The 72,089-nt window shown below is 41.1% G+C and overlaps 1 protein-coding gene across 2 annotated transcripts; it reads right to left on the minus strand.

The window, feature by feature from the left end:
* Nucleotides 1-18,044: 18,044 nt before the first annotated feature.
* Nucleotides 18,045-47,265, minus strand: LOC106608102 (uncharacterized). 2 transcript variants are annotated; one of them, XM_014205834.3, is made up of 3 exons: nt 46,645-47,265; nt 30,462-30,643; nt 18,045-18,444 (listed from the first exon to the last, which is right to left on the minus strand). In XM_014205834.3, the coding sequence occupies exons 1-3, from the start codon at nt 47,033-47,035 to the stop codon at nt 18,214-18,216; spliced, it is 804 nt and encodes a 267-aa protein (XP_014061309.2). In that variant the 5' UTR covers nt 47,036-47,265; the 3' UTR covers nt 18,045-18,213. The 2 variants fall into 2 exon arrangements, with proteins under 2 accessions (XP_014061309.2, XP_014061292.3); XM_014205817.3 differs by lacking the exon at nt 18,045-18,444 and having other exon boundaries at nt 27,930-30,643.
* Nucleotides 47,266-72,089: the final 24,824 nt, after the last annotated feature.

Raw genomic sequence — 72,089 nt, forward strand, 5'->3', positions numbered from 1 at the left:
CCCTCACCCACCCTCCCTTCGGGAAATGAGATCATGACTCCATTCTGCTCCTCTCTTCCTATAGGCAGAAACTCAAACAGGAAGTACCTGTGCTGAGGTCTATTCAACGCTGGTCTGACCAATTGGAATACATGCTTCAAGATCGTTTTGATCACGCGGACTGGGATATGTTCCGGGTTGCCTCTGAGAACAACATTGATGCATACACTGACACGGTGACTGAGTTCATCAGGAAGTGTGTAGGGGATGTTGTTCCCACTGTGACTATTAAAACCTACTCAAACCAAAAAACGTGGATAGATGGCAGCATTTGCGCAAAAATGAAAGCGCAAACAATCGCATTTAACCACGCCAAGGTGACTGGGAATATGGTTGAATACAAACAGTGCAGTTATGCCCTCCGTAAGGCTATCAAACAGGCAAAACGTCAGTACAGAGACAAAGTGGAGTCGCAATTCAATGGCTCAGACACAAGTCATATGTGGCAGGGACTCCTGACAATCACGGATTTAAGGGAAAACCAGCCATGTCGCAGACACCGACGTCTTGCTCCCGGACAAGTTAAACACCTTCTTCGCCCACTTTGAGGATAACACAGTGCCACGACACGGGCTACTCCCGAGGACTGTGGGCTCTCATTCGTTTGCAAAAGGGCACCTATTGGTAGATGGATAAAGATTTTTTTTAAAGCAGATATTAAATATCTCTTTGTATCAACACACCAAGTCACTACAAAGACACAGGCGTCATTCCTAACTCAATTGCTGGAGAGGAAGGAAACCGCTTAGGGATTTCACCATGAGGCCAATGATGACTTTAAAACAGAGAGTTTAATGACTGTGAAAGGAGAAAACTGTTGTAGTTACTCCACAGTACTAACCTAATTGACAGAGTGAAAAGAAGGAAACCTGTAAAGAAAAAAAATATTCCAAAACATGCTTCCTGTTTGCAATAAGGCACTAAAGTAAAACTTGAACAAATGAGGCAAAGAAAGGAACTTTATATCCTGAATACAAAGCGTTATGTTTGGGGAAAATCCAACACAGCACATCACTGAGTACCACTCTTCATATTTTCAAGCATGGTGGTGGCTGCATTATGTTATGGGTATGCTTGTCATCGACAAGGACAAGGGAGTTTATTTTAGGATAAAAATAAACGGAATAGGGCTAAGCACAGGCAAAGTATTTGAGGAAAACATGTTTCAGTCTGCTTTCCAACAGACACTGGGAGACAAATTCACCTTTCATCAGGACAATAATCTAAAACACAAGGCCAAATATACACTAGAATATATACAATGTTACTTACTAAGACAACATTGAATGTTCCTGAGTGAGTTTTGATTTAAATCGGCTTGAAAATCTGTGGTAGAACTTGAAAATATCTGTCTAAAAATGATCAACAACCAACTTGACAGAACTTTAATATTTTTTTTCAATAATGATATATAAATATTTTACAATCTGTCACACCCTGATCTGTTTCATCTGTTTTTGTGCTTGTCTCCACCACCCACCTCCAGTTGTCGCCCATCTTCCCCATTATACTGTGTATTTATACCTGTGTTCTCTGTTTGTTTGTTGCCAGTTCATTTTGTTTTAAGAAACCTACCAGCGTTTGTTCCCCTGCTCCTGTCTGTTCTTGCGCATGTTTTCTAGTCCTTCCCAGTTTTGACTGTTCTGCCTGCCCTGACCTTGCCTGCCAATCTATACCTTGCCCTACCTCTCTGGATTATTGACCCGCCTGCCCTGAGACTGCCTGCCGTTCTGGACCTTTTGCACCCTCTCTGGATTACTGACCTCTGCCTGCCTTTGACCTGTTGTTTGCCTGCCCCTGTAGTAGAAATAAACTTTTGTTTCTTTGACACTGTCTGCATCTGGGTCATACCTGAAACCTGGTGACAATCCAGGTCTGCAAAGCTCTTAGGTTTACCCATACAATTTTACAGCTGTAATCACTGCCAAAGGTGATTCTAACATGTTTTGACTCAGGGCTGTGAATACATACTGTATGTAAATTAGACATTTCAATATTTTATTTTCAAACCATTTGCAAACATTCTAAAAACATGTTTTCACTTTGTCATTATGGGGTGTAGATATGTGACAAACAAAATAACGTAATACATTTTGAATTCAGGCTTTATCACAACAAAATGTGGAATAAGAATGATATGCTACCAAACAAAAGCTACAGCTGTTTGTCAGAGTTTAGAGTGACAAAAACTAACTAGCTAAAGTCAGCTAACAGCTCTCTAATGTCTCGTCATTGAGCAGCCCAAAGGAGCCCTTGCTATGAATACCAATGCATTTCAATAGCAAAAAAAGGGCCATACACTAGAATGGTAAAACCCTTTTTTTTTATCTGGACCTGTCTTCTCTTTCACTCCAAGTCAATATTGAGATGTTCAGACTGACCCTACTTAGGTTGCTTGTCAAAATATTTTAGATACTATATATACTTTTTGAACAATAAACATTTAAAATGTGCATAAATGAACATGGGTTTGAATGAGAACCATAGCAATACAGAGGTAGCTATTCAAAATGGTCCTGCTCCTTGACCAATTAATGGTCCTTAGCTCCTCGTGGGCTCCCGAGTGGCGTGGCGGTCTAAGGCATTGCATCTCAATGCTAGAGGTGTCACTAAAGACACCCTGGTTTGAATCCAGGCTGGATCCCAACTGGCCGTGATTGGCCCAGCATCGTCCGGGTTTGGCTGGTGTAGGCCGTCATTGTAAATAAGAATTTGTTCTTAACTGACTTGCCTAGTTAAAGGTAAACAAAATTAATGAAGCTTCAAGACCAACTTTAAAATATTTAGGCTATTCTAACTTCAAATTCTTTAGAATCTTTATCATCTATAACTACATGCACTGTACGAGGCAGGAACAAACAGGAACATTTACATCCGGAGGCTGCCTTTCTCGTCACCGGTGATTTTCATTCTGCGTCATTAAGACACGTGATGCCCAACTTCCATCAACGCATCTCCTTCGCCACTAGCGGCGATAAAGTCCTAGACCACTGTTACTCTACCCACAAGCAAGCATACAAGGCCCTCCCTCGTCCACCATTTGGCAAATCAGATCATGATGCTGTACTCATTTTTTCTGTTTACAAGTAGAAGCTGTAGTTGGCGCTAAAATAAAGGACAGGGCTACCACACAAAGGAATATCGCAGACAACCCTGAGGCTATGGCTGAGGACAGAAACAAGTACAAGAAGTCCTGTTACAACCTCAAATGAGCTAACGGACAATGTAGGAATAAGGTGGAATCATACCACACAGGCTCCGATGCCCGCCGCATGTGGCAGCGGCTACAGTCCATTACGAATTACAAAGGAAGACCCAGCAGGGATCTGCCCAACGATGCCTCTCTTCCAGACAAATCAGTGCATTTTATGAACACTGACAATAACAACACCGTACCGGGTTTGATAGTCCCCGCTGACTGGGTTATTTCACTCTATTCGAGGCCAACTTGAGTAAGGTCTTTAATCAGGTCAACACTGCAAGGCCGCTTGCAGGCATATTCATGGTAAATTTCAACCTCTCCTTGACCCAGTCTGTAATCCCCATATGTTTTAACATGACCATCATCATTCCTGTTCCCAAGCACTCTAAGACTTCATGCCACAATGACTACTGCCCTGTAGCACATCTGTAATCATGAAGTGCTTTGAAAGGCTGGTTATTTTATTATATATATTTTTTTACCTTTATTTAACAAGGCAAAGTCAGTTAAGAACAAATTCTTATTTACAATGACAGCCTACCATGGAACAGTGGGTTAACTGCCTTGTTCAGGGGCAGAATGACAGATTTTTACCTTGTCAGATCAGGGATTCAATCCAGCAACCTTTTGGTTACTGGCCCAACGCTCTAACCACTAGGCTACCTGCCACACGTCAACAATTTGCATACTGCCCCAACAGATCCATAGATGACGCAATCTCAGTTGCATTCCACACTCCCCTCACCCACCTAGAAAAGAGGAATATATATGCGAGAATGCTGACTACAGCTCAGTGTTCAACACCATTGCCCCCTTCAAGCTCATCCCCATGGTTAGGACCCTGGGACTGAACACCTCCCTCTGCAACTGGATCCTGGAAATCCTGACGGGCCGACCCCAGGTAGTAAGGGTATGCAACATCACCTCAAATGCTTAAAAGTTATACAGCTTCACCATTTAGAGCATCTTGACTGGCTACATCACTGCTTGATATGGCAACAACACTGCCCTCGATCACATGGTGCTACAGAGTGTGGTGCGGACAGCCGAGTACATCACTGGGTCCGAACTCCCTGCCATCCGGGACCTCTAGATCAGTGCTTAAAATTAAATGTATAGTCTGACACCAACAGGCTCCTGAACAGCTTCTACCCATGAGACTGCTATGTAGCTAACATAATGGCTACATGGACTATCTGAGTTGACACTTGTATTTAATTTTTACGTTAGCACTGTCTCTATGCACACTGACACAATAACAGACACATAACATGCACACACATTTATACTGACTCTACACACTCACTCAGATAAAATCATCATATACACTGCTGCTACTCTGTTTATCATATATCCTGATGCCTAGTCACCTTAGCCCTATACATATCTACCTCTATCACTGAAGTTTCCCTGCACATTGTAAATGTGGTATTGGAACTGACCCTGTATATAGCTTCTTACTTCTAGTGTTCTTCTTATTTTTATTTCTTATGTGTTTTTGTTCTACCTTGTTATTTATAGCTACATTGATATTGATTACTACATTGTTGGGTTTGGAGCTTGCAAGAAAGGCATGTCACTGTTCTTGTGCATGTGACATAAAACATTTGCATAAAATAACTCCCCAACAGTAACTCTTGAACCGTTCTAGCTCGAGACACCAAACCAACTTTCACATGTTCAAGCTATCCTATCCACTGCCACAAAAATACTTTCAAAGAGCTGAAGGAAGTCACACAATTTTTGTTCATGGAAAATTACCATCTAGTTTTGCATTGTAATTGCAGAAAATGTCCCTAATAGATGTACAGTAATAGTGGAATGATAGTGTTTCACAATATTTTATTTCTTTGTTGTCAAATTGGAAGGACGCACTCTCTTCGAGGCAGACTGGGGTAAACGTACATGTAGAAAACACTCTGCCATTTCATGCCTGCTAAAATTCTACACTGTTCGCTCAATTTCAGTTTATGTGACAAAAAGCAATGTAGAGTGTAGAGAATCATTGTACCATCTAAATTGCTGTAAAATAAATTTTCAATAACCACAATTATCATATTTTTTGCTGTTTGAAGCTGGTAGACAAAACCAAAGGTAAAAGACTCAAGAGCTAGTATCCACAGAGTTTGTTGGGAAAGGGATGTGGGAGACGTGGAGAGTTGTTTGAATGCATGCAAGTGTTGTTGCAATTCGCCTAGTTCTCAAAAGGGGGTTGTGGTTTACATAGAGCCCCTTTTAAGTATTGTAACTGTCCAGTGTTTCCAGATTTATAGGAAATACAGTTGAAGTCGAAAGTTTACAGTTGAAGTTGAAGTCAGAAGGCTGGAGTCATTAAAACTTGTTTTTCAACCACTCCACAAATGTATTGTTAACTTCTATGGGCTAGGTGGGACGCCAGCGTGAAAAATCAGGGCGGCAAATTCAAAAACAACAAAATGTCATAATTCAACTTTCTTGAACATACGACTATTTTACACCATTTTAAAGATACACTCTCCTTGATGTAACCACATTGTCCGATTTCAAAAAGGCTTTACAGCGAAAGCATAACATTAGATTATGTTAGGAGAGTACAAAGACAAAAATAATCACACAGCCATTTTCCAAGCAAGGACATGTGTCAATAAAACCCAAAACACAGCGAAATGAAGCACTAACCTTTGACGATCTTCATCAGATGACACTCCTAGGACATTATGTTACACAATACATGTATGTTTTGTTCGATAAAGTTCATATTTATATCCAAAAACAGCATTTTACATTGGCGCGTGACGTTCAGAAAATATTTTGCCTCCAATACTGCCGGTGAACAGCACAACAATTTACAAAAATACTCATCATAAACGTTGATAAAATATTAAACTGTTATTCAAAGATTTATAGATGAACATCTCCTTTATGCAACCGCTGTCACAGATTTCAAAAAAGCTTCACGGGGAAAGCACACTTTGCAATAATCTGAGTACTGCGCTCAGAAAAATACACCAGGCAATACAGATACCCGCCATTTTGGAGTCATCTAAAATCATAAATAGCATTAGAAATATTCACTTACCTTTGATGATCTTCATCAGAAGGCACTTCCAGGAATCCCAGGTCCACAATAAATGTTGTTTTGTTCGATAAAGTCCATAATTTATGTTCAAATAACTCCTTGTTGTTTTCGCGTTCAGTAAGCTACTCCAAATGTAGTAAGTGCGCCGAAAATTTCACAACAAAAAGTTATAATTTTGTTTGAAACATGTCAAATGTTGTAAAACATCAATCTTTAGGGCCTTTTTAACGTAAAACTTCAGTAATATTCCAACCGGACGATTCCAATGTCTTGAAAAACGTTATGGAACACAGCTACCTCCTCACGTGAATGCGCATAATTGTGGCCTGTCATTCTCTCGGTCATCAGACTCCAGGAGGTCTTGTTCGCTCTCTGTTGACTGCAAAAGCCTGAAACACGTTCTAAAGACTGTTGACATCTAGCGGAAGCCTTAGGAAGTGCAAATTGAACCCTAAGTCACTGTATACTGAATAGGCCCAGTCTTGAAAAACTACAATCCACTTCCTGGTTGGATTTTTTTCTCAGATTTTTGCCTGCAATATGAGTTCTGTTATACGCACAGACACCATTAAAACAGTTTTAGAAACTTCAGTGCATTTTCTATCCAAATCTACTAATAATATGCATATTCTAGTTTCTGAGCCAGAGTAGTAACCTGTTTAATTTGGGTACGTTTTTCATCCGGACGTGAAAATACTGCCCCCTAGCCCAGACAGATTAACAAACTATAGTTTTGGCAAGTCGGTTAGGACATCTACTTTGTGCATGACACAAGTAATTGTTTACAGACAGATTATTTCACTTATAATTAATTGAATCACAATTCCAGCGGGTCAGAAGTTAACATACACAAAGTTGACTGTGCCTTTAAACAGCTTGGAAAATTCCAGAAAATGATGTCATGGCTTTAGAAGCTTCTGATGGGCTAATTGACATCATTTGAGTCAGTTGGAGGTGTACCTGTGGATGTATTTCAAGAACTACCTTCAAACTCACAGTCTCTTTGCTTGACATCATGCGAAAATCAAAAGAAATCAGCCAAGACCTCAGAAAAACAATTGTAGACCTCCACAAGTCTGGTATATCCTTGGGAGTAATTTCCAAATGACTGAAGGTGCCACGTTCATCTGTACAAAGAATAGTACGCAAGTATAAACACCATGGGACCACGCAGCCATCATACGGCTCATGAAGTAGACGCGTTCTGTCTCCTAGAGATGAACGTACTTTGGTGCGAAAAGTGCAAAGCAATCCCGGAACAACAGCAAAGGACCTTGTGAAGATGCTGGAGGAAACAGGTACAAAAGTATCTATATCCACAGTAAAACGAGGCCTATATTGACATAACCTGAAAGGCCGCTCAGCATGGAAGAAGCCACTGCTCCAAAGCCGCCATAAAAAAAAGCCAGACTACGGTTTGCAACTGCACATGGGGACAAAGATCGTACTTTTTGGAGAAATGTCCTCTGGTCTGATGAAACATAAATAGAACTGTTTGACCATAATGACCATCATTATGTTTGGAGGAAAAAGGGGAGGCTTGCAAGCCGAAGAACACCATCCCAACCGTGAAGCACGGGGGTGGCAGCATCATGTTGTGGGGGTGCTTTACTGCAGGAGGGATTGGTGCACATCACAAAATAGATGGCATCATGAGGTAGGAAAATTACGTGGATATATTGAAGCAACATCTCAAGATGGAAGTTGAGAAGTTAAAGCTTGGTCGCAAATGGGTCTTCCAAATGGACAATGACCCCAAGCATACTTCCAAAGTTGTGGCAAAATGGCTTAAGGACAACAAAGTCAAGGTATTAGAGTGGCCGTCACAAAGCCCTGACCTCAATCCTATAGAAGATTTGTGGGCAGAACTGAAAAAGTGTGTGTGAGCAAGGAGGTCTACAAACCTGACTCAGTTACACCAGCTCTGTCAGGAGGAATGGGCCAAAATTCACCCAACTTATTGTGGGAAGCTTGTGGAAGGCTACCCAAAACGTTTGACTCAAGTTAAACAATTTAAAGGCAATGCTACCAAATATTAATTGAGTGTATGTAAACTTCTGAGCCACTGGGAATGTGATGAAAGAAATAAAAGCTGAAATAAATCATTCTCTCTACTATTATTCTGACATTTCACATTCTTGAAATAAAGTGGTGATCTTAACTGACCTAAAACAGGGGATTTTTACTAGGATTAAATGTCAGGAATTGTGAAAAACTGAGTTTAAATGCATTTGGCTAAGGTGTATGTAGACTTCCAACTTCAACTGTATGATCTATAATTAATTACAATATAAGTTAAATAGTTTTCATTCCAAAATGTGTCACGTCCTGACCATAGTAAGTTGTTATTTTCTATGGTAGAGTAGGTCAGGGCGTGACAGGGGGGTTTTCTAGTTTAGTTTTTCTATGTTGGGATGTTAGTTTTTGTATTTCTATGTTGGACTTTGTTTGAGATGATCTCCAATTAGAGGCAGCTGGTCATCGTTGTCTCTAATTGGAGGTCAGATTTAAGTTGGTGTTTGTCCCACTTGGGTTTGTGGGAGATTCATTTTGAGTAGTGTATGTTTCACCTCTGCGTCACGGTTTGTTGTTTTGTTTATTCAGTTTTTTTATGTATTGCATACTTTCACAGTATAAATAAAATGTGGAACGGCACACATGCTGCTCTTTGGTCCGCTCATTCCTACGACAACCGTGACAGAATCTCCCACCACCAAAGGACCAAGCAGCGTGGTCAGGAGGACTGGATTAAGCAGCGTGCCCGGGAGGAGATGGCATCCTGGTCTCTGAAGGAGTTGGAGGAAAGGATAGACTGGACTTGGGACAGGTATTGGAGAGATACAACAGCCTGCCATGGAAACACGAGAGGCAGCCCCAAAAAATGTTTGGGGGGGCACACAGGGAGATTGGCAGAGTCAGGGTGGAGACCTGAGCCAACTCCCCGTGCTTACCGTGGGGAGCAATTGAAGAAGCAAGCACCGTGTTATGTGGTGATGCGCACTGTGTCGCCAGTGCGCATTCACAGTCCGGTACAATCTGTGCCCGCGCCCCGCATTTGCCGAGCTAGGTTGAGCATTCAGCCAGGAAGGGTGGTGCCAGCTCAGTGCTCCTGGTCTCCATTTCGCCTTCTCAGTCCAGGATATCCTGCGCCGGCGCTGCGCACTGTGTCACCAGTGCGTATTCACAGCCCAGTGCGTCCTGTGCCCGCGCCCCGCGTTTGCCGGGCGAAAGTAAGCGTCCAGCCAGGACTGGTTGTGCCAGCTCTACGCTCGAGGCCTCCATGGTCCAGTATATCCTGTGCCTGCCCCACTCCAGTGCACCTGCCCAGTCCGGGGTGTCCTGTTTCTGCTCCCCGCACTCGCCCTGAGGTGCGTGTTACTAGTCTGGCGCCACCTATGCCAGTCCCACGCATCAGGCCTCCAGTGCGCATTCCCAGTCCGGAGCTTCCCGGCGACAGCCCTCCAGTCCGGAGCTTCTCGGCGACGGCCCTCCAGTCCGGAGCCCGGAGTCTTCAGCGGCGGCCCGGAGCCCAGAACCTCCAGCGGTGGTCTGCAGCACAGAGCCTCCGGCGACGATCCACGGTCCGGTGGTACAGAAGCAGAGGGATCAGCGGGTGGAGCGGGGGTTACGCCCCGGAGCCGCCTCCTCTGCTGGAGGATCCGCTGGATAATAAGGTTCTGTGTACTGCACCAGAGCCGCCATAGACACTTGTCACCCTCCCTACACTCCCTTTTTTTGTTTTCTTTTGTTGTTTAGTTGCATTCGGAGTCTACACCTTTGGGGGGGTAAGTTGTTATTTTCTATGGTAGAGTAGGTCAGGGCGTGACAGGGGGGTTTTCTAGTTTAGGTTTTCTGTTCTAGTTTTGATTTCTATGTTGGGCTTTGTTTGAGATGATCTCCAATTAGAGGCAGCTGGTCATCGTTGTCTCTAATTGGAGGTCATATTTAAGTTGGTGTTTGTCCCACCTGGGTTTGTGGGAGATTCATTTTGAGTAGTGTATGTTTCACCTCTGCGTCACGGTTTGTTCAGTTTATTTATGTATTGCATAGTTTCAGAGTATAAATAAAATGTGGAATGACACACGCTGCACTTTGGTCCGCTCATTCCTACGACAACCGTGACAAAATGTTTAATTATGTATGTTAAAATAAACTGATTTTCTTTATTTGAATGGTGTGGGTGTACTCAAACTACAGAATGGTGTGGGTCATTAAATAGTCACCAGTCATTAAATATACTCATGCAAATTGACCGCTAATTAGCCAGCTCAGCCTATGAGCCAACATGACATGTTCTATGAGGAAATAGCATTTTTAAATGGTCTGTTCGAGATCCAAGTTTGAGGTGGAGTTTTTGAGTCTTTAATCAGGTCAACACTCTCAAGGCCACGGGCCTAATTTATGCTTTGGCCACAAATACGAGTATAAGACGAGTCAACAACATTTATTTGGGTACAAGTTAACAGAATATAAACGTTTAAAAGTGATCTTTCAAGGACAGTTACTTTAACACATCATTCAGCTACTCATCAGAACCTTATATGTTACTACATGCTACATAAGTCTACATACCAGATGTTATAACAGGGCTTGGATCATTTACCAAACTCTATCACATTATTACATTGAATGGAACGATGGGCGTCATAATCATGTTACAGTGCCTTCGAAAAGTGCTCAGACCGTTTGACGTTTTCCACATTTTGTTAGGTTACAGCTTTGTTATAACATATATTAAATTGTTTTTTTCCCCTCATCAATCTACACAAAATACCCGATGATGACAAAGCCAAAACAGGTTTTTGTTTGCTAATTGATATAAAAAAATAACATTTACACAAGTATTCAAACTCTTTACTCAGTACTTTGTTGAAGCACCTTTGGCAGTGATTACAGCCTTGAGTCTTCATGGGTATGATGCTACAAGCTTGGCACAGCTGTATGTGGGGAGTTTGTCCCATTCATCTCTGCAGATCCTCTCAAGCTCGGTCAGGTTGGATGGGGAGCGTTGCTGCAAAGCTATTTTCAGGTCTCTCTAGAGATGTCCGGGCTCTGGCTGGGCCATTCAAGGACATTCAGAAACTTGTCCTGAAGCCACTTCTGCGTTGTCTTGGGTGTGTGCTTAGGGTTGTTGACCTGTTGGAAGGTGAACCTTCGCCCCAATCTGAGGTCCTGAGTGTTCTGGAGTAGGTCTTCAAGGATCTCTCTGTACTTTGCTCCATTCATCTTTGCCTCGATCCTGACTAGTCTCCTAGTCCCCACAGCATGATGCTGCCACCACCATGCTTCACCGTAGGGATGGTGCCAGGTTTCCTCCAGATGTGACGCTTGGCATTCATCATTCATCTTGGTTTCGTCAGACCAGAGAATCATGTTTCTCATGGTCTGAGAGTCTTTAGGTACCTTTTGGCAAACTCCAAGCAGGATGTCATGTACCATTTACTGAGGAGTGGCTTCTGTCTGGTCACTCGACCATAAAGGCCTGATTGTTGGTGTGCTGCAGAGCTGGTTGTCCTTCTGGAAGATTCTCCCATCTCCACAGATGAACTCTGGAGTTCTGTCAGAGTGACCATCGGGGTCTTGGTCACCTCCTTGACCAAGACCCTTCTCCCCGGATTGCTCCGTTTGGCCGGGTGGCCAGCTCTACGAAGAGTCTTGGTGGTTCCAAACTTCTTCCATTTAAGAATGATGGAGTCCACTGTGTTCTTGGGGACCTTCAATGCTGCAGAAATGTTTTGGTACCCTTCCCTAGATCTGTGCCTTGACACAATCCTGCCTCTGAGCTCTACGGACAATTCCTTTGACCTCATGGCTTGATGAGGTCAAATGAAGTCATCTATAACTAGTTTTATAAAATCTTATGCTCATAACTAATTAAAACTACTACTCCAAAACTACGACAAATGTTGTAATGTGTTATATAGCTGTTTATAAATGCTTTATGAATGCATGAATAAGGACACCTACAGTAACGTGTTACCCATGTAAAGACACCCCTGTCTCTTAAAAGACAACAACCTCTCCATTCACTCACTTTCATCCACACACACACACACACACACACACACACACACACACACACACACACACACACACACACACACACACACACACACCAGTGGTGGAAAAAGTACCAATTTGTCATGCTTGAGTAAAAGTATAGATACTTTAATGGAAAGTTACTCAAGTATTTGTATTTGTACTTATTAAGGATCCCCATTAGCTGCTGCCAAGGCAACAGCTACTCTTCCAGGGGTCCAGCAACATTAAGGCAGTAATGTACAATTTAAAATATTACACAACATTACATTTCATAACAGTATACCCAATGAATTTAGTGTGTTCCCTCATGCCACTACTCCACTATCACATATCTTCAATACAAAATTGATGTGTACATGTGTGTAGAGTGCGTGTCTTATCATGTGTATGCGTGTCTGTGCCTGTCACCACTGTTCCATAAGGTGTATTTGTATCTGTTTAAAAAAAAATCTGATTCTACTGCTTGCATCAGTTACCCTGATGTGGAATAGAGTTCCATGTAACCATGGCTCTGTGCAGTACTGTGCACCTCCCATAGTCTGTTCTTGACTTGGTGATTGTGAAGAGACCTCTGGTGGCATGTCTTGTGGGGTATGCATGGGTGTACGAGCTGTGTGCTAGTAGTTTAAACAGACACCTCGGTGCATTCAGCATGTCAACAGTTCTTACAACCTTATCCAGCCATAAGGCAATAAAGAACACAAAGGTCTCTGATGTTTGAAAAATAAGAGCAGTCTGGGGGCTGACTGATACATTGAGGCACCATCAGTGTGAAAGGGTTTTGTTGAAATATTAAATATTTATGCCTTAGCAGTTTAATGCCTTTGCCAAACAGAGTTTTAACAGGATTTGAAAAAAAGTTCCCTCAATTGCACTGTAGTTGCATAGTTTTGTCTTTTTAACAGAATATTTTGCAGTAGCACATAATCCAGTGTGAGTGGGTTAGTGGTTATGCCTAGTATCACTATGACCAAATGTGATGAGATCCTCTTCTATAGTGAGTGTGGTTGTAGGTGTCACCACCACATTTGGTCAACTGCCTCATACTTCTTAGAAGTTGATTGTGATTCTGTGATTCTTAACAGTGATTCAGGAATGCATATCACAATAATTAAGTTCTATGTCATTTACACAGGATTCAGATTCAAATACTTTCTTTAATGTGTTTATTGTTAGGATTTATTTAGCTAATCAATTCAAACTTGTTGATTACTCTATCTAATGACTATAATTAATCACATGTGCATATGGTATCCTGTTTTGTATTACAATAAGGCAAAGCTACGAACTGTTAAAGAGAACCCATTATTTCATGAAGTTCCCATTAAATGTGATTCAGTGTGACTGTCACTGCATTGAGTGTGAACATTTGTGACCCACTGCCTGGCTGGGTAATAGCACTGTTTGTTTAACCTCATTGTTTTTTTGTTTCCATAGTAACTCTAGAGCAGTTTGTTCTAGTTCAAGTGTGCCCAGTCGAAGAAGACCAGACCTTGCTTATGAAGGTATGTGTGAAACCAGTGTCTGTTACCGTTCAGTATGAAACCGTACAGTGCCTTGCAAAAGTATTCATCCACAGAGCTGGGCTTTATGGAAGAATGGGCAGAAAGAAGCCAATGCTTAAAGAAAAAATAAGCAAACATGTTTGGTGTTCGCCAAAAGGCAAGTTGGAGACTCCCCAAACATATGGAAGAAGGTACTCTGGTCAGATGAGATTAAAATGTAGCTTTTTGGCCATCAAGGAAAACACTATGTCTGGTGCAAACCAAACACCCCACATCACCCCGAGAACATCATCCCCACAGTGAAGCATGGTGCTGGCAGCATCATGCTGTGAGGATGTTCCTCATCGGCAGGGACCGGGAAACTGATCAGAATTGAAGGAATGATGGATGGCGCTAAATACAGGGAAATTCTTGAGGGAAACCTGTTTCAGTCTTCCAGAGATTTGAGATTGGGACAGAGGTTCACCTTCCAGCAGGCCAATGACCCTAAGCATACTGCTAAAGCAACACTCAAGTGGTTTAAGGGGAAACATTTAAATGTCTTGGAATGGCCTAGTCAAAGCCCAGACCTCAGTCCAATTGAGAATCTGTAGTATGACTTAAAGATTGCTGTACACCAGCGGAACCCATCCAACTTGAAGGAGCTGGGAGAGTTTTGCCTTGAAGAATGGGCAAAAATCCCAGTGGCTTGATGTGCCAAGCTTATAGAGACATACCCCAAGAGACTTTCAGCTATAATTGCTGCAAAAGGTGGCTCTACAAAGTATTGACTTTGGGGGGGTGAATAGTTATGCACGCTCAAGTTTTCAGTTTTTTGTCTTATTTGTTGTTGTTTCACAATAAAACATATTTTGAATCTTCAAAGTTGTAGGCATGTTGTGTAAATCAAACGATAAAAATAAAAATAATTCCAGGTTGTAAGGCAACAAAATAGGAAAAATGGCAAGGGGGTGAATACTTTTGCAAGCCACTGTAAGCTCTGTTTTTGATCATCAGGTAGGTCCTATGGAAAGTTCTCAGAATCAAAGCTTTGAACACGTTTCATGAGTTCCTTACAAGGTAATGTGATACATTTCAGTGTTACTGTACCATCACTGAGTAATGACCTCATGAAGTGACATCATCCACTTGAGTCAGCTGTTCCTCTACCACGTGTGTGGGTCCAGCTTCCCATATCTCTGCATCAGCCATAGTGTTCACGGCTCTTAGTATACAACCTACACAGCTATCTACCCATCCTGTATGTGCTTGATTATATTGCTGCTTTGCCTTAGCGAAGCTGCCTTGAGTCCTTCATAACCAGGTAAGCCCCTTTTTGTGAGTACTATCAGGGTCTCTCCTATGTATCTCTGTCTCTTTAACTGTGGGGGTGGCAAGAAGGTCTTGTTTTTAGGGTGGAAAGAACCCTCTACCTATCATCTACGACTTAAAATATTATAATGTGGTAGAAATTCAACACCAGAGACACCTGAAGCCAACCTTAAAATGAATCACTCTTTATTATCAGCAAGCTGGAGAGGTTACAGCAAACTCTGCACACATCTATCAGAAGCTCTGTTGGGGTGGTCCCTGCAGTTGTCTTATATTCGGCTATACACAGACAAGTTATATTTGCATGATTTAGCATAATTCATTAATCACTACTGGTGGCTCGCACATGTGACTGACCAATACCTCACGAGGCTCTCTCTCCAAGTTGAGACCTTGAAACTGAGATACCTTGGTTGTTCCCATAGCAATATTCTGGGCGTACTACCAAGTTGATGAACAGTGATAGTGAGGATTCCTCCATAGACGATCAGTCAGTCACCTGCATGAACCTTTCTAATTAGTTATTAGAAAGTAGCCTTGATTCGATATTTTGTAGCATTGATTTGATTATTGAACATAACTTTTCCCTCACATTCCCTTCTTTTATTACTGTGATAATTATTGTAAACATTTTATGTAAGCATTAGATTATAGCTTCTATCAAAGGAGGTTTTATTAAAGTAAGTGAAATCAACACGTTGCACCAGACACTCCAATCTTACAAGCCCTTCACTCTGGGTTTTACAATATAAATTGCACACACATACACAAGGGATCTGCAAATTTAGGGTTGACTAAATCTCTCAATGTTTAACCATTGTTTACATAGTTGTTACCACCATCGGGTTGCAGCGACATCTGTTCCGCACCAACTGTTCCTGAGACTAGTCAAAACATAAAACAAATCCGCTTGGGCCATCTAAACTTGTCAAACAAAAACAACCTCCAATTCTCACTCATCGTCCTTATCTACAGGGGGAAAAGAAAGCTCATCCAGTGACGGCATTGTTAACAGTTAACTTACAGGTATTGGACCCTTTGTAATACATTGTACAATTACATTCTAGTTCACCCAAATGATTACTTCTTTCTCCTCTAATACACCAAGGGGCTGCAATCACTCCTGCTACTGACATGGGTGGGAGTAAAGTATTCTCTGGCCTATCAAACGATGGTGGGCCTATGTGGTTATATAATGCAGAAAACATCATGGGGTCAGGGTCAAGGCTATTTGTATATTCAGATTGACCCCTATGGAAACTCCCACAAGTGGTAACCTGCTCCTACCTTAATTGGCCCCAACCCACACACTCGTTTTGTCCAGATGTAAGATTAGCAACCATTTCTGCTCTAGAGAGGAACAGATTTTCCTCATGGTTATGAGGGCCCAATGATCATCTACTTCTGTGCCACTACTCCGGACCGGCATTGGCCCCGTTGGCTCAGGACTTATCTCATCCTCTGTCAGGTTTCCGACAATAGGACAACCTACTGTTCTTATAAGCACTCCTGTGCTAACACAGAGGGCCAGACTGCACCACTTGAACTGGCAAAGCCTCATTTCTCCTGGATCAGGAACTCGTCTGCAGTGCAACACGTGGATCCAGGTATCTCTCTCAGCAACCTTCACCACAGTGGGGGTGGTCAGAAGAACTTGGAACTTGGACCCCTCTTCCAACTCTTTCTCCTGAAGTCTTTGACCACCACGAAATCACCTGGGCTCAAACAGTGCTCAGCTCCACCTGCCAAGTTCAGCAAAGACGCCTTCACTCGAGGAACGAGAGTCTTGAGAACACTGTTAAGGGTGACACAATAATCAACCATGTCTTCCTCCATTCCTTGCAGGGACAAGATGTTCTTTGTCAAAAGCTTGAATCCATTTAGAAAACATGTCAACAATCACCAAACAATACTTGTTACCCGTTCAAGGGGTCAACTCAATGCAGTCCATCATTAAGTGCTCAAAAGGTCATTCAGGCCTTGGATTAGATGTGGGGGATACTGAAATGCCGCGTCCAATATTATTAGTCATGCAAATCAAACAGTTCTTGGAGAAATTTTCTGCAAACACAGTAAAACCTACTGTACACCAATTAAACCTACTGTACACCAGTAAAACCTACTGTACACCAATTAAACCTACTGTACACCAGTAAAACCTACTGTACACCAATTAAACCTACTGTACACCAATTAAACCTACTGTACACCAATAAAACCTACTGTACACCAATTAAACCTACTGTACACCAATTAAACCTACTGTACACCAGTAAAACCTACTGTACACCAGTAAAACCTACTGTACACCAATTAAATCTACTGTACACCAGTAAAACCTACTGTACACCAGTAAAACCTACTGTACACCAATTAAACCTACTGTACACCAATTAAACCTACTGTACACCAGTAAAACCTACTGTACACCAGTAAAACCTACTGTACACCAATTAAACCTACTGTACACCAATTAAACCTACTGTACACCAGTAAAACCTACTGTACACCAATTAAACCTACTGTACACCAGTAAAACCTACTGTACACCAATTAAACCTACTGTACACCAATTAAACCTACTGTACACCAGTAAAACCTACTGTACACCAATTAAACCTACTGTACACCAATTAAACCTACTGTACACCAGTAAAACCTACTGTACACCAATTAAACCTACTGTACACCAGTAAAACCTACTGTACACCAATTAAACCTACTGTACACCAGTAAAACCTACTGTACACCAATTAAACCTACTGTACACCAATTAAACCTACTGTACACCAATTAAACCTACTGTACACCAGTAAAACCTACTGTACACCAATTAAACCTACTGTACACCAGTAAAACCTACTGTACACCAGTTAAACCTACTGTACACCAATTAAACCTACTGTACACCAGTAAAACCTACTGTACACCAATTAAACCTACTGTACACCAGTAAAACCTACTGTACACCAATTAAACCTACTGTACACCAATTAAACCTACTGTACACCAGTAAAACCTACTGTACACCAGTAAAACCTACTGTACACCAATATTTACTTACAAGATCCACCATCCCTCCTTTGGACATATGATCCTGACCATGTGACAATTTGGCAAGGAAATGGAAAGTACAACGGTCTGCTCCTCTCATCCAGCCATACACCCGATGCGTCTTTACGACAGTACCCAGCCCACTTAAGTCTCTCTGACTCATCAGCCGTTGCCTGCAAAGCAACCACGTCATCAACATAGAAAGGGTTGGTGGGAGCTGGAACTGCTGCCATCTGCAGGAAGGGGGGAAACAGAAGAGGAAGCAGACAATACACTTGATTATAGAACAGAGGAGGGCAGCTGGATAGCCTGTAATAGAGACGAAACAAGGTTACTGTGCACAATCTGTTTTTCAGACAAGGTCAAAAACCCTCTATTCTTCCACAATGTTCCAAAATCATGCACAACACATACCTGCTATCAGTGTAAATGTTAACAGAGTTGTCCTTTCCCAAATTACAAGCTCTAGTCAGGCCAAAACGTTATGCCGCCTGGCCTGATAAGTGCGAAGGGAGTAGAGCACACTCCACAGTTTCCAAAACGGTCATAACTAATTGATCCCCTTTTTAATTTCTCTGGGCAGACCCATCTACAAAAAAACAGTCTGGATTATCTAACGGGGTGTCTCTCAAATCCAATCTAGGGCTACAGTCACTTTCAATAGCTACGTCACAGTCATGACCTTCACCAGCATCTGCTGTAGGGAGAAGAGTTGAGGGGGTTAAGAATTGAACATCGTTTCAGAGTAAAATGAGACATCGTCAACAGAATGTTCTGATAATCTAGCAGTCTGGCAGGCGTCAAATGAGCCATTCTTGCCTGTGTAATAATTGTGTGCACAGCATGGGGCACATGGATGGTTAGGGGAGACATAGCCACAATATCATAATATGCCAAAACAGAATCAGTAGCAGCTGCTACTGATCTCAAACAGGAAACCATTCCCCTGATCACACTATCTAATCGTTTAGAATATTAACCAACAGGTCTATATCCCACCCCATGATACTGCGTCTAAACTGCTGACATAAACCCACTCGTCTCCAAAACAAAGAGATGGAAGGGTTTATTATGTTCTGGCAAACCCAAGAAAGGGGTAGACATTAATGTTTGTTTCAATTTGACCAATGCCATCTCAGCCTCATCCGTCCAGACCACAACTTCACTCGCATCCATCTTTCTCCCATAAATACAATCCTGTAGTGGTTAAACTAACTCTGCAAAGTCTTTCAACCATGGTTGACAGTAACCAGCCACACCCAACAAAGACATCATGTACTGCTTGGTAACAGGTTTAGGGAAAGCTTAAATTGCCTCTAATCTATCTTTGAAGATTTTGAGCAAACTAACAAATCGTAAACATACTGAACCTGTGTTACAAGGCGAATTTGGGGAGGGAACCAGAGTGCCTCTTTCAACTAACACACTATGAATGGGAATGATACCCTTTTCGGCTTCCTTGCTAAGAGGGTACTGAGCTTTGTAAGGTCTGTGGGAGCTTTTTGGAATTATCACAACTGGTGCAGCTCCTTTCATGCATCCAATGTCGGTCTTTGATTTAGCCCAATGTTCTTCAGGGATATCTTTTAGCCAATCAATATGTGAATTATCTTGTAATACCACAGGCATGGTTTCAACGGGAATTGGTTATTTTCTTGGTCACTGCAGTAGCCCAGTATGGGGAATAGAAAGTTGCTGTAGAAGCTGACCACTGTCCTTCCCCTTCCCAGGCCACCCAATCAGTTGCTTCCATCACTTTCTTCATCCAAATACCCACATCTTTCCATTGTTTTTCTGGAGTTTTTGATAAGCTACAATGGGGAACAGAGCCAGGGACTTCATACAAACTCATCTGAGTATCCATCAACAACACTCCAGCTGCTACAAAGTCTTCTCCTCTGTATATCCCATTCATGGTTATCTCAATTTTCTCTTTTTGTTTTGACCATCTCTGTTGGTATTCAGGGTCCTCTTCGCATGAGGGAACAGCAGCAGTACAATGTAGGTATTCAAACACTTCCCAGTTACCATGCAACGGGGAGAGAGGGATTGCTCTCTCAGCTGTCCCTCAACATGGAGATCATTCAGGTGCCAAGCACAGTAACAATTCATCAGGCATGGGAAGATTCCATTTTCTATCGATCCCAATGACAATGCTTCTTCAGAACAGGCAACAGATAAATTCCTTTTACACATCAAATCTCTTCCTAATAAATTTACTGGGCATACGGAGAAGTACAAGATTTGGTGTCTCCATTTGTCCGCTCCCCACTCCAGAATTCCAGACGCTCCCACTGTGTACATTGTTTTCTTTGAGGGGGAGACAGACAGGGCAGACATTTTAAACACTGAGACCGTGGCCCCTGCATCCACCTAAGAATGGAATTTATGTTTATTACCGAAGATATCATTAATGGGGTTTTGGGTTGACAAGGTGGTACATTTTAGCATTTGACAGGTTTCTTCTGGTTGTTCATCATTGTTTTCTTAATTCGTTTCTTCTTGTTTTCCGCCTCATTCCTATGGTTGGTAGCCCCTTCGTCCACCTCCTTTTCCAAGTGGGTTGTTCACCTGCACGCCTGCAGGTGGGGACGGCCACTCTCCTTGGCCTTCTCCTACTGGGAGAAAGATGCCGTACCTTGCCACAGTTGTAGCAGCTCCAGTCTCTCCCTCCATCAGCTCCAGCAGGGGCCCCTTGGCCTCTACCTCTCTCTCTACCTCCTCCGTTTCCTTGGTTGCCACCATTTTCCTGGTGTCCTCTTCCTCCTCCAGAGTAGTACATCAGCTGTGCCTTCTTCAGTGTCTTTCCATCCTTCGTTTTATTTTCCTTCAACTGTCTTTCCTTGGCCTTCATTGCTGTCCTCACTGCTGCTCCTTTTATCTTCGTCTTGGCTACTTTCTTCTTCATTCCTCCTGCTTGCACTCCTTAATTTGCTTCCTGTTTCTCTACTTTCCTCCTTTCTCTTACGTTTCTCCAGTTCTTTCCTGAGCTCTTCTAGCTCCTCTTCTTCACTCTCCCTCTCCTCTGTTTCTCTCTGCTCGTTCGCTTTGGTCCTTGTTTTTGCCATTAGCTTTGTGTCTTCAGCACCTGCAGCCCCTCCAACAGCTCCTAATCCCACGGCTCCTCCACCTGGCACATGCCCAACCCCAACTGGGTTAGGAGGGGGTGGGAGGCCACATCTCTGTGTGCTGGTGGAGGATTTGGCAGTGGGGGATACAAGGGGGGCCCCATGCAAGGGTTCCCGACAAAGAATGGCCAGCCAGGCTTCTTCTTTTTCTTTTTTTCCATCTTCCTCTTTCTTCTCCGGTTCCACTTGCTTTATCATCAGTCCTCTTACAGCTTTATCCTCTGCATTTTCTGCTTCTCTCTCCCCCTTTCTGAAATCATCCCACTTCACTTTAACCTTCTTGTGTTTTCTTTCTTTACTTTCAAGTTGGCCTCTCACAAACTCCAGTCTTTCTGTGCTTCGTGTCCCATCAACAGGGAAATGTCCATCTGTCCATTTTGTCCAGTCCTCTGTTTGGTTCAGTACCCTACCAAATGTTTTTGCCATTACACAACACGGCCCTTTTGGTTCCCAGCACATATCCTTCATCCTACTCTTACTATTTCCCTTTCCCATACTGAAACCCTTTGTGCAAGTCTTTAGAAAAAAACTTAACATGTCATCCCACATTCACACAACTCTCACACTGGGGCTTAAACCCTGTTCAGTTAATTAGTCAAGCACACAATACACTCATCCATATTCACTTAGTACTATTCCCAAACACACTCAGTAATCTCCCGTATCACTCGTCGTTACCTCCTATGCATACATATGTATCTTCTGCGGTTCCTCTAGTCTCCATAGTTTCTACAGTATTAATGGTCCCTGAGCATCAATAATCCCAATAGCTTCCATAGTCGCTATAGGTATAGCATCTATGGTCCCTACAGCATCTATAGTCCCTCAGCATCTATAGTCCCTCAGCATCATAGTATCAATAGTTTATATAGTCATAAATGCTATGGTGCACCGTATGCTATTCGCAGTGGTTCGCTGACCACATATACACTTCTCATAAATGCCTAAAATAACACCTTGTGCTATTATCAGTGGTTGTCAGACCACGAAGACACTTTTCATATAAATGTCTACAGACAATTGTCAGTGGGGCCTCTCCTGCCCTCACTCTAGCCACTTCCCCCAGGCAGCTCACAGTAAAAGTCTGGGCGGGCGGCTCCACGTCGTCTTTGGTCAGACGGGAACTTCCCTTGCACGCCTTCACATGGAATCCGCCAAAAGTGTTCCCTCGCAGACCTTCACTGGGATGCTCCACAGGTAGAATCACTGACCTGCACACTGTATAGGTCTATCAAACGCTCTTTTGGGGCAGTCCCAGCAGTTGTCTTATATATGGCTATACACAGACAAGTTATATTTGCATGATTTAGCATAATGAATGAATCACTACCAGTGGCTCGCACATGTGACGGGCCAATAACTCACGAGGCTCTCTCTCCAAGTTGAGACCTTGAAACTGAGATACCTTGGTTGTTCCCATAGCAATATTCTGGGCATACTACCAAGTTGATGAACAGTGATAGTGAGGATTCCTCCATAGACGATCAGTTAAGTCACCTGCATGAACCTTTCTAATTAGATATTAGAAAGCAGCCTTGATTCGATACTTTGTAGCATTGATTTGATACATAAACATAACATTTACCTCACAATACATTTTCAAGATGATATATTTCTGTCTTTGTATGATGCTTCTGGTTCTATGTGAACTATTGAAATAAAAACACGGTTGGTTTTAGTGCTAGAACATTGTGTAAAACTGTCAGACAGTCAGTCAGATGACAGTGTGTGGATGCAAAGTAGTAGCCTTATGTAAATGTCAAGCACTTGGAGGCAGAAAGGAGGCATCCTATGATTTCCTCTCGTTGTATTGTATTTATTATGGATCCCAATTATCTGTACTCTTCCTGGGGTCCAGCAAAACTAAGGCAGTTTATACAACTTAAAAAACATTTCAATACATTCACAGATTTCACAACACACTGTGTGCCCTCAGGCCCCTACTCCACCACATATCTACAGGTCTAAATCCATGTTTATGTGTGTGTATAATGTGTATGTTATCGGGTGTGTGTGTGTATGCATATGTCTATGTTTGTGTTGCTTCAGTCCCTGCTGTTCCATAAGGTGTTTTTTGTATCCGTTTATTTCAATCTAATTTGACTGCTTGCATCAGTTATTTGATGTGGAATAGAGTTCCATGTAGTCATGGCTCTATGTAGTACTGTGCACCTCCATAGTCTGTTCTGGACTTGGGGACTGTAAAGAGACCTCTGGTGGCATGTCTTGTGGGGTATGCATGGGTGTCCGAGCTGTGTGCCAGTAGTTTAGACAGACACCTCGGTGCATCCAACATGTCAATACCTCTCACAAATACAAGTAGTGATGAAGTCAATCTCTCCTCCACTTTGAGCCAGGAGAGAATGACATGCATATTATTAATATTAGCTCTCTGTGTACATCCAAGGGCCAGCCATGCTGCCCTATTCTAAGCCAATTGCAATTTTCCTTTTTGTCCTTTTTGTGGCACCTGACCACACGACTGAACAGTAGTCAAGGTGCAACACAACTAGGGCCTGTAGGACCTGCCTTGTTGATATTGTTGTTAAGAAGGCAGAGCAGCGCTTTATTATGGACATACTTCTCATCTTAGCTACTGTTGTATCAATATGTTTTGACCATGACAGTTTACAATCCAGGGTTATTCCAAGCAGTTCAGTCACCTCAACTTGCTCAATTTCCACATTAGTTATTACATGATTTAGTTGAGGTTTAGGGTTTAGTGAATAATCTGTCCCAAATACAATGCTTTTAGTTTTAGAAATATTTAGGGCCAACTTATTCCTTCCCACCCACTCTGAAACTAACTGCAGCTCTTTAAGTGTTGCAGTCATTTCAGTCGCTGTAGTAGCTGACATGTATAGTGTCATCAGCATACATAGACCCTCTGGCTTTACTCAAAGTCAGTGGCATGTCGTTAGTAAAGATTGAAAAAAGCAAGGGGCCTAAAAAGCTATCCTGGGGAATTCTTACATTCTATCTGGATTATGTTTGAGAGGCCTCCATTAAAGAACACCCTCTGTGTTCTGTTAGACAACTAACTCTTTATCCACATTATAGCAGGGGGTGTAAAGCCATAACACATGTTTTTCCAGCAGCAGACTATGATCGATAATGTCAAAAGCTGCACTGAAGTCTAACAAGACAGCCCCCACAATCGTTTTATCATTAATTTCTCTCAGCCAATCATCAGTCATTTGTGTAAGTGCTGTGCTTCTTGAGTGTTCTTCCCTATATGTGCTGAAAGTCTGTTGTCAATTTGTTTACAGTGAAATAGCATTGTATCTGGTCAAACACAATTTTTTCCAGAAGTTTAGTAACGGTTGGTAACAGGCTGATTGGTCGGGTATTTGAGCCAGTAAAGAGGGCTTTACTATTCTTGGGTAGAGGAATGACTTTAGCTTCTCTCCAGGCCTGAGGGCACACACTTTCTCGTAGACTTACATTTAAGATAAAATGATTGTTGTCTTTCACCTCTTCCACACTGACTTTACGGAATTCAAAAGTACAATTATTGGACAGACAGGTTGGGCATGGTGGATGACATCTGTATACAGCTGGTGCTTAGATACTGAAGCAGAAGCATACTGACGTCATACTCTATTCAATGAGCCTAGCGTTGGAAATGTTGACATTCCAACACTGCTTAAGCATCTCAGCATTGCCACAAGATCTATGGTTATAACTAATATCTTTGACAACAACACTACTTGGAAAACACTCGTAATCCAAAAGCCTAAAACGTTTTTTTACCGTGGTATTCATTAACCATGCATGCAGTAATACATTCAGAAGCCTAACACGTTTTTTTTTACCGTGGTATTCATTAACCATGCATGCAGTAATACATTCAAGCGCATACAGAAACCACAGCTGTGGTGGATTTTCGATTACTCGGTTAGTATAATTGGGCTAAAACTTGAGCATTGTTAGAACTGTGTAAGTTGAGTAAATACCTCCACTGACTCAGAAGCATAATGATTTCATTCCACTAAGAGGTCTAACAGTTATTTGCAACACCAACAGTTGCATCTGCTACACCAATCGTGTGATTAGTGTCCAGAAAACCTCATAGATATTTGGAAGTACTTGGACGTCGTATAGGGCAACACACGTACCCTATGTTAAACTACACTAGGCCTATCTATCTCTATGCTGTCAAGACTGTGCAACGACTAACGAGGAACTTTGTTCAGGTACAGTGAGGGAAAAAAGTATTTGATCCCCTGCTGATTTTGTTCGTTTGCCCACTGACAAAGAAATGATCAGTCTATAATTGTAATGGTAGGTTTATTTGAACAGTGGGCAAACGTACAAAATCAGCAGGGGATCAAATACTTTTTTCCCTCACTGTATGCAGATTGTGTCACTGATCATTTGGACAAATCACGATATCGCAGGTAAGGGGTGATGCTCAATGTAAAGAAAGATTGCTGGCTCACACTGTTTTCCTGTCACTTTTGGCACATAAGAAAAGCAATAAATAACTGATTTATTATTATTGAAGCTCGAAATGACTATGCTATATTTTGGTCAGCCTATTCATTATAGAGATGGTAGGCATCTATTTTGAAGCTACAGTGGGGGGGAAAGTATTTGATCCCCTGCTGATTTTGTACGTTTGCCCACTTACAAAGAAATGATCAGTCTATAATTTTAATAGTAGGTTTATTTGAACAGTGAGAGACAGAATAACGAAAAAATCCAGAAAAACTTAAGTCAAAAATGTTATAAAATGATTTGCATTTTAATGAGGGAAATAAGTATTTGACTCCTCTGCAAAACATGACTTAGTAGTTGGTGGCAAAATCCTTGTTGGCAATCACAGAGGTCAGACGTTTCTTGTAGTTGGCCACCAGGTTTGCACACATCTCAGGAGGGATTTTGTCCCACTCCTCTTTGAAGATCTTCTCCAAGTCATTAAGGTTTCGAGGCTGATGTTTGGCAACTTGAACCTTCAGCTCCCTCCACAGATTTTCTATGGGATTAAGGTCTGGAGACTGGCTAGGCCACTCCAGGACCTTAATGTGCTTCTTCTTGAGCCACTCCTTTGTTGCCTTGGCCATGTGTTTTGGGTCATTGTCATGCTGGATACCCATCCACGACCCATTTTCAATGCCCTGGCTGAGGGAAGGAGGTTCTCACCCAAGATTTGACGGTACATGGCCCCGTCCATTGTCCCTTTGATGCGGTGAAGTTGTCCTGTCCCCTTAGCAGAAAAACACCCCCAAAGCATAATGTTTCCACCTCCATGTTTGACGGTGTAGATGGTGTTCTTGGGGTCATAGGCAGCATTCCTCCTCCTCCAAACACGGCGAGTTGAGTTGATGTCAAAGAGCTCCATTTTGGTCTCATCTGACCACAACACTTTCACCAGTTGTCCTCTGAATCATTCAGATGTTCATTGGCAAACTTCAGACAGGCATGTATATGTATTCTTGAGCAGGGTGACCTTGCGGGCGCCGCAGGATTTCAGTCCTTCACAGTGTAGTGTGTTACCAATTGTTTTCTTGGTGCCTATGGTCCCAGCTGCCTTGAGATCATTGACAAGATCCTCCCGTGTAGTTCTGGGCTGATTCCTCACTGTTCTCATGATCATTACAACTCCACGAGGTGAGATCTTGCATGGAGCCCCAGGCCGAGGGATATTGACAGTTCTTTTGTGTTTCTTCCATTTGCGAATAATCGCACCAACTGTTGTCACCTTCTCACCAAGCTGCTTGGCGATGGTCTTGTAGCCCATTCCAGCCTTGTGTAGGTCTACAATCTTGTCCCTGACATCCTTGGAGAGCTCTTTGGTCTTGGCCATTGTGGAGAGTTTGGAATCTGATTGATTGATTGCTTCTGTGGACAGGTGTCTTTTTTACAGGTAACAAGCTGCGGTTAGGAGCACTCCCTTTAAGAGTGTGCTCCTAATCTCTGCTCGTTACCTGTATAAAAGACACCTGGGAACCAGAAATCTTTCTGATTGAGAGGGGGTCAAATACTTATTTCCCTCATTAAAATATCATAAGGTGAATGCACCAATTTGTAAGTCGCTCTGGATAAGAGCATCTGCTAAATGACGTAAATGTAAATGTAAAATGCAAATCAATGTATAAAATTTTTGACATGCGTTTTTCTGGATATTTTTGTTGTTATTCTGTCTCTCACTGTTCAAATAAACCTACCATTAAAATTATAGACGGATCCTTTCTTTGTCAGTGGGCAAACTTACAAAATCAGCAGGGGATCAAATACTTTTTCCCCCCACTGTATGTGTTGAACCTAATGGAATAATTTAATGAGCATCATTTGGAATCTGTGTATGACTTTTGTCTTCAGGGGCTCGGTCAGGCATTGGTACTACCTACTGCCACATACAGTACGCAGAGCTGTGGGAGACCACCTCAAGTGTGCCCCTGGTAGAGCCCGGGGTAGTGTTTACCATGCCACCAGGCTTGAAAAGTGGGATTCATCTGTTTGATCCATTTGTTTGTTCCAGTAGTTCACTTCTTTGACGCACTGTTGATTTCAATATGTTTCATTTTCAACAAAAATGCACTGGATTGGGTGAAGTTGGTCATTGGTTCCATTTGTTTTGCAATATGTTAAAATTAAATTATGCTTTATTTATATAGCACATTTCAGACATTGATGCAACACAATGCACTTCATAGAAAAATAAAAAAATGAAAACAAGAACTGAAATATTTACTACACAACAAATATAAGAGGATAAAAAACTAAAGAATAACAATAAAAACTGAAAGACTAATGAGCACCCTAAGGAAATGCCATTAGCTAAAATAGTAAGAATAGGATGCAATGTCCAACCCAAAATATAAGCTTGTTTTACTCCATTGTTTGTAAACAATATACTTGTAAATGAAAGTTGGTTGCATGAATAATTAAGATTACTAAATGTTACATGAAATGTAAATATTATGACATATCAAAACCAAATGTACACCCCTTTGTTAATAGGTATTGGCAATAATTCACTTAATGGTGAGGCATGGAATAATACAAAATATATATATTTTACCACGCTGGATGTTTGATACGAGTAGGTGATTTGAGTCACGCTTCTTCGGAAGTTGAATAAATACAATTAGCACTTGAATGTTGTAAATAAATAGTGTGTATAAATACTAGAGTGATGTACGATTGTTAATAAAATTGTTAATAGACCAATTGTTTAATACTCTGTCCATGTGTATAGGCTGCAAGTATGTTGAAATTAAGTTGTTTTCAAGTCATTGAAATAACAAACTGAAAAATATGTATTTTCAACTTTCACTGTCAACCAAAAGTTACATACAATACCAGTCAAAAGTTTGGATACACCTAGTCATTCAAGGGTTTTTCTTTGTAGCTACTGTTTTCCACATTGTGGAATAATAGTAAAGACATCACAACTATGAAATAACACATATGGAATCATGTTGCTATCTAAATATATTTTATATTTGAGATTCTTCAAAGTAGCCACCCTTTGCCTTGATGACAGCTTTGCACACTCTTGGCATTCTCTCAACCAGCTTCATGAGGTAGTCTAGAATGCATTTCAATTAACAGGTGTGCCTTGTTAAAAGTTCATTTGTGGAATTTCAGTCTGCTACATTTTGGAGTAATGCGTTTAAATTTAGGGGTCGCAAAAATGTAGAGAAATGCAACACTTATGTCATCACTCATATCGATATCACATTGAAATCAATTGCACGAGAGGAGGGAGATGAGGTTGCATGTCCTGTTAAAACGAACAGCTCAAAAACCACATGGAATCTGGGAATAATGTTTACATCACTGGTTAGAGGACAATTTGTAGAAAACAGCTAGCTACATTTTGAAGTGTTTTTTCAAGTGGGTCCCAACGTGGTAAGTGTAATGCAACACTTTCTTTCTTAATCACATAAATAGTGCTCTTTCAATTCAGAGCCTGGATTTTTGCCCTTATGAGGCTAATATCCATATCACACTGAAATCAATAGAATGGGGGGGGGGCAAACTTTTAGGGTTATACATTATGACATTAAAATACTCCTACTAAAATGTTAAAAACATTCTACATTGTGACATTATTTAATTGAAATCATGGAACAACGTCTTCATTTGTGTATTTTCTGATGTTTAATCAGAGATTTTCTACCAGCATATCTCTTCCCACATTGATTACAGCTATAAGGATTCTCTCCTGTGTGTATTCTCTGGTGCATAGTCAGATGGCTAGATGTAGTAAAACTCTTCCCACATTGATCACAGCTATAAGGATTCTCTCCTGTGTGTATTCTCTGGTGCATAGTCAGATGGCTAGATGTAGTAAAACTCTTCCCACATTGATCACAGCTATAAGGCTTTTCTCCTGTGTGTGTTCTCTGGTGTATAGTCAGACGGCTAGATGTAACAAAGCTCTTCCCACATTGGTTACAGCTATAAGGTTTCTCTCCTGTATGTGTTCGCCGATGTACCATCAGGCAGCTTGAGTGAGTAAAACTCTTCCCACATTGATTACAGCTATACGGCTTCTCTCCAGTGTGTGTTCTCTGGTGTGATTTTAAATGTACTGAAGAAACAAAACTCTTTCCACAGTTAGAGCAGGGGTAAGGTTTCTCTCCTGTGTGTGCTCTCTGATGTATTGTCAGCTGTCTAGATTCAGTAAAACTCTTCCCACATTGATAACAGCTATAAGGTTTCACTCCTGTATGGATTCTCTGACGTATTTTAAGGTCCGCTAAAGAGGTGAATCTCCTCCCGCAGTCAAAGCAGCAGTGAGGTTCCTCTCCAGCCTGAATTCTCTGGTGTGTTTTCAGGCTGCTTGGATCATTCAAACTCTTCCCACACTGACACCAGCTAAAAGGTTTCTCTCCAGTGTGAATTCTCTGGTGTACTTTTAGTGAGTCTGATCTTGAGTAACTCTTTCCACAGTCAGAGCACTGGTAAGATTTCTCCCCTGTGTGTGTTCTCTGGTGTATAGTCAGATGGCTAGACGTAACAAAACTCTTCTCACATTGATCACAGCTATATGGCTTCTCTCCTGTATGTGTTCTCTGGTGTATAGTCAAACGGCTAGATGTAACAAAACTCTTCCCACATTGATCACAGGTATAAGGTTTCTCTCCATTGTGAATTCTCTGGTGTACCTTTAGTGAATCTGATCTTGAGTAATTCTTCCCACAGTCAGAGCATCGGTGAGATTTCTTCCCTGTGGGTTTCCGCTGGTGTTTCTTGAGGTGTTCTGATGTGGAGAGACTCTTCTTTGCCTCGTCAGCTTCAAGATGTTGTTGAGGCTCTACAGAGGATCCACGATAGTCAAGTCTCTCTCCTGTGTGAACAACAAAGTCAGACAGATGGTTAAAGGCCCACAACAGCAGAAATCCCCAGTTTATTTTAGCTAAAAGGTGATGCCCATGACTGTCTAATGAAGTATAAATGCTTTTACAAATGTATTTGCCAATTGTCTTAAAGACAGTCAAGTGAGCAACAACAGTCATATTTTGTATTTTTTTTTCACATTAGTGGTAAAGTGGATTACTCTAGGCTAGAAATAAAATAGACTTTCTGAAACCCTTCGTTCTGTGCCAGATTACTTTTGGTCACCAATATAGGCAGGCCCCCCTTCTATGTTTGCTAAAATTTGCCGCATGAGGGCGGTGTGCACGCAATTTGGTTGTAGAAACTGCTCCATGCTAATGCGGAAACCGCTAGTTAAAAATGTAACTGCAACATGCAACAATTTAAAAGTTTTTACTGAGTTACAGTTCAAATAAGGAAATCAGTGAACTGAAATAAATTCATTAGGGACTAATCTATGGATTTCACATGACTGGGAATACAGATATGCATCTGCTAGTCACATACACAGTACCAGTCAAAGGTTTGGACACACCTACTCATTAAAGGGTTTATATTTATTTTAAATATTTTCTACAATGTAGAATAATAGTGAAGACATCAAAACTATGAAATAAACACATATGGAATCGTGTAGTAATCAAAAAAGTGTTAAACAAATCGAAATATATTTGAGATTCTTCAAAGTAGCCACCCTAGGCTTTGATGACAGCTTTGCACACTCTTGGCATTCAAATTTCAGGGATCTATTATTTCGCTCATGAAACATGAGACTAATACTTTACATGTTGTGTTTTTTTCCTATGTATTCCGTAAATTACCTCGCATTACCAGTGCAAGATCGGGAGTACTATTCAAGAAAACTCACATTAAGCTGTGTCGATATTCACAATTTCCCCACCATGGGGAAAAAACTCATGGGAGGCCTCGTCAGATGCCAGCAAAAATGTTGTTTGAGTGCATTTCACAGTACTTTGGATTATAATCGTAAGGCTCGTTTGAATGTCCTGCTTAATTGTGTGTCATCATCGCAACTGCATTATACTTAAACACCTCAACCAGTAAAATCCTTTTGGCTAGCTTTGCTACGAGCTTGTCAATGAGCGTTAGCATTCAAGCTAACAAGTGCTGCATCCAAAAATAAGTATTTTGCAACCATCACAACCAAATATTATCGTAGCGACTGTTCAAGCAATAATCAAAACAACAATTGTAAGCCTATGAGAACCCCACAAAGTGTTTGTGGAGAAGTAATAACCTGGTGAATCTAGGCTGCTGAAAGGGCACAGGATGTCAAACGTCAGCTGTTTTCCCCCACATACCTGTTTATGACGTGACTCAGAGTCAACAGGTTGCCATGGACTGCATGAGTTGTTTTGGTTTCACTCTGGGTTGAGTAGGCAACCACTCTCTCCTATTTCAGAGGTTGAAAATAAAGGGAGGCGATCCAGGCTTGGTACAACCCTATTTGTACTTTAAAACTAATCTAACATCTCTGGAGAGACCTGAAAACAGCTGTGGAGCAACGCTCCCCATCCAACCTGACAAAGCTTGAGAAGATATGCAGAGAAGAATGGGAGAAACTCCCCAAATACATGTGTGCCAAACTTGTAGCGTCATACCCAAGAAGACTCGAGGCTGTACTCCCTGCCAAAGGTGATTCAACCAAGTACTGAGTAAAGGGTCTGAATACTTATGTAAATGTGATATTTCAGTTTTCTAATTTGCAAAAAACTGTTTTTGCTAAAGGTTTTCTAAATGATTAGAAACAAAAAGGACACATTTCATGCAGTTCCACATGTGAACTTAAAGGAATGAAATACATTATAAACTGGGGGTTCGAGCCCTGAATGCTGTTTGGCTGACAAAACATTTCATTTTACTGCTCTCTGGGGTTTATAGTATATATGGTCAATATACCAGGGCCAAGGGGTATATCTAGGCTTTCCGCGTTACATCATGCGTAAGAACAGCCCTTAACCATAGTATACTGGCCATATACCACACCCCCTCCTGCGTTATTGCTTAAATATACACTGAGTGTACAAAACATTAGCAACACCTGCTCTTTCCATGATATAGACTACTAAGGTTGAATATTTTCCCAGAGAATAAATAAAATGTTCTCCTGGGTAACCCGGTATTTCCCGCCAAAACCGGAAGTGTCATTCAAAAGCACATAAATAGGCCTGTCTGGATTTGATGAGAGCTATACATTAAATACGAGCCCTACATTAGACATTTAATGAGCCCAAGCCCAAAAAATCCCAAATGATTGTGCCGTTCTCCAATACATATACTGTAGCCAATGATATAGCCTACTGCACATTATGCATGACAGAAAAACATAAAAGCCCATAGATGTAGATAGCTATATGCTCTCTTGGGTAAATATTTTCTTAACTATTTATTGAACTGCATTGCTGATTAAGGGCTTGTAAGTAAGCATTTCACGCTAAAGTCTACACCGGTTGTATTCAGCGCATGTGACAATTCAAATTTGGTTTGATTTGAAATTAGCTCCAGTAGGCTAATTTTTGAGGGTGAACTGCATTACTGTACTGTATTATACAGACTGGAATTACATACAGTTGAAGTCGGAAGTTTACATAAACTGAGTTTAAATGTATTTGGCTAAGGTGTTTCACAAATCCTGACATTTAATCCTAGTAAAAAATCCCTGTCTTCGGTCAGTTAGGATCACCACTTTATTTTAAGAATGTGAAATGTCAGAATAATAGTAGAGAGAATGATTTATTTCAGCTTTTATTTCTTTCATCACATTCCCAGTGGGTCAGAAGTTTACATACACTCAATTAGTATTTGGAAGCATTGCCTTTAAATTGTTTAACTTGGGTCAAACATTTCGGGTAGCCTTCCACAAGCTTCCCACAATAAGTTGGGTGAATTTTGGCCCATTCCTCCTGACAGAGCTGGTGTAACTGAGTCAGGTTTGTAGGCCTCCTTGCTCACACACGCTTTTTCAGTTCTGCCCATACATTTTCTATAGGTTTGAGGTCAGGGCTTTGTGATGGCCACTCCAATACCTTGACTTTGTTGTCCTTCAGCCATTTCGACACAACTTTGGAAGTATGCTTGGGGTCATTGTCCATTTGGAAGACCAATTTGCGACCAAGCTTTAACTTCCTGACTGATGTCTTGAGATGTTGCTTCAATATATCCACGTAATTTTCCTTCGTCATGATGCCATCTATTTTGTGAAGTGCACCAGTCCCTCCTGCAGCAAAGCACCCCCCACATCATGATGCTGCCCCCCCCGGTCCTTCACGGTTGGGATGGTGTTCTTCGGCTTGCAAGCGTCCCCCTTTTTCCTCCAAGCATAACAATGGTTATTATGGCCAAACCGTTCCATTTTTGTTTCATCAGACCAGATTACATTTCTCCAAAAAGTATGATCTTTGTCCCCATGTCCAGTTGCAAACCGTAGTCTGGCTTTTTTATGGCGGGTTTGGAGCAGTGGCTTCTTCCTTGTTGAGCGGCCTTTCCGGTTATGTCGATATAGGACTCGTGTGTTACTGTGGATATAGATACCTTGTACCTGTTTCCTCCAGCATTTTCACAAGGTCCTTTGCTGTTCTGGGAATGATTTGCACTTTTCGCGCCAAGTACGTTCATCTCTAGGAGACAGAACGCGTCTCCTTCCTGAGCGGTATGATAGCTGCGTGGTCCCATGGTGTTTATACTTGTGTACTATTATTTGTACAGATGAACGTGGTATCTTCAGGCGTTTGGAAATTGCTCCCAAGGATGAACCAGACTTGTGGAGGTCTACAAGAGGTTTTGGCTGATTTCTAGTGACTTTCCCATGATGTCAAGCAAAAAGGCACTGTGTTTGAAGGTAGGCCTTGCAATACATCCACAGGTACACCTCCAATTGACTCAAATTATGTCAATTAGCTTATCAGAAGCTTCTAAAGCCATGACATCATTTTCTGGAATTTTCCAAACTGTTTAAAAGGCACAGTCAACTCAGCGTATGTAAACACTTGTTGGAAAAATGACTTGTGTCATGCAAAGTAGATGTCCTAACCGACTTCCCAAAACTATAGTTTGTTAACAAGAAATTTGTGGAGTGGTTGAAAACCGTGCATCAATGACTCCAACCTAAGTGTATGTAAACTTCCGACTTCAACTGTACATCTTTCAAACCATGATAGAGCAGGGAAGAGAACATGTGATTCTGGTGCAGCACATGCTGCCTACAAAGTTACAAGTATAAGCTAGCAAATTTAATTTTGAAATATAACAGGGCCTATTTGTATAATTAGTAGGCTGACACATATACCTTTCATAATATTTCCCCTAATGTTATTAGCCTACAAGTTTCTCTCTATTGTTGCTTCATTCCTTCCTCGCTGTAAACAGTTAAATTAAATAAGTTTTGTTGTCCTCATCTTCATCATTCTAATGACATCCTTGAATAATATAGGACTAGAATTAGATGCAGAAGACTTTCACTTCTCTTCCCGAAGATCGAATGGTTATGGGTCTGAATAAATAACTTCTAGCCTACTGCAGTCGCGCATTTGCTCTTCTTTCAAACTACCTGTGAGTTCTATCGGCTGCTGTATTTAACATTCAGCTGAAAAACATCCCCATATCATGATGCTGCCACCACCTTGCTTTACCATAGGGGTGGTGCCAGGTTTCCTCCAGATATGATGCTTGGCATTCAGGCCAAAGAGTTGGTTTCATCAGACAATCTTGTTTCTCATGGTCTGAGAGTCTATAGGTGCCTTTTGGCAAACTCCACGCGGGCTGGCATGTGCCTTTTACTGAGAAGAGGCTTCCGTCTGGCGACTCTACCATAAAGGACAGATTGTTGGAGTGCTGCAAAGATGGTAAAACCTTCCAGAAGGACAACAATCTCCACAGAGGAACTCGAGAGCTCTGTCAGAGTGACCAGCAGGTTCTTGGTGAACTCCCTGACCAAGGCCCTTCTCCCCCAATTGCTCAGTTTGGCCAGGTGGCCAGCTCTAGGAAGAGTCTTGGTGGTTCCAAACTTCTTCCATTTAAGAATGGATGGAGGCCACAGTGTTCTTGGGGACCTTCAATGCTGCAGAAATGTTTTGGTAGCCTTCCCCACATCTGTGCCTTGACACAATCCTGTCTCAGAGCTCTATGGACAATTTCTTTGACCTCATGGCTTGGTTTTTGCTCTGACATGCACTGTCGAACCTTACGTAAACAGGTGTGTGCCTTTCCAAATCATGTCCAATCAATTGAACTTACCACAAGTGGACTGCAATCAAGTTGTAGGATCATCTTAAAACCTCTTGGGGCTAGGTGGGACGCTAGCGTGCCACCCGTGGTGTACTCCATCAACAGCAGGTGCATTTCAAGAGCGGCAAATTTGAATCCAAATAAATGTAAAAATTCAAATTTTTCAAAAATACAACTATTTTACACCATTTGAAAGATAAACATCTCCTTAATCTAACCACGTTTTACGATTTCAAAAAGGTTTTACGGCGAAAGCATAAATTTAGAGTATGTTAGGACAGTACATTTACAAGAGTTGTGTGTAATGTTTTGTCAAGTCAAAGACAGGGTCACCAAAACCATAAAACCAGCTAAAATGATGCACTAACCTTTTACAACCTCCATCAGATGACACTCCTAGGACATTATGTTAGACAATGCATGCATTTTTAGTTCTATCAAGTTCATATTTATATCCAAAAACAGCGTTTTACTATGGCATTGATGTTGAGGAAATCGTTTCCCTCCAATAACCGGCAGTCAAGTCAGCGTCACAAATTAAATAATTAAAATTAGAAAACATTGGTAAAATATTATATTGTCATTTAAAGAATTATAGATTTACATCTCTTGAACTCAATCAACTTGCCAGATTTAAAAATAACCTTACTGGGAAATCACACTTTGGAATAATCTGAGCACTGCGCCCAGAAAAATACGCGTTGCGATACAGACTAGACGTCATGTTGGGGAGATCTAAAATCGAAAATACTATGTAAATAATCCATTACCTTTGATTCTCTTCATCAGATGTCACTTCCAGGTATCACAGGTCCATAACGAATGTAGTTTTGTTCAAAAAAGCTCATCATTTATGTCCAAAAATCTCCGTCTCGTTAGCACATGATGTAAGCCAGCCGGACTTCTCGTCATGAACGAGGGGAAAAAATATATTTCCGTTCGTTCAAACATGTCAAACGTTGTATAGCATAAATCATTAGGGCCTTTTTTAACCAGAACATGAATAATATTCAAGGTGGACGAATGCATACTCTTTTATAACGTATTGGAACGAGGGTACCCAACATGAACTCGCGCGCCAGGTGTCTAATGGGACATCATCGTTCCATGGCTCTTGTTCGGTCAGATCTCCCTCCAGAAGACTCAAAACACTTTGTAAAGGCTGGTGACATCTAGTGGAAGCAATAGGAAGTGCCAAAATATTCCTAAGCCCCTGTGTTTTTCAATGGGATAGGTTTAAAGTCAATACAACACATCAGGTATCCACTTCCTGTCAGAAAATGTCTCAGGGTTTTGCCTGCCAAATGAGTTCTGTTATACTCACAGACACCATTCAAACAGTTTTAGAAACTTTAGAGTGTTTTCTATCCATATATAATAAGTATATGCATATTCTAGTTACTGGGTAGGATTAGTAACCAGATTAAATCGGGTACATTTTTTTTATCCAGACGTGCAAATGCTGCCCCCTAGACCCAACAGGTTAAGGATGATCAATGGAAACAGGATGCACCTGAAGGATGCACCTGAAGCCAATCAGAAGTATCAGATCCCCGAAATGGACATATTTATATGCATCAATTGATAAAACTCATAAATGGAATGAAATAAACCAAAACTTTTTTTCCACAAGTGTAGCATAGGTTGTGCACTCTGCAAACAATGTGTCCACTCCGACAATGAGAAGACTCAAATAATAATATTGAATGCATTATAAGAAATGACCATAACCAAAGTAACAAACATTGTAGATTAGAAATTATAGGAATTAACAGTAAATGTACTGCTGGTGATGCATGTAATGGGGAATTGATACTATACACTAACAATCAAATGCTAACAATTCACACATTGAAGTTATGAACGCCTTTCCTTCCAGTTCTCTGCTGCCAATGACTGGGACGAATTGCAAAAAATAAAACAATAATTTAAAAAAAATTGCTGAGGCTGAAGACTCATCTCCCTCACTAACTTTAAACATCAGCTATCTGAGCAGCTAACCGATCGCTGCAGCTGTACACAGCCCATCTGTAATTAGCCCATCCAATCTACCTACCTCATCCCCATATTGTTTTTATTTACTTTTTTGCTCTTTTGCACACCAGTATTTCTACTTGCACATCATCCGCACATTTATCACTCCAGTGTTAATTTGCTAAACTGTAATTACTTCGCTACTATGGCCTATTTATTGCCATACCTCCTCACGCCATTTGCACACACTGTATATAGACTTTTTCCCCCTTCTATTGTGTTATTGACTGTACGTTTGTTTATTCCATGTGTAACTCTGTGTTGTTGTTTGTGTCGCACTGCTTTGCTTTATCTTGGCCAGGTCGCAGTTGTAAATGAGAACTTGTTCTCAACTGGCCTACCTGGTTAAATAAAGGTGAAATAAAATAAAATTATAAAAAATGAAACAATAATTGTGCACAAATTGGCAGGAGAGAGAGCGAAGTGCATTGTGCATCTGGGCGCATGGTCAATCCGACATCTGCACTAACCATGCAGCATTTACCATGATATAGCCTCAGCAGAAATCAGGGCATTCATTCTTCTTGAGGTTTGCGGAGCAATGCAGAGATGTCGTCAAGGAAGTGAGTTTGTTTATACAGGATGTATCCCCCCACCTACCATCAAACAATCATGTCAATGTGGAGTTATCGCATTTGTTACAAAATTTGGGAGGCACATGGCGATGCAGTAGTGCTCGATTTGGCGTCACACCCTCCATATGGAGCCTCTGACCACATTTTTGGATCAAACAATTTAGTCTAGGCCTCCTCAATGGATTAGTTCACTGAGATGGGTGCAAATATAAATATCAATATTATACATACATAGATATACAGTACCAGTCAAAGGTTTGGACATACCTATGCATTCAAGGGTTTCTTTATTTTTACTATTTTCTACATTGTAGAATAATATAAGACATCAAAACTATGATATAACACATAAGGAATCATGTAGTAACCAAAAAAGTGTTAACAAATCAATGTTAATGTGATTCAAAAAGCATTCGCTAGATTTAGGACCGGGCGGAGACAGAGCAGGCAGCAATATGAAATATTTTTTATAACTAAACCAAGACAGAACACAGCCTGTTGTTTCAAATGGGAACAAATGAGCCATAGTTTGCAGAACACGCAAGAAGGTAGGCAGAGCTAAGCACAAGTTGGTGAAATCTTATTTGTGTGTTCTAGAAGGCATTCGCATATTTCCATTGGGGAACACCTACTGTGAAGAGAGAGTGTGCAATAACTAAATTCGCGCTGACACTCTTAAACAACGCAATTTTTAAAAAATTTGGCGAAGGGTAAAGTCTACAAAACTTAGCCCACTCTTTGCGTAACAGATCGTAGTTTTGTAAACAGAAAACTGGAGTGAGATCAAATGCTTCATTGATGAGAAATTTAGCAGAATGTCGATCAAAATACATCTCGCTCCATCTTCTCCCACTGCCGGCAACTGGGCTTCCTCTCACCACCATATTTGGTAGTGAGTGGAAACGCCAACCGGATGCTTCACATTTATACATCCGGTAAAATATGTCTCATCGTTCTATCTGTGGTATAGAACTGAACTGGCTGTGGTAGCTACTAGCTAGCTAGTTCATTCTCTTCAGACAGATCTTCAGCCAAGGGGGGAAGAAACATTAGCTGACATTACATGTCAGTTATACTACTAGCTCAGTGCTGGTAATAGAACATTTAAAAAAATGATGTTCAGTCAAACAGCTGTTACCTTGCCAGCTTCATCAGTCAAATCAAGGGTAGCCAGTTCTTGCCCTGTTTGCTTTTACAACACGGAGAAATAGCGCAACACATAGAGACAGCAGGTGCAGACAGCAGCACTGTGCTGGTCCTATTATAATAGCATTGCCATCACACAGCCTGTCCACCCGCTCTGTGGTATCTGCATGGTCCTAAATCGAGCTGACTGAAACTGCTAAACAACCTGCCCGATCGTTCTGAGGCATCCGCATGGTCCTAATGCACACAATTCAGTTTTTTGTATCACAGTGCAATGATAAAACTGGGGGGGGACAAAAATGCAATTTCAAAATGTGTGTGTGTGTGTGGGGGTGGGGGGCACAACATTCACAGTGGCGTGAATGTTGCGCCACTGTTAAACACAGACAATTATTTTGAGATAGAGAGAGTAATATAAATGAGATTAAACTGTTCTATGGAAATGTGCATATGGAAATCATAACAGGCATCATAACTGGTAGACATTTTTACATAAATTGCCACTCCAAATGGAAAAGGATGCCGACCGCTAGCGCAGCCTATTACCGACAACTTAAGAAGAAGAATTCTGCGAAGACTAGCACAGTGGGTGAAGGAGGGTTGGACATAGCCTAACCAGAAGGAAAAAAAACTATCTTGATCTCTGGCTCCCTCTTGAGTAATTTGTGTGTCTTAATTATTTAATCAAACAGCCTGCTTAAAGCATCAGACAAGTTCAGTACAAGTCAAAAGTTTGGACATGCCTACTCATTCAAGGGTTTTTCTTTGTTTTTACTATTTTCTACATTGTACAACTATGAAATAACACATATGGAATCATGTAGTAACCATAAGTGTAAATATATTTTAGATTTTAGATTCTTCAAAGCAGCCACCCTTTGCACACTCTTGGCATTCTCTCAACCAGCTTCACCTGGAATGCTTTTCCAACAGTCTTGAAGGAGTCCCCACATATGCTAAACACTTGTTGGCTGCTTTTCCTTCACTCTGCGGTCCAACTCATCCCAAAACAGCACCATCACTTCTTGGTCAACACAGCCTGGCGGTGTGTTGGGTCATTGTCCTGTTTAAAAACAAATGATAGTCCCACTAAGCGCAAACCAGATGGGATGGTGTATCGCTGCAGAATGCAGTGTTAGCCATGCTGGTTAAGTGTGCCTTGAATTCTAAATAAATCACAGACAGTGTCACCAGCAAAGCACCCCCACACCACCTCCTCCATGCTTCACAGTGGTAACTACACATGCAAAAATCATCCGTTCACCTACTCTACGTCTCACAAAGACACAGCAGTTGGAACCAAACATCACACAAAAGCACAGCATGCCCATTGCTCGTGAATCTTGGGCCAAGCAAGTCTCTTCTTATTATTGGTGTCATTTAGTAGTGGTTTCTATGCATAAATTCGACCATGGAGGCCTGATTCACATAGTCTCCTCTGAACAGTTGATGTTGAGATGTGTCTGTTACTTGAACTCTGTGAAGCATTTATTTGGGTTGCAATTTGAACTTATCCTCTGCAGTAGAGGTAACTCCGGTTCTTCCTTTCCTGTGGCGGTCCTCATGAGAGCCAGCTTCATCATAGCGCTTGATGGTTTTTGTGACTGCACTTGAAGAAACTTTCAAAGTTCTTGAAATTTTCCAGACTGACTGACCTTCATGTCTTAAAGTAATGATGGACTGTCATTTCTCTTTGCTTATTTGAGCCATAACATGGACTTGGTCTCTTACCAAATAGGGCTTCTGTATACCACCCCTACCTTGTCACAACACAACTAATTGGCACAAATGCATTAAGAAGGAAAGAAATTCCACAAATTAACAAGGCACCCCTGTTAGTTGAAATGCATTCCTGGTGACTACCTCATGAAGCTGGTTGAGAGAATGCCAAGAGTGTGGAAAGCTGTCATCAAGGCAAAGGGTGGCTACTTTGAAGAATCTCAAATATATTTTGATTTGTTTAACACTTTTTTGGTTACTACATGATTCCATATGTGTTATTTCATAGTTTTGATGTCTTAACTATTATTCTACAATGCAAGCCTCATAACTGAGGATCCTGTATGAACAGAGTTAAGGTAATGTGGCTGTATTGTCTTTCACGAGGTCACAAACATGAAACAAAATGAACCGGGTCTTAGCTGGCTTCTTCACCGACCATTTAAACATTCTCCAAAATACGAATATTGTTCAATTCTCAAATTCTGGGATGTAGTAGAATATGGCGGGAGAGTTCCTTTGTTCTACTGTGACCCTCTCTCTCTCCCATATGGCATGGTCAGGGAGACAAGAGTCTCTGCAAGGAATTTACGACATGGTTGTAAAGTCCTAAAAACCAACAGGAGGGGGGGGGGTTGTTCACATCTCTGCTAGTCAATTCACTGAAAGAGCTTGCGTCATGACACTTGGGATGTACGATATATCGGTGAACATATCAGAATCAGCCGATATTTGCTAAAAATCCCAACATCGGTATCGGCCCGATGTGTAGTTTAACACGATGTGCAAAACCGATGTCAAAGCTGATGTGCATACCTATATAACGTAGGTAAATTATGTAATGACGCCACGTAAAATGTTGCGCTACATGTGCAACACAGCATTCCTAACCTAGCCCACAATGTCTGCTGTGTGGATCCAGCAGTCAACATGTCGAGCAGTCATTTGAGAGTAAGAATATTTCAGCGAGACAACTCAAAGGCGAAATCCACTAATGCCAAGATAATGGAATTATCGTCGACGAGTCAAATAACACTATTTAACGCGTTAAATAAGCTTTTAATTTGATATGTCAAATAACACAGTTCTATTATAGAATGTTGCGTGTTCTGAATTTGCACGCGCAAGCCAAGCGCCACCACTACTATCAGTAGCACTGTCAAAGCTGTACAAAAAAGTCTGCAAACAAGCAAGCATCGGCCACGAACAATGCGTTTACAATTCCGCGTTGGTAATAAAGCATTATTTGTTAGACCGCACCTTCTGGAGTAGCTAGCTTTAGCTTGGTACCTAGCTAGCACCAATATAACCAGCCTGAAAACAATGACCTGTAGAAACTGCAGTCATTTTCATTATTCTTAGCAAGGATTTAACAATCCTTGTGAGTAAGTATTAGCTAGGTAGCCACTTGTTGTTCGCCTATTGAAATTGAATTTCAGTTCATGAAAATAAATAGCTAGCCAGCCTGTTGCCCAAAGCTAACATTATAAGCAGCCAGCTAGCTTCATCTGGCTAGTGAGGCTCGACTGGACCGGCTTATATGTTGTGACGCTAGCCACAATAAGGATTGGGCACAATAGTGGAATTTGCCGTTTGCCTTCAAAATAAAAGTACCTCTTTGAAAGTGATGCAGACGGTTACAATTGGTAGAATCATGCCATATTTAGAGTAGATAATGTTAAACAAGATTGGAATGTGAAGCAATGAAATGCAGTATCAGTCTATTCGGTGACACCCACAGAACACAACTGTGAAGAGTTTATGCAAATATTAGCATTGTAGCTCTTATCGCGGGACGGTGACTGTGTGAAATCACCTCCCCAGTCAGCCTATTGTGTGTATTGACATTCATATTGCACTGTACAGCTTTACCTAAGGATTGGGGATCAATGAAATGGGGTATCAGTCTACTCAATACCCAATATATTTTTTCCCCAACGTCCTCAGAGTTATCAGACTCCAAAACAACCACGCAGCATTGTTTTTCCTCTGGAACAGTGTTCAAAAGTACATAATTTGACAAATGCGGCTCAATTTACTGTTGTTTAAGAGTCCCACAATAAAGCTACGACGCTAATGTTCTCTGGGTGTCACTGAGTAGACTGATACAGCATGTCATTGATCAGCAATCCATAGGTAAGGCTGTACGGTGAAATAAGTATGTCCCCAACGCAATTCTGAAGTATAATACATCCAGTGTGATTTCAACAGATTTTTGTCAAATTAACAAATTATTGTCTTTCGTTGATTTTATATAACATTCCAACCTTGCTTATGCAATTATGGCATAATTTTACTATTTGTATTCATTTGCGTCACTGTCAATTACATACTTTTATTTTGAAAGCTAACCGCAAAGTCCACTATTGTGGCTAATCTTTATTGTGGCTAGCTTCACATAGATGGGTCCGACCACCATTAATCAAATAAGAACGGTCTTATAAATTAGGGTTATTTTAGATGATGTTAGCTAGCTAACTAGAGCTACTAAAACAGATGTCGTTTTGCTATGTTTTTGGGGAAGAACATGGTTTGCATCCATTAGCTAGATAGCTTTTATTTTTTTATGACCAGCACTGTAGGTGCGCGAGACAACTTTACCAGCATCCTAGCATATGTATCGTTGTGACATATGAAATACGAGTGATTGTGTAATCAATGTGTAATAACTGCATAAAAAAAATGGATGAACTCGTTCAATTACTATGTGACGTGCAGTCATATTCAGGTCCTGATTGGTCAAATAGTGTTACTTACTTGACACGTCAAATAGTGTTACTTACTTGACACGTCAAATAGTGTTACTTACTTGACACGTCAAATAGTGTTACTTACTTGACACGTCAAATAGTGTTACTTACTTGACACGTCAAATAGTGTTACTTACTTGACACGTCAAATAGTGTTACTTGACACGTAAAATAGTGTTACTTGACACGTAAAGAGCCAAACGGCGTTCCATAGTTTGACAAATCTTGGTTGAGAATGAAAATGAACAACGAAACCGCACAGCAAGTAAGTGAAAGAAATAGGTTTTGATGATGTTTTACTGATAATGCCAACAAAATAACTTTTTGGTCAGTGTGGTGTGTGTAAGTAACCTTCATTTAACTAGGCAAGTCAGTTAAGGACAAATTGTTATTTACAATGACGCCTACCCGAGCCAAACCCGAACGACGCTGGGCCAATTGTGCGCCACCCTATGGGACTCCCAATCATGATGTCATACAGCCTGGATTCGAACCAGGGACTGTAGTGACGCCTCTTGCACTGAGATGCAGTGCCTTAGACTGCTGCGTCCATGTGTGTGTTAACTATTTAACTGTACCAGAATGCTTAAAAGGCTGCTAAAATTTTTAATATTGGTATCGTATTTTTGGGGGTAAGCAAAATATCGGTATTGGCCAAAAATGTCATATCGGTGGATGACTTATTTGTATCGATAGCGTAGCAAATTCAGGGGGAGCCCTGAGCTGGACTCAAACCTGGGCCCAGCCACAGTCAAGACAACACATTATAACCGTTACGCCAAGATGTCCGAACTTCTTGACGAGGTCGCTAGGTTTTGGGTTAAGGTTTCTACAATAGCTTTCTGTGGAATTGAGAGTGGTTACATTTCTCCAGCACCCATCCCTCAGATGTTAACCAAACCAATTCTCTGGGATACCATTTTGTTGCTGTTTAAATCCTTGGTTGCCCTTTAAAAAAGCCACACAATCAACCAACCAACCAGTCTGCAACTCCTCAACTCTTAGCCAAGAGACTGGCATACATAGCATTTATATTAGCCCTCTGATTACATTTAAAACCTCTCTGGGCTATGCGGGACGAATTCGTCCCACCTACGTAACAGCCACTGGCGGCCTGTGGCGCGATTTTCAAAACCTTAAAAATCCTATTACTTCAATTTCTCAAACATATGACTATTTTACAGCTATTTAAAGACAAGACTCTCGTTAATCTAACCACACTGTCCGATTTCAAAAAGGCTTTACAACGAAAGCAAAACATTAGATTATGTCAGCAGAGTACCAAGCCAGAAATAATCAGACACCCATTTTTCAAGCCAGCATATAATGTCACCAAAACCCAGAAGACAGCTAAATGCAGCACTCACCTTTGATGATCTTCATCAGATGACAACCCTAGGACATTATGTTATATAATACATGCATGTTTTGTTCAATCAAGTTCATATTTATATAAAAAAACCAGCTTTTTACATTAGCATGTGACTAGCATGTGACTAGCATTCCCCCCTGAACACTACTTCAATAACAAATGTTGGTTTGGTCCAAAATAATCCATCGTTATATCCGAATAGCGGCGTTTTGTTCGTGCGTTCCAGACACTATCCGAAATAGTAAAGAAGTGTCGCGCGCATGGCGCAATTCGTGACAATAAAATTCTAAATATTCCATTACCGTACTTCGAAGCATGTCAACCGCTGTTTAAAATCAATTTTTACGCCATTTTTCTCGTAGAAAAGCGATAATATTCCGACAGGGAATCTCCTTTTCGGCAAACAGAGGAAAAAATCCCAAAGGCGGGGGCGGTCGGGTCACGCGCCTAAGCCCAGTGTCCCTTGATCGGCCACTTGAGAAAGGCGATAATGTGTTTCAGCCTGGGGCTGGAATGACGACATTCTGTTTTTTCCCGGGCTCTGAGCGCCTATGGACGACGTGGGAAGTGTCACGTTAGAGCAGAGATCCTTAGTAAATGATAGAGATGGAAAAGAAGTTCAAGAAATGGTCAGACAGGCCACTTCCTGTAAAGGAATCTCTCAGGTTTTGACCTGCCATTTGAGTTCTGTTATACTCACAGACACCATTCAAACAGTTTTAGAAAATGTAGGGTGTTTTCTATCCATATGTAATAAGTATATGCATATTCTAGTTACTGGGTAGGAGTGGTAACCAGATTAAATCGGGTATGTTTTTTATCCAGCCGTGTCAATACTGCCCCCTATCCTAAACAGGTTAAGAGAAGACCTGCAGCTCTGTTCTTGCCAGCTGCAATTTAACTAGGTATTTCTTTTCAGTACTTGACCACATGGCTGGACAATAATCAAGCTAAGACAAAACTTTGAACTAAGCCCATGAGGCATGTGTTATATTCTTCAAGAATCAATGGCTATATATAAATAATGATCAAGTCCAAATATGGATGTAACAACTGCAGATTTACCCTTTAACACCACACATCAGTTCAACAACTGCAGAGTTTGTGCCTCTGTTTTTAAGACAGTACTTACCAGTGTTAATCTGGGCCGATTTTCCCAAACGCATTTTAAGGCTAAATTCATCGTTAGAACCATAGGATGCCTTAAGACCACTTTGGGAAACCGGGCCCAGATATCCAGTTTCCTCTTCCTCCTCCTTTTTCGATGTGACAGTCATTTCCCTCTTCTCTTCCTTCACTCCGACAACTCCATCCTCCTCTTGCTCCTCTTTCACAGTAACTTCCTCCTCCACTTTCACTCTGAACGCGTCTACTTCTTCTTTTACTGTAACTTCTTTCTCTTCTCCTTTCACTCTAACAGCCTCACCCTCCACTTGTTGTATTGTAACATCCTCCTCTTCCTCCTTCTCCGTCCAGCAGACCCCCGCTTCTTTAATAGTTGGAGAGTAGCTTAGTGAGGTCATGGTCGGCGATGTTAGCTTGCTAGCTAGGATAGTGCTAATTTAACCAGCCAGCTAGTTTACCAATAACAACACGGTAAATATGACATTAAATGGGCTAACTAACTAGACAACAAAAATGGGTTTAAAACACAGTGGCTAATATACACGAAAGCGTCTAACGAGCTGTATCGGTTTGGCTAGCAAGCTACCGAGGTGGCTGTCTAACTGTTGCTGTGTGTAAGAAGCGTCCCGTCCACTAGATTATACGTCACATTGGCAGCATTGCCTTAAAGTCCCACATCGCCATCTGCTCACTGGAGTGTGTTACGCAGTTGAGTCAAATGAATATTTTATTTTCAGACAAAAAAGTTGAAGGGTATGAGGAAGCATGAGTTTTTACTCACCAATGTAACAAGACAGTGTGGTAAAATGTTTTGTTGTAATCACGATCTGGCTACCTATAAGAACAAACAAATCAAATAAATTTGTATTTGTCACATACACATATTTAAATCAAATCAAATTGTATTGGTCTCATACACGTGTTTAGCAGGTGTAGAGAAATGCTTGTGCTTCTCGCTCCAATAGTGCAGTAATATCTAACAGTTTCACAAAATAAATAAAAAATACGAAATAAATCTAAGTAAGGAATGGATTAAGAATATATATATATATATATATATATATATATATATATATATACATACACATATATGTCAGAGCTGAATTCAACTAAGATACAGTGGCATAGAATAGAGTACGATCAAATCAAAATCAAATCAAATGTATTTGTCACATACACATGGTTAGCAGATGTTAATGCGAGTGTAGCGAAATGCTTGTGCTTCTAGTTCCGACCATGCAGTAATACCTAACAAGTAATATAACCTAACAATTTCACAACAACACCTTATACACACAAGTGTAAAGGAATGAATACAAATATGTACATAAAAATATAAGAATGAGTGATGCCTGAACGGCATAGGCAAGGTGCAGTAGATGGTGTAGAGTACAGTATATACATATGAGATGAGTAATGTAGGGTATGTAAACATTATATAAAGTGGCATTGTTTAAAGTAGCTAGTGATACATTTAATTACATCAAGATGGCAAGATGCAGTAGATGGTATAGCGTACAGTATATACATATGAGAAGAGTAATGTAGGGTATGTAAGCATTATATAAAATGGCTAGTGATAAATTGATTACATCCATTTTTCCATTATTAAGTGGCTAGAGTTGAGTCGGTATGTTGGCAGCAGCCACTCAATGTTAGTGATGGCTGTTTAACAGTCTGATGGCCTTGAGATAGAAGCTGTTTTTCAGTCTCTCGATAAATACATATGAGATGGGTGACATAATATTTACAAACAATTAAAGTAACTAAGATACCGTAGAATAGTGTAGAGTACAGTTTACACATATGAGATGAGTAATGCAAGATACGGAGACATTATTAAAGTGGCTAGTGTTTCATTTCCTTATAGTGGCCAGTGATTCCTAATCTATGTCTATAGGCAGCAGCCTCTGATGTGCTGGACATGGCTGTTTAACAGTCAGTGGTGTAGTATAGAATACAATACAGTATATACATATGAAATGGGGGATGCAATATGTAAACACAATTTAAAAGTGACTAAGATACCGTAGAATAGTGTGGTGTGCGGTTTATACATATAAGATGAGTAAGGCTAGATACGGAACATTATTAAAGTGGCTAGTGATACATTATTAAAAGTGGCCAGTAATTCCTAATCTATGTCTATAAGGCAGTCGCCCCTGATGTGCAAGTGATGGCTGTTAAGCAGTCTTGAGATAAATGCTGTTCTTCAGTCTCTCGGTCACAGCTTTGATGCACCTGTACTGACCTCGCCTTCTGGATGACAGCTGTCCCATCGATGTGGATAGGGGAGTGCTCCTTCTGCTGTTTCCTGAAGTCCACGATCATCTCCTTAGTTTTGTTGAAGTTGAGTGAGAGGTTATATTCCTGGCATCACACTCCCAGAGACCTCACCTCCTCCCTGTAGGCTGTCTCATCATTGTTGGTAATCAACCCTACTACTGTTGTGTCATCTGCAAACTTGATGATTGAGTTGGAGGCGTGCATGGCCACACAGTCATGGGTGAACAGGGAGTACAGGAGGGGGCTGAGCACACACCCTTGTGGGGCCCCAGGTTTGAGGATCAGCGAAGAGGAGGTGTTGTTGTTTCCTACCTTCACCACCTGGGGGCAACCCGTCAGGAAGTCCAGGACCCAGTTGCACAGGGCGGGGTTCAGACCCAGGGCCTCGAGCTTGATGATGAGCTTGGAGGGTACTATGGTGTTGAATGCTGAGCTATAGTCAATGAACAGCATTCTTACATAGGTATGCCTCTTGTTCAGATGGGACAGGGCAGTGTGCAGTGTGGTGGTGATTGCATCGTCTGTAGATCTATTGTGGTGGTGAGCAAATTGAAGAAGGTCTAGGGAGGCAGGTAAGGTGGAGGTGACATGATCCTTGACTAGTCTCTCAAAGCACTTCATGATGACAGAGGTGAGTGCTACGGGAGAGCCCACAGTCCTTGGTAGCGGGCCGCGTCGGTGGGACTGTATTATCCTCAAAGCGAGCGAAGAAGGTGTTCAGTCTGTCTGGAAGCAAGACGTTGGTGTCCGCGACGTGGCTGGTTTTCCTTTTATAATCTGTGATTGTCTGTAGACCCTGCCACATACGTCTCGTGTCTAAGCCGTTGAACTGGGACTCAACTTTGTCCCTATATCGACATTTAGCATGCTTGATTGCTTTGCGGAGAGAATAACTACACTGTTTGTATTCTTCCATATTCCCAGTCTTCTTGCCCTGGTTAAATGCGATGGTTCGCGCTTTCAGTTTTGCGTGAATGCTGCCATCTATCCACGGTTTCTGGTTGGGGTAGGTCATAGACCACTGTGGCTATTATTTATGAAAATTCTCTCTGGAGACAGTACGGTCGGCATTTAATTATGAGATATTCTAGGTCGGGTGAACAGAAGGACTTGAGTTTCTGTATGTTATCACAGTTACACCATAAGTCATTAATCATAAAACATATACCTCCACCCTTCTGCCTCCCAGAGAGATGTTTGTTCCTGTCGGTGCGATGTACTGAGAACCGAACTGGCTTTACAGAGTCAGACAGTATATCTCGAGAGAGCCATGTTTCCGTGAAGCAGAGTACATTCCAATCCCTGGTGTCACTCTGAAAAGCAACTCTTTATTATCCAGAGATTGGACATTAGTGAGTAAAATACTCGGGAGCGGTGGGTGTTGTGCACGCTTCCTGAGTCGACCAGAAGACCATCTCGAGTACCTCTCCTTCGCTGGCGTTGTTTTGGGTCAGCCTCTGGAATAAGTTTGATTGCTCTAGGGAGAGCAAACAAATGATCCGCTCCAGGGAAGTCATAATCCTGGTTTTAATGCTGGAACTTCTGGTGAGTTACCGCCGCTATAATATCCAATAGTTCTTCCCAGCTGTATGTAATGACACAAAACAATACCTGAGCTAATAATGTAAAAAAATAGTACATAAACAACCAAAATACTGCAGAGTTGCTTAAGAGCTAGTCGCGATGCTGCCATCTCCGTCGGCGGCAGCAGATGTTATTGCGGGTGTAGCGAAATGCTTGTGTTCCGAGCTCCAACAGTGCAGTAGTATCTAAATATTTATAACAATACACACAGATCTCAAAGTAAAATAATGGAATTGTAAATGTTAGGACGATCAATGTCGGAGTGGCATTGACTAGAATACAGTACATCCAGTGCATTCGGAAAGTATTCAGACCCATTCAATATTTCCAAATTTTGTTACGTTACAGCCTTATTCTAAAATGGATTAAATCGTTTTTTCATCAATCTACACACAATACCCCATAATGACAAAGCAAAAATAGGTTCTTAGACATTTTTGCTAATATATTGCATTGTATTACTGTACATTCAGACTTGTCCCGAAGCTACTCCTGTGTTGCCATGGCTGTGTACTTAGGGTTGTTGTCCTGTTGGAAGGTGAACCTTCACCCCAGTGAGGTCCTGAGTGCTCTGGAACAGGTTTTCATAAAGGATCTCTGTACTTTGCTCCATTCAGCTTTCCCTCGACCCTGACTAGTCTCCCAGTCCCTGCCGCTGAAAAACATCCCCACAACATAATGTTGCCACCACCATGCTTCAACGAAGGGATGGTGCCAGGTTTCCTCCATGCTTGGCATTCAGGCCAAAGAGTTCAATGTTGGTTTTATCAGACCAGACAACCTTGTTTCTCATGGCCTGAGAGGCCTTTAGGTGCCTTTTGGCAAAGAGGACTGTCATGTGCTTTTTACTGAGGAGTGGCTTCCGTCTGGCCACTCTACCATAAAAGCCTGATTGGTGGAGTGCTTCAGAGATGGTTGTCCTTCTGGAAGGTTCTCCCATCTCCACAGAGGAACTCTGGAGCTCTGTCAGAGTGACAATCGGGTTCTTGGTCACCTCCCTGACCAAGGCTCTTCTCCCACGACTGGTCAGTTTGACCGAGCGGACAGCTCTAGGAAGTCTTGGTGGTTCAAACTTCTTCCATTTAAAACGATGGACGCCACTGTGATCTTGGGAATTTTTTTGGTACCCTTCCCCAGATCTGTGACTCGACACAATCCTGTCTCTGAGCTCTAAATCAAATCAAATTTTATTTGTCACATGCTCCGAAAACAACTGTAGACCTTACAGTTAAAATTGCTTACTTACAAGTCCTTAACCAACAATGCAGTTTGAAGAAAAATAAGTGTTAGGAAAGTATTTACTAAATAAACTCAAGTAAATGTTTAAAAATAAAAATAAGAACCTTTAAAAATAACAAATAATTTAAAAATAACAGTAATGAGGCTACAGTATATACAGGGGGTGCCGATACCGAGTCAATGTGCGGGGGTACAGGTTAGTCGATGTAATTTGTACATGTACACTACCGTTCAAAAGTTTGGGGCCACTTAGAAATTTCACAGGAGTGATGGTTGCTGATAATGGGCCTCTGTACACCTATGTAGATATTCCATTTAAAAAATCTGCCGTTTCCAGCTACAATAGTCATTTACAGCATTAACAATGCCTACACTGTATTATAGATCAATTTGATGTTATTTTAATGGACAAAACATGTGCTTTTCTTTTTAAAAAAAAGGACATTTCTAAGTGACCCCAAACTTTTTAACGCTTGTGTAGGTAGGGGTAAGGTGACTATGCATAGATAATAAACAGCGAGTAGCAGCAATGTAAAAGCGAACAGGGGGGTGTCAATGCAGATAGTCCGGGTGGCAATTTTATTAATTGTTCAGCAGTCTTATGGCTTGGGGGTAGAAGCTGTTAAGGAGCCTTTTGGACCTCGACATGGCACTCCGTTACCGCTTGCCGTGTGGTAAAAGAGAGAACAGTTTATGACTTGGGTGACTGGAGTCTGACAATATTTTGGGCCTTCCTCTGACACCGCCTAATATAGGTAGTTGAAGTCGGAAGTTTACATACACCTTAGCCAAATACATTTAAACTCAGTTTTTCACAATTCTTGACATTTAATCCTAGTAAAAATTCCCTGTCTTAGGTCAGTTAGAATCACCACTTCATTTTAAGAATGGGAAATGTCAGAATAATACTAGATCACAATGATTTATTTCAGCTTTTATTTCTTTCATCACATTCCCAGTGGGTAAGAAGTTTACATACTGTACACTCAATTCGTATTTGGTAGCATTGCCTTTGAGTTGTTTAACTTGGGTCAAACGTTTTGGGTAGTCTTCCACAAGCTTCTCACAATAAGTTGGGTGAATTTTGGCCCATTCCTCCTGACAGAGCTGGTGTAACTGAGTCAGGTTTGTAGGCCTCCTTGCTCATACACACTTTCAGTTCTGCCCACAAATGTTCTATGAGATTGTGGTCAGGGCTTTGTGATGGCCACTCCAATACCTTGACTTTGTTGTCCTTAAGCCATTTTGCCACAACTTTGGAAGTATGCTTGGGGTCATTGTCCATTTGGAAGACCCATTTGCGACCAAGCTTTAACTTCCTGACTGATGTCTTGATATGTTGCTTCAATATATCCACATAAGTAAAGCACCCCCACAACATGATGCTGCCACCCGCGTGATTCACGGTTGGGATGGTGTTCTTCGGCTTGCAAGCCTCCCCCTTTTTCCTCCAAACATAATGAAGGTCATTATGACCAAACAGTTTTATTTTTGTATCATCAGACCAGAGGACATTTCTCCAAAAAGTACGATCTTTGTCCCCATGTGCAGTTGCAAACCGTAGTGTGGCTTTTTTTTTATGGCGGTTTTGGAGCAGTGGCTTCTTCCTTGCTGAGCGGCCTTTCAGGTTAAGTTGATATAGGACTCGTTTTACTGTGGATATATATACTTTTGTACCTGTTTCCTACAGCATCTTCACAAGGTCCTTTGCTGTTTTTTTGGGATTGATTTGCACTTTTTGCACCAAAGTAAAGTACGACAGAACACGTCTCCTTCCTACGTGGTATGACGGCTGCGTGGTCCCATGGTGTTTATACTTGCATACTATTGTTTGTACAGATGAATGTGGTACCTTCAGGCATTTGGAAATTGCTCCCAAGGATGAACCAGACTTGTGGAGGTCTACAATGTTTTTTCTGAGGTCTTGGCTGATTTCTTTTGATTTTCCCATTATGTCAAGCAAAGAGGCACTGAGTTTGAAGGTAGGTCTTGAAATACATCCACAGGTACAACTCCAATTGACTCAAATTATGTCAATTAGCCTATCAGAAGCTTTTAAAGCCATGGCATTTTCTGGAATTTTACAAGTTGTTTAAAGGCACAGTCAACTTTGTGTATGTAAACTTCTGACCCGCTGGAACTGTGATACAGTGAATTATAAGTGAAATAATCTGTCTGTAAACAATTGTTGTCAATTGTTGTCTGTAAACAATTGGTGTCATGCACAAAGTAGATGTCCTAACCAACTTGCCCAAACTATAGTTTGTTAAAAGCACAGCTTGTATGGTGCCGCAGAATTCTATGGCACGTTGTTTAAGTGTCAGCCATTTTTACCATTAATGCTAGTTTGACCACCAGAGGGCATCTTTGAGAAGTATTTGATAGCCTTCAATAGTGGCTGTACTAGAGAATTGAACACTTTTTTTGTAAGAACACAGTATATGGGACTGATTTTAAGAAATGTTGCTTAATTAATTTGATTAATATTATGGTGTTTCTATTCAAAGAATTTCCATTAGGATGGAATGGAAAATATGGCGCTGTACAACGTGCCGGTCGGGAGTAGGCTACAGTACTAACAGCATAACATTTCCACACCCTAATTGTATAATTGTAGTCTAACCAATACCCAAATGGATTCAGTGAAAATACAAATCTCATTGATTTATCAAGAGCAGTCCCCATGCTTGTTTCAGAAAACGTGAAACGGTGCTAAAATAGTTGACCACAGCGGGTAGGCTATTGCTTAAAATCCTATTGCTTCTAACTTCAATATGCTCTTTAAATAAATAAGACCTTCTCCACTTTTAACAACACCTTACTCAATGCTACTGAGACTCATGTCACCTACGGTAGGCCTACAGTATATCTAAAAATGTTTTTTCAATGACGTGACCGCCAATGATTACAAACGGGTCTCCTGGTGGTGGCCGGCACGGGTATCAAACCTGCATCTGTAGCAACATATTTTGCACTGTGATGCAGTGTCTTAGACAACTGCACCACTCGGGAGGCCCCATCCACAAAGTATCAAAATACAGAGAGGTGTTGGTAAAGCTATATTGTCCTGCTAACAGCCCATAATGGGATATTATAATACTGTACATGGTGTCCAGGTCAGCATAACCAAAAAATTATTAATTAAAGACTATGTTAGTACTTATTTATTTTTATCCAAAGCCATGAATGAGTGAGCCACTCAGCTTCATGTAGGTGCCAGGGCTACAGTGAGGGAAAAAAGTATTTGATCCCCTGCTGATTTTGTACGTTTGCCCACTGACAAAGAAATGATCAGTCTATAATTTGGTAGGATTATTTGAACAGTGAGAGACAGAATAACAACAAAAAAATCCAGAAAACACATGTCAAAAATGTTATACATTGATTTGCATTTTAATGAGGGAAATAAGTATTTGACCCCCTCTCAATCAGAAAGATTTCTGGCTCCCAGGTGTCTTTTATACAGGTAACGATCTGAGATTAGGAGCACATTCAAAGAAAGTGTTTCCTTTCAAATGGTATCAAGAATATGCATATCCTTGCTTCAGGTCCTGAGCTACAGGCAGTTGGATTTGGGTGTCATTTTAGACAAAAATTGAAAAAAAGGGGCGGTAACAGCCGAATCCAGGTACCTTTATACTGTATAGTACACAGTCTCAATAACTGCTCCCCTAAGGCACCTGCCTCAGGAAGCCTTTCAAAGGGAGAGATTCAGAATCATATCCAAAAATACATAATCAATTATCAAGTTTACTGCATCTTGGGCAGGAAGTCTTGATAAAACCATACATATACAGAATTATACTTCAGACACATCAGGTGATACAGTTTCCTGTTAAGCGGAATAGGCACCTTCTAAAGTAAACAATCCCAGAGCCCCTTTCTTGTAATCTTACCATTCTGAACTGTTGCATTGACATATGTTCTGTACTGACTGTCCCTGTGACATCAACTAGTCAAAATATGAAACCTGTTGTTTAACAAATCTTTTAGGTCCTTCAAAAAGTTAGTGCTCAATATTCGGTACTAAAAACATTTACTTGGATCTACTCTTATTCAATTATTTATACCTCTATCCCAAATGCCCCACTGTGTCACTTACAGCCTGTTTGAGTTCAGTGAGTACCATTTGGATCTACTGGTGGCTTATCTATTTGTCCACAAGAAGCTGATCTCTAACCCAAACACCAGTTGGCGGCCTCTAATTTAAAAATCAGTCCCAAGGCTCTTATTCAATTTAACAGGTCATGGGTTTTTATTTCAAAATGTATTACCAGGGTGGAGGAAATCCCATTAGCATTAATAGTTTTATTGACCTTATTTTTTATCAAATTATCCATAAAGGGGACCACTCTGAACATTTCTCTTAATACTTTTTACACCACTTACATACATCTACGTGTGGGTATTCCATTTTTACTTGATCAAATCTCTAGTAACCCATTATACTATTCACATGTTCCTTTATCAAATCTCTAGTAACCCATTATACATTTATTCAGCATATTTGGTAATAGTAATCTCTCCATTCGTATCTTCACATCACACAGAATCACTATATAACGTTATAAATCAACATAGGTACTTACATGGGGTGATGTGGATGTATATGGTCCACTCTAGCCTCCCAGAGACGATGGTCCACTCTAGCCTCCCAGAGACGATGGTACACTCTAGCCTCCCAGAGACGATGGTACACTCTAGCCTCCCAGAGACGATGGTACACTCTAGCCTCCCAGAGACGATGGTACACTCTAGCCTCCCAGAGACGATGGTACAGTGGTCCCAGACCACATAGACAATTCCCAGAAATGCCTATAGGCCGCTACTTCTATGCATATAAAACAACACCCCATGTTATTACTAGGAGTCCCAGACTACGAATGGGGGGTGGTGGATGGAACCACTAGATAACGTTATAGATCGAAAAATTCAGCTCACACAGAATTGGTTGGGGTATTCATTCAGTCAACACTCACACAACTCTCACATTCACCTAGTACTATTCCCAAACACACTAAGTAGTCCCAGGCTATAGTAGTCCCAGACCACAGTGGGCCCAGACTACATAGACGTAATTTCTTCATTTTGTGTTTAGTTTTATTGGTTTTATTTTTGTATTGTTTTTATACAATTCATTTAAATTGACTTACTGAAATTCAGTCGCTCTGTCCCTCAATTGTTCGCAGATGATGTCTCTCCTGGGCAGCTCACAGTAACGGTCTGGTCTGCGCGCACCCTCGTCGTCTTTTGGTCAGACGGGAATTTCCCTCACGCCTTAATGTGCCACTGGTCTTCCGTCGCAGACCCCCACTGGAAAGCTCCACAGGCAGAATCAACCATCCTGTTCATTGACACCAAATTGCAGTGGGAATTACCACCAGGGACACCTGAAGTCAATGTTAAATTAATCATTCTTTATTAACAGTAAGCTGGAGAGGTCACAGTCAAACTTAGATGCATAAAGTATCGGTCTGAAGTGAGCTCTACTAGGGCAGTCCCGTTAGATCTATTATATACTGCTTACACAGACAAGCTACATAGGCATGGTTCATAGGGTTGGTTCCTGCATGTAACTGGCACTGTCTCCTATCTTAACTCATAGAACATATTCTGGGTGGGGGTCATGACCATCTCCACCTCATATCTCTACCCAATACCTACAGGAACCAATGATTGTATGAGACAAGATGCACAATATAAGGCTCTCTCTTCAGACAACAACATTTCCCTCACAAGTGCATTGTGAATAAAAACAACAAAATGCTGCTCTCTCCAATGAACCTTTATTTAACTAGGCAAGTCAGTTAAGAACAAATTCTTATTTACAATGACTGCATACCAAAAGGCAAAAGCCTTGTTGCAACCCCTATTACTAGCCTGTTCAACCTTTCTTTCATATTGTCTGAGATCCCCAAAGATTGGAAAGCTGCCGTGGTGATCCTACTCTTCAAAGGGGGAGACACTCTAGAGCCAAACTGCTACACACCTATATCTATCCTACCCTGTCTTTCTAAGGTCTTCAAAAGCCAAGTTAACAAACAGATCACCGACCATTTTGAATCCCACCGTACCTTCTCCGCAATGGTTCTGGTTTCCGAGCTGGTCATGGGTTCACCTCAGCCACTCTCAAGGTCCTAAACGATATCATAACCGCCATTGATAAAAGACAATACTGTGCAGCTGTATTTATCAACATGGCCAAGGCTTTTGACTTTGTCAATCACCTCATTCTTATCGGCAGACTCAACAGCCTTGGTTTCTCAAATGGTTCACCAACTACTTCTCAGACAAAGTTCAGTGTGTCAAATCGGAGGGCCTGTTGTCCGGACCTCTGGCAGTCTCTATGGTTGTGCCACAGGGTTCAATCCTCGGGCCGACTCTTTTCTCTGTATATCAATGATGTCGCTCTTGCTGCTGGTGATTCTCTGATCCACCTCTACGCAGACGACACCATTTTGTATACTTCTGGCTCTTCTTTGGACACTGTGTTAACTAACGTCCAGACGAGCTTCCATGCCATACAACTCTCCTTCCGTGGCCTCCAACTGCTCTTAAATGCTAGTAAAACTAAATGCATGCTCTTCAACCGATCGCTGCCCACACCCGCCCGCCCGTCCAGCATTAATACTCTGGACGGTTCTGACTTAGGTATTTGTAGTTGTCCACATATTCTAGGTGTCAGGTTAGACTGTAAACTCTCCTTCCAGACTCACATTAAGCATCTCCAATCCAAAATTAAATCTAGAATCGGCTTCCTGTTTCACAACAAAGCATCCTTCACTCGTGCTGCCAAACATACCCTCGTAAAACTGACTATCCTATCGATTCTTGACTTCGGCGATGTCATTTACAAAATAGCCTCCAACACTCTACTCAGCATATTGGATGCAGTCTATCACAGTGCCATCCGTTTTGTCACCAAAGCCCCATATACTACCCACCACTACAACCTGTATGCTCTCGTTGGCTGGCTCCAGGTCATCTATAAGTCTTTGCTAGGTAAAGCCCAGCCTTATCTCAGCTCACTGGTCACCATAGCAACACCCACCTGTAGCACGCGCTCCAGCAGGTATATTTCACTGGTCACCCCCAAAGCCAATTCCTCCTTTGGCCGCCTTTCCTTCCAGTTCTCTGCTGCCAATGACTGGAACGAACTGCAAAAATCACTGAAGCTGGAGACTCATATCTCCCTCCCTCACAGATCACTGCACCTGTACATAGCCCATCTGTAAAAGCCCATCCAACTACCTCATCCCCATACCATTATTTATTTTATTTATTTAGCTCCTTTGCACCCCAGTATCTCTACTTGCACACTCATCTTCTGCACATCTATCACTCCAGTGTTTAATTGCTATATTATAATTATTTTGCCACAATGGCCTATTATTTCCTTACCTCCCTTATCCTACCTCATTTGCACACACCGTTTATAGACTTTTTTCTATTTTATTATTGACTGTATGTTTGTTTATTCCATGTGTAACTCTGTATTGTTGTTTGTGTTGCACTGCTTTGCTTTATCTTGGCCAGGTCGCAGTTGTAAATGAGAACTTGTTCTCAACTAGCCTACCTGGTTAAATATCCTCCTGCTGGGATTAAAAATAAAAATATAGGACAAAACATACATCATGACAAGAGAGACAACACAATTCTACAGAGAGATTTAAGACAACATAGCATGGCAGCAACACAACATGATTACAACATGGTTACAACACTGTAGCAACACAACATGGCAGCAGCACAAAACAGGGTACAAACATTATTGGGCACAGACAACAGCACAAACAGCAAGAAGGTAGAGACAACTATACAACACGCAAAGCAGCCACAACTGTCAGTAAGAGTTTCCATGTTTGAGTCTTTGAATGACGATATTGAGATAAAACTGTCCAGTTTTAGTGTTTGTTGCAGCTCTTTCCAGTCGCTAGCTGCAGCAAACTGAAAAGATGAGCGACCCAGGAATGTGTGTGCTTTGGGGACCATGCACCGTCTAGCCATACTTCCAAGTACTTGCATGAGGTGACTACCTCTATCACGGGTATCGTCGGTGAAGGAGGACCAAAATGCAGCAGGACTGTGTTTGTTCATTTTGAACATTTATTTAAATCAAAACGAACACAAAAACAACAAACAAGAGACCGAACGATCCACTGACAGTCTGGCAAGGCACAAGGCTAACACAGAACAATCTCCCACAAATGACAAACAAACACACCCTAATATATGGGACTCTCAATCAAAGGCAAATAGACAACACCTGCCTTCAACTGAGAGTCCCAACCCCAATTAACCAAACATAGAAACAGACACACTAGACTAAACATGAATACATGAAAATCAAACAGTGCCCAAAAACCCCGGAATACTTAAATCAAATGCCCCTTCAACAAACACACCACCCCGAACCACATAAAACGAATACCCTCTGCCACGTCCTGACCAAACTACAATACCAATTAACCCTTATACTGGCCAGGACGTGACAACCTCATGCTCTAAACCGTTAGAGGTAGTAATCACACCTGTGGGGAGAGCGGCATTCTTCTCATCTTTGTTTTGGAGGTGTTCAGAATCAGGTTAAGGGCAGAGAAAGCTTGTTGGACAATAAGAAAAGCTTTGTTGTAGAGCGTTTAAAACATAATCTGGGGAGGGGCCAGCTGAGTATAAGACTGTATCATCTGCATATAAATGGATGAGTGAGCTTCCTACTGCCTGAGCTATGTTGTTGATGTAAATTGAGAAGAGCGTGGGGCCTTGGATCAAGCCTTGGGGTACACCCTTGGTGACAGGCAGTGGCTGAGACAGCAGATGTTCTGACTTTATAAGCTGCACTCTTTGAGGGAGGTAGTTAGCAAACTAGGCCAAAGACCCCTCAGAGACACCAATACTACTACACAAGAATGGAATGGTCTACCGTATCAAAAGCTTTGGGCAATTCAATAAAAATAGCAGCACAACATTGCTTACAATCAAGGGCAATGGTGACATCATTGAGGACTTGCAGTGACACATCCATAACCCGAGCAGAAACCAGATTGCATACCAGAGAGGGTTCTATAACCATCGCCAGTAATAAACCTAAGAGCACAACAGAAAACAGCATCTAGTGGTTTAAGTGTAGATTCTGCATGCATATAGATAATATCCCCATAATCTAAAATAGACATAAAAGTGGCCTGGACAAGTTCCTTCCTATTAGCAAAAGTCAGACATGCTTTGTTTCTGTAAAAGAAACCAACCTTGAACTTCAACTTCTTCACCAGCTCAGTGACATCTTTTTTAAATAACAGTTTGTCATCAAGCCAGATACCAAGATATTTGTAGGGAGGAACTTGCTCAATTTGTGTACCGTTCAAACTAGTAATTACAAATTCATTTAAATCTGGGCTATGGGACCTAGAAAATAACATGCATTTTGTTTTGTTTGAATTTAGCACAGCTTAAAAAGCAGTCTTCAAAGTCTACAAACATGGCAGCACAATTCTTTTTATAATCTAAGGCATTATCAATATAATTTACAACAAGCATTATATCCGTAGTGGTGCCATGTTTAGGTCTGAATCCGGATTGATTATTATTAGGAATACCATTTAAAGATAGAAAATAACGTAGCTGTTTGTTGACCAATGATTCTAATATTTTCGCAAAACAAAGGAGCTGTTTTCCATACTTTTGGAATATTTCCTGATACTAAAGTTAAATAAAAAGTGTGTTACTAAGCCAGAAATGAGGTGCGCTGCATTAAGCATTAAGTATGCAGTGCCCCTCATTTCTGGCTTAGTAACACAAATGTTTTATTTAATTAGCAAAGACAGGTCTAAATTGTCAGTGGTCCTAGTGACTTCTTGGTGTCAATAGCTAATGAGGCAGCAAGAACGTCTGTTTCTGTAAATTGCCAAAAAGAAAAACCCTGACTATCTTTTCCAAAGTCATGTGAGGTTGACTGACTGTCCATAGAGGCAACTGGAGGCTGTATGTGGGAAGAACAGTCAACTGACTGGTCAAGACAAATATGACCACAATTTATTTCAAATAGGAAGCCAGCTGAGATAAAATGCTGATTAAAAGCATCACAAATCTGAACTTTTTTAAATAATGATGCATTAGTCTAAAACTATTTGTTTAGGCAGGGAAGTAGAGCAATTTGCCCTGCTTCGGTGAATTAAACTTTTTCCAGAATTTAGAGGGATCACTAACAGTCTGCCATAGTACAAAGGAAGTAGTTTGATCTGGCCTGTTTAACCGAGGCAGTGGACCTATTTCTCAATTGCTGCTAATGAGACAGCCTTGGCCTAAGCTTGATTTCTTAGCAAGAGTATGTCTGAGAGTAAAGGAGAGTACCATGGATTAGTTTCATTTTTGACTCTGAGTTGCTTGAAAGGGGCGTGTTTATCAGCCAAAGAAGTAAAATGGATGAGAAAAATGAAAGTGACAAACAGGGTCAGGTATGCAGCTATAAGAAATAAATCTCTGAATAATATACAGTACCAGTCAAAAGTTTGGACACCTACTCATTCAAGGGTTTTTCTTTATTTTTACTTAATGTTCTACATTATAGAATAATAGTAAAGACATCAAAATTATGAAATAACACATACGGAATCATGTAGTAACCAAAAAAAGCATTATACAAATTCTTCAAAGTAGTCACCCTTTGCCTTGATGACAGCTTTGCACACTCTTGGCATTCTCTCAACCATTTTTTTAGGTAGTCTGTTGGAATGCATTTCAAGTAATAGGTGTACCTTGTGTGGTAAACCGTGGGGTGTTGGGTTGAGCGTGCAGAGATTGACACAGAGAGGATTTAGTCCGCAAAAACAACTTTACTAAGACAGAAAATTAACATAACAAAGAAAATGACTTAGGTTTGGCTCTGTCCTTCTCTACTTTTGCTTGGGGTCGGTTTCTTCCCGTTCTCCCTCGCGGTGTGCTACCGTGCTCCTTTCATTTGGCCTCCACGGATGGTTAGCACTTTCCCCTAATTACTTCCACTTGGAGCTGTCTGTGTTGGGGTGCCCACCTCCCGTATTCCCAGCAGAGGGAGCCAACGTCGCCTCACGTACCTCCCCTCTATTACCATCCCCCGGGGTAGAACTCCTGGGATACCACACTTGTTAAAGTAAATTTGTGGAAATTCTTTCCTTCTTAATGCGTTTGAGACAATCAGTTGTGTTGTGACAAGGTAGGGGTGGTATACAGAAAATAGCCCTATTTGGTAAAAGACCAAGTCCATATTATGAAACGACAGTCCATCATTATTTTAAGACATGAAGGTCAGTCAATCTGGAAAATTTCAAGAACTTTGAACGTTTTCAAGTGCAGTTGCAAAAACCTTCAAGCGCTATGATGAAACTGGCTCTCATGAGTACCGCCACAGGAAAGGAAGACCCAGAGTTACCTCTGCTGCAGAGGATAAATTCATTACAGTTAACTGCACCTCAGATTGCAGCTCAAATAAATTCTTCACAGAGTTCTAGTAACAAACACATCTCAACTGTTCAGAGGAGACTGTGAATCAGGCCTTTGTGGTCGAATTGCTGCAAAGAAAACACTACAAAAAAATTATTTAACCTTTATTTAACTAGGCAAGTCAGTTAAGAACAAATTCTTATTTACAATGATGGCCTACCCCGGACGATAGTGGGCCAATTGTGCACCGCCCTATGGGACTCCCAATCACAGCTGGATGTGATTCAGCCTGGATTCAAACCAGGGACAGCAGTGACACCTCTTGCACTGAGATGCAGTGCCTTAGACTGCTGTGCCACTCAGGAGCCCAAGTGGAGGACACCATTAACCTCTCTGGGCCAGTGGGACGTTTACGTCCCACCCTAGTCAACAGCCAGTGGAATCGCGTGGCGCGAAATACAAATACCTCAAAAATACTATAACTTCAATTTCTCAAACATATGACTATTTTACACCATTTTAAAGACAAGACTCCCGTTAATCTAACCGCATTGTCCGATTTCAAAAAGGCTTTACAGCGAAAGCAAAACATTAGATTATGTCAGGAGAGTACCCTGCCAAAAATAAATCACACAGCCATTTTCAAAGCAAGCATATATGTCACAAAAACCAAAACCACAGCTAAATGCAGCACTAACCTTTGATGATCTTCATCAGATGACACTCCTAGTGTCACGGTTGTCATCGGGAAAGGAGTACCAAAATGCAGCAGCAATGTGGATGCTCATCTTTACGTTTATTTAACTCAAAAGTGAACACCAAAAATAATAAACAACGATACTCACGATCAACAAAACAGTCTCGTTAGGCTCACTCACGCTAAACAAGAAACAATCTCCCACAAAATACTAACCCAAACACACCCTAATATATAGGACTCTCAATCAAAGGCAAAGAGACAACACCTGCCTTCAATTGAGAGTCCCAACCCCAATTAACTAAACATAGAAACAGATTCACTTGACTAAACATAGAAATACATGAATATGACACAGTGCCCAAAAACCCCGGAATACATAAATAAAATGCCCTTCTTCAACAACCACCACCCCAAACCACATAAAACAAATACCCTCTGCCACGTCCTGACCAAACTACAATAACAATTAACCCTTATACTGGTCAGGACGTGACACCTAGGACATTATGTTATACAATACATGCATGTTTTGTTCAATCAAGTTCATATTTATATCAAAAACCATCTTTTTACATTAGCATGTGATGTTCAGAACTAGCATACCCACCGAAAACTTCCGGTGAATTTACTAAATTACTCATATAAACGTTGACAAAATACATAACAATTATTTTAAGAATTATAGATACAGAACTCCTTTATGCAAACGCTATGTCAGATTTTAAAATAGCTTTTCGGCGAAAGCACATTTTGCAATATTCTGAGTACATAGCTCGGCCATCACAGGCTAGCTAATTTGACACCCACCAAGTTTGGGGCTCACTAAACTCAGAATTACTATTAGAAAAATTGGATTACCTTTGCTGTTCTTCGTCAGAATGCACTCCCAGGACTTCTACTTCAACAACAAATGTTGTTTTGGTTCCAAATAATCCATAGTTATATCCAAATACCTCCGTTTTGTTCGTGCGTTCAGGTCACTATCCGAAGGGTAACGCTCGAGCGCATTTCGTGACAAAAGAATTCCAAATATTCCATTACCGTACTTAGAAGCATGTCAAACGCTGTTTAAAATCAATTTTTATGCTATTTTTCTCGTAAAATAGCGATAATATTCCAACCGGGCAACGTTGTATTCATTCAAAGACTGAAAGAAAAAAGTATTGTGACCGCGCATCTCAGTCTCACTGTCCCCAGGCTGACCACTTACAAACTCTGCTGCTGTACTTTGCCCAGAGACAGCAGACACCCCATTCCACTTTCTGGCAGCTTTAGAGAGCCAATGGAAGCCTTAGAAAGTGTCACGTTACAGCACAGATGCTGTATTTTCGATAGAGATGCAACAGAAGGACAACAAATTGTCAGACAGGGCACTTCCTGTATGGAATCCTCTCAGGTTTTTGCCTGCCATATGAGTCCTGTTATACTCACAGACACCATTCAAACAGTTTTAGAAACTTTAGAGTGTTTTCTATCCAAATCTACTAATTATATGCATATTCTCGTTTCTGGGCAAGAGTAGTAACCAGTTTAAATCGGGTAAGTTTTTTATCCGGCCGTGAAAATACTGCCCCCTAGCCCCAACAGGATAAGGGACACCAATAAGAAGAAGAGATATCTTTGGGCCAAGGAACACAAACAATAGACATTAGACCGGTGGAAATCTGTCCTTTGGTCTCCAAATTTGAGATTTTGGGTTCCAACCGCCGTGTCTTTGTGAGACGCAGAGTAGGTGAATGGATGCTATCTGCATGTGTGGTTCCCACCGTGAATCATGGAGGAGGACGTGTGATAGTGTCGGGGTGCTTTACTGATGACACTGTCGTTGATTTATTTCAAATTCAAAGTACTCTTAACCAGCATGGCTACCCCAGCATTCTGCAGTGATACGCCATCCCATCTGGTTTGCGCTTAGTGTGACTATCATTTATTTTTCAACAGGACAATGACCCAAAACACACCTTCAGACAGTGTAAGGGCTGTTTGACCAAGAAGGAGAGTGATGGTGCTGCATCATCTGACCTGGCCTCCACAATCACCCAACCTCGATCAGATTGAGATCGGTTGGTATGAGTTAGAGCGCAGAGTGAAGGAAAAGCAGCCAACAAGTGCTCAGCATATGTGGGATCTCCTTCAAGATCGTTGGAAAATAATTCATCATGAAGCTGGTTGAAAGAATGCCAAGAGTGTGCAAAGCTGTCATCAAGGCAAAGGGTGGCTACTTTGAAGAACCTAAAATATATTTTGATTTGTTAAAACATTTTTGGGTTATTACATGATTCCATATGTGTTATTTCATAGTTGTAATGTCTTCACTATTATTCTACAATGTAGAGCATTCTAAAAAATAAAGAAAAACCCTTGAATGACTAGATGTGTCTAAACTTTTGACTGGTACTGTAGATCATGAAGGATTGTCAAGGGAAAGATTTTTATTTATTTATTTCTCTTTACAATTATACGAGGGTCAGAGTTTTTCAATGTGGTACCTCTAATGAATGCAATAGGGCAGTGGTCACTGATATCATTTGAAACAACACCACTAGCCAAATACTTATGGGCATGGTTAGTCAGGATAAGGTCAATCAATGAGGAGTTTGCTAGGTTTTTTACATTCATCCGAGTTTCGTTATCAACTGAGTTAAGTTGAATGCAAGACAGATATTTTAAACTGATCTGAGGCATGAGTAATCCAATCAAGATTTACTTCTCCTAACACAACCAGTTCAGATGCCAGAAAGGGTTTCAAATAATCAGAAATAATACCAACAGCCAGACGAAGCAGTTAGGGGGGTAGACCACAGCAGTAAATATATGCATATTTTGGCTTATGGCCATTTCTACAATCAACAGTTCACACATTTTGGGGACAGAGATGCTAAGATAGCATGATGCCATTAAAGTAGATCACGGGTTCCCAAACTTTTGGCATCCAATGGCTCTATCGAACAAGGACAACCATATCTACACACACAAAAGTATAGATCGATCAGTATAACATAGAGCCTTCACAAAATGCCTCAAAGCAGGCCTACATTTATTTTCAGATCTCGCCCCCCCCCTCCCCATTCAATACACCGGAAGCTGTCATATGGTTTATTATTCAGTGCACAAAGCCCCGACCTGCCTTCCACCTACGCAATTATGTATAAAATACACTGTCCTAGAAATGCCTAGGACATGGTGAAAACATGCCAAGATTCCCCCAGGGTGAAATTCCCCTTTAACCTTAACCATAACCCTTAACTAACCCTAACCTTGACCCTTACATTAACCATTTAAAATGTCAACTTCAATGGGGTAGGGACGTCCCAAGGTACCCGGATAGAACTGACTATACGCAATCGAGAGGGAAAGAGTAGAGAGCAGTTGCTTCGCGAGGTATCTCTACATAAAAATACATGATCTAAGTGATTAATAGTTGGTATTCAGCAGACATAAAAGTATGCATTATTTACTTTAAAGAACTACTAAAATAGTTTTTTTTTTCAGGAAGCAGCTCTACACTGAGTGTACAAAACACACCTGCTCTTTCCATGACAAAAATGTCAATTTATTATCCTCACCAAATGTCCAGGGTTTGTAAGACGTGTTCCTTAATTGTTGAATGGTAAAACATGGACAGATTCCAATTGATATTGATGCTAAAAAGGTATAACAATTGTGAAGGTAAAAAATATGAAAGGCTTGCAATCAAAAGGTAAATCCAAAGGTATAATCCACAAATGAAGTATGAAACACTGATGTTAAACTGTTGAAAACTGTATCTTAACCCTTAAAACCCGAATCCAGTTTTACTTGCATGAAAATTAAGCAATTATTAGGACTGCCCAAGGAGACCCCAAATTACATATTTATATAAAAATCAAAATAAATCAACAATCCTAGCTGGCTTTCCATGACTGACCAGGTTAATCAAGTTGAAAGCTATGATCCCTTATTGATGCCACTTGTTAAATATACTTCAATCAGTGTAGATGAAGGGGAGGAGACAGGTTAAAGAAGGATTTTTAAGCCTTGAGACAGTTGAGACATGGCTTGTGTATGTGTGCCATTCAGAGGGTGAATGGGAAGACAAAATATTCAAGTGCCTTTGAATGGGGTATGGGATTAAGTGCCAGGACAGATGCACAGGTTTGTGTAAAGAAGTGCACCGCTATTGAGTTTTTGACAGTTTCCCGTGTCTATCAAGAATGGTCCACCACCCAAAAGACATCCAGCCAACTTGTCACCACTGTGGGAAGCTTTGTAGTGAACAGCATCCATGCGGAATACTTTTGACACGTCATAAAGTCCATGCCCTGACAAAGGCTGCTCTGAGGGCAAAAGAAGAGGGGGGTGCCAGTCATTATTAGAAAGATGTTCTTAATGTTTTGTACAGTCAGTGTATAGAGATGAGATGATGACTTGGAATGAAATAATAAAGTAATCAAATAAAACAGTAATATACACAACCAGTCCTTTTGCTGAGGACTGGGGGGACAGTTTTATCATTTCAATGTGATTTAAAAAGCGGTATCGGTGTGCTTTAGGACCATGCGGACATCTCAGAGTGGTTGGGTAGGGCTTTTGGCAGTTTCATTTGCTGGATTTAAGACCGGGTGGACAGGGTCAACACCAGAGAGCAGGCAGCAATATGAAATATTTTTTATAACTAAACCAAGACAGAACACAGCCTGTTGTTTCAAATAGGAACAAATGAGCCATAGTTTGCAGAACAAGCAAGAAGGTAGGCAGAGCTAAGCACGAGTTGGTGAAATATTATTTGTGTGTTCTAGAACTCATTTGCATATTTCCATTGGGGAACGACTACTGTGAAGAGAGAGTGTGCAATAACTAAATTCGCGCTGGCACTCCTAAACAATGCAATTTTTGAAAAATTTGGCAAAAGGGTAAAGTCTACAAAACTTAGTCCACTCTTTTCGTAACAGATTGTAGTTTTGTAAACAGAAAACTGTATTGAGATCAAATGTTTCATTGATGAGAAATTTAGCAGAATGTTGATCAAAATACATCTCGCTCCATCTTCTCAGCAGCTTACCGATCACTGCACCTGTACACAGCCTATCTGTAAATAGCCCACCCAACTCCCTCATCCCCATATATTATTTTTATTTTTGCTCCTTTGCACTCCAGTATCTCTACTTGCACAACATCATCTGTACATCTATCACTCCAGAGTTAATGCTAAATTGTAAGTATTTCGCCACTATGGCCTATTTATTGCCTTACCTCCCTAATCTTACCACATTTGCACACACTGTATATATATTTTTATATTGTGTTATTGACTGTACGTTTATTTATCCCATGTGTAACTCCGTGTTGTTGTTTTTGTCACAATGCTTTGCTTTATCTTGGCCAGGTCGCAGATGTAAATGAGAACTTGTTCTCAACTGGCCTACCTGGTTAAATAAAGGTGAAATAAAAAAATATTTATTTTTTAAAATTGTTGCCAACAGCACTTTTACAGTCACCAATGTTCTGGATAACATGAAAACAGCCTAACCAGCTCTGCTAGGGCGGGTAAAATGGTCAGTGAGGTGTTCTCTCATTTATGTCTGAAAGTAGCTAGAAGGTTAGCCAGTTAGCTTGCGTGCTTGACTACCGTTGTGAGGTCAGAATGCTCAGGATCAAGCCCGAGAGCGAAACGCTCTGAATTTACGAACAACTCTGACAAGACCCTGAATTTACAAATGCCCAGAACGCGCACTCTGGCACTCCAGATTGAATTTATGAACACAAACGAAATCTAGCTAGTAATTTGTTATGCTAAAAAGCTAGCAAGAGGTTGCATAGCAACAGCATAAACTTCGGGTAGACAGGCAAAGCGCTAGTACGCTCAACTGAAAGATACAGTTTGTTTACAATATACTAAAATGAACTAATAGTATATCGTATGTAGTATATACTCATTAAGTATGTAGTATACAATATGTTATTATGGGTATTCGAACACAGCTTGGATTTTCCTTTCCTGTGGTGGTCCTCATGAGAGCCAGTTTCGTCATAGTGCTTGATGGTTTTTGCAACTGCACATTAAATTTTCCGGATTGACTGACCTTCATGTCTTAAAGTAAGGATGGATTGTCGTTTCTCTTTGCTTATTTGAGCTGTTCTTTCCATAATATGGACTTGGTCTCTTACCAAATGGGGCTATCTTCTGTATACCACCCCTACCTTGTCACAACCCAACTGATTGGCTCAAACGCACTAAGAAGGAAAGAAATTCCACAAATTAACTTTTAAGAAGACACACCTGTTAATTGAAATGCTTTCCAGGTGACTACCACATACCCTATGTGTTTTAATAAAATCAACTATACAGTACCAGTCAAAATTTTGGACACCTACTATTTATTTTTGCTATTGTCTACATTGTAGAATAATAGTGAAGACATCAAAACGATGAAATAACACATATATGTATATATATATTTTAAAAAATCTTGCTCAACCAAGAGTATTCTTTTAACTTGTATTTAGTCAACAACAAAAAATCTCAAAACCAGCAGCCTAAAAAAATAAAAAATAGAATCTGAATGTACACTTTTGGAATTACAGTAACACTGCAATGCTATCTATATCTAACTATATATATATATATATATATATATATATATATATATATATATATATGGAAAAATACAAGTTAAAAGAATACTCTTGGTTGAGCAAGATTTTCTTTTGTCAGGTTTAGCCTAGTAGAGAAGCTTTAGAAGTCCAGCTTATGCTATTCATTGACTACAGCTCAGTGTTAAACATCATAGTGCCCTCAAAGCTCATCACTAAGCTAAGGACCCTGGGACTAAACACCTCCCTCTGCAACTGGATCCTGGACTTCCTGACAGGCCGCCCCAGGTGGTAAGAGTAGGTAAAAACACATCCATCACGCTGATCCTCAACACGGGTGCCCCTCAGGGGTGAGTGCTCAGTCCCCTCCTGTACTCCCTGTTCACTCATGACTGCACGGCCAGGAACGACTCCAACACCATCATTAAGTTTTCTGATGACACAACAATGGTTGGCCTGATCCCCGACAATGATGAGATAGCCTATAGGGAGGAGGTAAGAGACCTGACCGTGTAGTGCAAGGACAACAACTTCTCCCTCAACGTGATCAAGACAAAGGAGATGATTGTGGACTACAGGAAAAGGAGGATCAACGGTGCTGTAGTGGAGCAGGTTGAGAGCTTCAAGTTCCTTGGCGTCCACATCACCAACAAACTAACATGGTCCAACAAAACCAAGACAGTCGTGAAGAGGGCATGACATAACCTATTCCCCCTCAGGAGACTAAAAAGATTTGGCATGGGTCCTCAGATCCTCAAAAGGTTTTACAGCTGCACCAATCCTGACGGGTTGCATCACTGCCTGGTATGGCAACTGCTCAGCCTCCGACCGCAAGGCACTACAGAGGGTAGTGTGTAGTACATCACCAGGGCCAAGCTTCCTGCTATCCAGGACCTCTATACCAGGCGGTGTCAGAGGAAGGCCCTAAAAATGTTCAAAGACTCCAGCCACCCAAGTCTTAGACTGTTCTCTCTGCTACCACACGGCAAGCGGACCGGAGCGCCAAGTCTAGGTCAAAGAGGCTTCTAAACAGCTTCTACCCTCAAGCCATAAGACTCCTGAACATCTAATTAAATGGCTACCCAGACTATTTGCATTGCCCCCCCCCCCCCTTCTACGCTGCTGCTACTCTCTGTTATTATCTATGCATAGTCACTTTAATAACTCTTCCTTAATTTACATATTACCTCAATTACCTCGACACCGGTGCCCCCGCACATCGACTCTGTACCAGTACCCCCTGTATATAGCCCCGCTATTGTTATTTACTGCTGCTCTTTAATTATTTGTAATTCTTATCTTTTACTTTTTTAGGGGTATTTTCTTAAAACTGCGTTGTTGGTTAAGGGCTTGTTAGTAAGCATTTCACTGTAAGGTCTGCACCTGTTGTATTCAGCGCATGTGACAAATACAATGTGATTTGATTTGATTTGATTGAGATCCCCCCCCCCCCCACTGGGTACAGTCATATGAGAGGAGACAGTTATTTAACGGTGATTAACTAGATCATTGGGGTATCCCTTGTAGACCCAGAACGAAGTGGTATGAAGAGTGTAAGTAGCAAGAAAAATATTGAGGTCAGAATAGAAGTATAAGGCTGTATTCAACTGTTTACACAGGCTTGGTTCCCACACTCCTCATGTCAGGTAAGC

The sequence above is a fragment of the Salmo salar genome, chromosome 01 (genome assembly GCF_965601325.2).
Source record: "Salmo salar chromosome 01, fSalSal1, whole genome shotgun sequence".
Lineage (NCBI taxonomy): Eukaryota > Metazoa > Chordata > Actinopteri > Salmoniformes > Salmonidae > Salmo > Salmo salar.

What these genes read in the sequence shown, in the direction of transcription:
- LOC106608102 (XM_014205817.3), bottom strand. Translation starts at nt 47,035, where the DNA reads ATGACCTCACTAAGCTACTCTCCAACTATTAAAGAAGCGGGGGTCTGC. An exon ending in ATCGGCCCAGATTAACACTG is followed by an intron (nt 30,644 to 46,644) that starts GTAAGTACTGTC and finishes TTGTTCACACAG; the next exon opens with GAGAGAGACTTGACTATCGT.